We start from the raw sequence: 64,569 nt of genomic DNA, 5'->3' as shown, positions 1-64,569 counted from the left end.
GAGAAGTGAGAACCTAAAATTTGTGACATACTTCAATTTGATTCAATAAATAGTAATTAAGGATCTGAACTAAAAAAGTGTTTTAGATGCAATTTTGAGTTATAAAACTTAGCTTGATCGGAATAACCCAAGGTCCTTAAAAGAAGATAAACTCAAAATTTGATATTCAATTTTCAAAGGGCTTGACCATAGAAGCTATGATTTATCAATGCAAATTACAAATATAAGTAAATATCGTATTTTCATGTTAGTGAAATTATTAAAGGATCATAGAAAGTTTCTAATTTGTATCGTTTAAATTATTTATTAAAGAATGGAAGTATTTAATTTTTTATTTTATTTTATGAAAATGAGTCATAATTTCTAAATTAAAGATTGTAAATTATTTTATAACACGGGGGCTTGACCAAAGGTACCTTGTCAAAATGTATATCTCTTTGAAATGAGCATATAATATTCAATGGATATTTATTTTATTGTACTTGATGAATATTTTAATAAAATAATGCACTATAACCTTACAATAGAGTAAAATAAAGATAGTAGAATATGTTATGTAATTTAGAAAGCAGTTGTACAAAATATTTCATCATTTTTCCAAAAAAAACATTAAAAAAAACTTATATTCAATTTCATGTTGGACTTTACACATGATGTCTCAGTATTCTTTTACTAATTTATTTTATACACAATAAAAACATGCGATGGCAAGGTGGTAATACCAAGGTTGTCAAGTGTAATGACAGTCTTGCATAACTGCTTAGAGTATATAATCATTACTATTCTACTTTAACATTCATAACTGTCTCTCTTTCCAACCAATAACGAACTCTCGCTTTCTCTCACTTTCCCTAGAAAATTCAACTTGCTAGCTTTCACCAATCTCAGACAATCTTATGATTTGGAAGTTGTTGATTTCACATTCAACAATTTCTTGGTGTTTTTGGTCATCAATCCGGTAAAATTCTCATAGCTCTTTTCTTTCATTCTTTTTCTCTTTGGAGATCCATCTCAAGTAGTCCATCTCCTTTGTTTCATATTTCAGAATCATAACTGCTTCTCTATCACTTTCTCCCACTTTTGGTCTCGCTTTCTCCAGGACATTAAATTGGAGTTTGCTAGCTTTCAAGAATCTGATAACTTGGAAGTTATTGATTTCACATTCAGCAATTTCTTGGTCTTTTTGATCATCAATCTGGTAAAATTCTCCTAACCCTTTTCTTTCTTCCTTTATTTCGTGCTTTCTTTCTGTAGAGATCCATTTCTAAGTTCATTTGCTTCGTTTCCTGTATAAGATTCATAACTGTCTCTCTATCACTTTCTCTCAGTTTCGCTCACTTTCTCCAGAAAATTAATTTTTTCAAGTTTGCTAGTTTTCAAGAATCTGATAACTTTGCTGTAGTTGATTTCACATCAACAATTTCTAGGTCTTTTTGGTCATCAATCCGGAAAAATTCTCCTAACGCTTTCCTTTCTTTCTTTCTTTCTGTTGAGATCCATTTCAAGTTCATTTGCTTTCTTTCCTGTATAAGCTTCATAACTGTTTCTCTCTCACTTTCGATCACATTCTCCAGAAAATTAAATTCAAGTTTGGTAGCTTTCAAGAATCTGATAGCTTGGGCACCGTTGATTTCACGTTCAGCAATTTCTTGGTGTTTTTGGTCATAATCCCGTAAAATTCTCATAGCTCTTTTCTTTTTTTCTTTCTTGCTTTCTTGCTTTCATTTTCTTTGTTTCATATTTAGGAATCATAACTGTTTCTCTATCACTTTCAGTCTCAGCTTTCTCCAGAAAATTATATTCGAGTTTGCTAGCTTTCAAGAATCTGATAACTAGGAAGTCGTTGATTTCGCATCAGCAATTTCTTGGTCCTTTTGGTCATCAATCCGGTAAAATTCTCCTAACCCTTTTCTTTCTTTCTTTCTGTCGAGATCTATTTCAAGTTCATTTGCTTTGTTTTGTATATAAGATTCATAACCGTTTCTCTCTCACTTTCTCTCACTTTCTCCAGAAAATTAAACTCAAGCTTGGTAGCTTTCAAGAATCTGATAGCTTGGGTATCGTTGATTACGCATTCAGTAATTTCTTCCGAGTCTTGTTCATCATCGATTAGGTACAACTATATTAACTAATCCTTTCTTTCTTTTTTCGGATATCTTAACACATCCTTAACTGTTTGGCTCTCAGTTTCTTGGTCAAGAATCTGAAACTCAATTTAACTTGAAAGTTGTCAATTTCTTTTCTCTAATCAGATTGCCTTTTCACGTGGAAGTTGTTGCATTACAATTAGAAAAAAGAATTGATGTGTTTTTTTAAAAAATATTTTGATAAATAATTAAAAATATGAGAACACTTTGACAATTTCTGTGTTGCACGTATAGTGTACACAATACCTTTACGGAGAATTTAAGTAAATCAATAGGGTTTGTTTGTCAACTGAGAACTAAGTAGAAGAAAAAGAGAAAAATATGTTTGTCAACACTAAATTGGTTTAACTGTTCTCACTTTCATGCCGTCCTTTTCACCTGGAACTAAGTTGTTGGGAGCTTTTACATCGAAGCCTTCACCATAAATATCTGGCATTTTCTCACCCGGAATCTCTTGTATCAAAGTTGCAATCTCGAAACCTCAATATTATTCTTTCTTTTCTTAATTTGTCTGAATGATACTGCAGGATCCGTCAAGAAGAGTAGCTGGTAACCTTTGATATTCCAAGTTCCAATGGCGCTTCCACCAGAAACTGAACGTATGCTTATTGCTCTTGAAGCCTTTCTGGATGCCCCACCACCTCCATGCTACTTCTGCTGCACCCGTTGCCATCATTACGTTACTTCTGACCTCTATTTGATTCAGGTAGTGTTTCTTTTCTATTATATACATGATTTGCTAGATTTGATGCTTAATTAATTAATTTCTTTGCTGTTCTTGTAGGATCTTTATCCATTTTCCATGACTCAGCTCCTCTTTGAACCCGACGTGTAAGGTTCCCATGCTATCAGAATTAATTGTTGTCGACTGTTTTAATTATAAGATTTCTGATGTTTCAAGTGTGCAGTACTGGTGTGATGCATGGAGAATACGATCAACCCCTTCAAGGTCAATATGTTGGTGCATTTCCTGAATGGGGTCATGTAGATTTGGTTTCTATCTACTGTATTCCATGTGGAAACTGGCTTGGGTGGAAAATAGTAAGGATTTATATATTTCACAAATTAATTCATTTTCTATATTAAGAGTGATCATGATGGCACATATGTTGCAGATTTTGCAGCACGCTGACCACCCTGTAATCCGTGAAGGGCAATTCATACTCAGATATGGTGCTGGTGCAGGCATAGAGGCTGTATTTCCTATGCAAATTTTTCTATAGATTTCTGCTCAGTAGAAAAATCATCAAATGTTGTGATGTTTGATTGTGAATATAACCGCAATTGTTACTACTACATGCTGAGATGTCTGATTGTGAATATAATCGCAATTGGAACCTATCCTAGGTTTAAAAGCAATCTCCCAAATCCATTTTGAACTCGTTTATATTTATCCCAAACTCGTCTTATTAAGGATTGAAAATGGGTTGGGTATAAAAAAAAAATCCACCCCATTCTCATCCTTATTTCTTATCATAGCATCCATTATTTATGTATATACAAGTTAGGTAGTATTTTATGTAAATATTATACAAATGTGATGATTATATTATTATGTACAGTAATTATGCAAAATTTTATATTGTTATTATTATGATATTGTTAATTAAAACCACACTCGAGTAGAAAATAAAGAAAAATATGTGATATTAATGTTATTCGGTGATCAATGTGATCTCTACATTCACGGAGTGCACCAATACTCAACATTCCACAAATCAAAGGAAAAAAAAAAATGTACAATGGTGAAGCTCTCGAAAAGAACTCTCAATTGCCATTGCGCTCTCTAAAAAACAAAACTATAAAATATAAAAGGTTAAATATATAATAGGGGCAAACTCAATCCCCGCAAACTCAACAGAGAGTTCAACCACCAGCATCCCAAGCGAAATGCAACAAAATTGATTTAGGTTTCACAATTCAACAACTATTATATAGTTTTCAAAGATGATTAGCTACATTGTTTGATAAAATTTTTGTTCATGACCTTTTCAACATTCTTAAACTCTTACATACTACTATTGTAATTCATTCTGCTGAGTGGTTTTATAATTTCATTCATCACTCTCTTACTCTTCAATCCAAGTGTGTTAATATTGGTGTGGGAAAACATGGTAAAATGCTAGGATGCATTATCTCATCCATTTAAAAGATAATTTGGGGAAGTCAAAACACCTGTTTTAGTTGTTGAATATTAAAGACATTATTCTTTATGTGGTGCAATGAATGATACATTGGTGTTGTGATATACATGTAATTGATTTTGTAGCTTGAATTAATGCCTCAAATTCCTAAGTGGTATATATTCCTTTATATAAAAGATATAGTCAACATATTTCCTATATTTATCATTGTAACATTAATTTGCTTATAAAAATAAGAAAAATTATTGTTAATGTCTTTATAAATATTTTAGGTGGGAAAATATTATGAGATGAAGATGAGTTTGTGAAAACTATATATGATATATAAAGATGTGAGGATGACTAAGTCGGAGACATTTAGTGGAGTGAGGGAGTTGATCATACTTCATAATATAGAAATAATAAGTGGAAAACATACATACAATGTTTGATGACTTAATAATGATATCCGGTTTCTATCCTTTGTAATATATCTGCACCAAGGAATTAATACTTTGATAAAGATCAATGATCTAATTTGAATTAATACGCGTATCAAGAAAATTGACTTTTAGCGACAAAATATTTTGTCACTGAAAGTCTAAATTTCGTCTACAAAAACATTCCCCAACGAAAATTCTTTCGTGCCTTGTTCGTCGCCCTAGACCCGTCACTAAAAGTTTAGTGACAAAAATCTTATTTCGTCGCCCAAAGTTTTCCTTGATGAAATAAATTTTGTCACTAAAGGTGTTTTCCAACGAAATATTTCATCGACAAAAGTAAGAATTTTTGTCACGAAAAAAATAAAATTTGTCCCAAAAGTCGTCAATATTTAATGCCGACGAATTTTATTTTTATTGCCAAATATTTTTGGTAACAAATTAATTTCGTCGGTGATAGTCTACCGTCTTTGTTAGTTGTCTTGGCCACGCCCCAGGCCTTCGCCATTCACCCACAGTTCTAGCTCACCCGTCAAACATATGACCAAGCTCTGATACCACTTGTAGATCGAGGTGCTTCGTACTTCCCAGTGGGTCACTCATCCTAAGATTTCTTTGACTATAGCACGCTTAACCATAGAGTATTTTATGACAAGGCCCCCATTTGTTCTGAAAACCAATTGGTGATCAAAATTGGGACCTTATATTATTTAAGGTCACTCTCCATAGTCAACATGAATTTGACTTGAACTCAATTATACTCAACCCAAAATCATGAAAGGGTGTTAGATTCAAGTCATATTGACAAGTCATATCAAATTTTGTCACCTCTAAACAAACCTAATGTTGAATGAGAACAAATTAGAGGACTATAGTTTATTAATAGCTAGAATAAATTCAATTCCAGACTTATGGATTAAAGTGATAAATTTGAAATATAAAATAAAAGTATAATTGAAAGACAATGTTAGGAGAATGCCAAAGTGTAATACTCATATTGACATTAATAAAATAATGATCAAAATGAAATTAGGATTCTACATCATTTTTTTTTCTTTCCCTTTCTCATCTATTCCAAACAAAAATATCAAAACATAATGAAACACTATAAATATAAATCATATAATAATTTATGATATATTTCAATTATTTTTATAACTACATTTGTTTTAAATATTTGATTAAAAATGCATACAAGTATAAAAACTCCTTTACAAGTTAGTAGCCATAGAAGTTACTATTTTGCGGTATAATTTAAGATTTTATTCTTAATAACTAATCAATTTTGATAAATTAGTAATTAATAATTAAAAATAATAAATATATAATTGATCAATAAAAAATAAAATAACCAATTATTAATAAAGATGTGGTTGAAAACTTTTAAAAAAACTTTATATTTATATAGAATTTCATATGTGCTATATATATCAGACATTTTTTATTTTGTAAATATGAAAATAGAGCTAGGCATATAGTACTTACAATATATTATATCATATAATATTTAACTTATACTTATTTATTTATTAATAATATATGATATCTTCGTACACATAAATAATATTTGGAATTTTATGTAGGTAGAATGTTTTTATAGATACTAGACAATTTATTTGAGAAAGTTAATTCTGACCAATTATTTAAAAACCAAGTAATAATTAAAAAAAAAAATCTATTAATTTAAACTAGGTAACTAAATGTTAGTATAAATTTACTTCTTGAGTGGATAAGGTATAATTTTGAATAAATTTACTTATTCATAGCTAACATAAATTTAATACTACATTGGACTTGTATAGATAACTTTTACCTAATATAATAAAAATCATTTAGTAGTATTTATGTATGTGTAGCACCATATAATAATATTGAAATTTAAATAAATTTATATCATAGGATGTAATCTTACATATCTTGGATTATCTATTGTTATTATTTGTATATATATAAATATAAATAACATATTACACTATAAATATTAATTGATTAAATAATTTACATTTTTGTTATTTCATAACAATACTATTATTACATAATAGAACATTTAAATTTAAATAAATCTACATTCTAGTATTTAATTTTGTGGATCCTTAATTTTTATTATTATTTATATAAATAAAATATTATAGTATAAATATTAAGTGTCAACAAATATATATTGTATTATTTCATAGTATAAATAATCTACTTATTTATTAATATTCTTTATTAATATCACAATTTAATAACATTATTTGGTGACAAAATTACTCAATTTGTCAGGAAATAATATAATTACCGACGAAACCATTTTGTAAGCAAAAATAGATAAAAGGTTGTAACTTTTAGTGAGGAAATTATTTTCATCACCAAAAATTATAATTAGTGATAAATATTTTCGTAGGGAAATAGTTTATTTTTGTCACAAAAGTGTTTGCGCAAAAAAAAAAGCGCCAAATTTTCCTGCCACATCTTTTACCGACAAAAATTTCAAATTCGTTAGGAAAAGTTTGTAGAAAATTGGCATTATTGACAACATCTAAAATTTCATCGGTAAAAGTTACTTTTAGTGACAAAATTAGAATTCGCCCCTAAATTTTTGTCACAAAAAGTACATTTTCTTGTAGTACGTGTCATAGAAATCTTAAAACTTGAAAAATAACACATTATATGAGGTATGCATTTTACAATGAATATAATGAGAGATCTCCTTAAATTATATCTAATAAATTTGTATTTTGAGATCTAACTCAACTATATATAAATTGTTCATGATTGAAGTACCTATTATAAACTCATGTACTTATATTAAAATAATTAATGGTTTTTTCATTGATGCAATATGTTTTTATGAAGCTTATACACCATGATGTCTATTTTCTTCAAATTATCTTGTTTACAATTTTTGTGAGAAGCCACTTTCAACAATATATTTAAGAATTCCAATTCTAAATTATGAGAGTCTAAAATTAATTCTTCTTTTAGGATCTTAATACAAAAAAGAGTTTAGCAAGTTATAAATAACCTACTAAATAATCTATGAAAAAATAATTAGGAAAAGTAGGGTCATTTTTAAACCTTTAACTTTGAGAATATTTTTTTGCTATTTAGAATATAAAATAGTTTTGTAACCCAAACCCCCTCCCCCCACCAAAAAAGAACAAAAGAAAAAAGAAAGAAGTATTATAAGTTATACCCTCATACCAAATCCTGGAAGTATCATATGACTTGGGACAAGCTAGGTTGATCAAGCCCCTATTTTACAAAGTAATTTGCACTCTCTTGAAAATTTTGACTCACTCTCATAAAGCCATATTAATTCTCGTCTTTAAAATATAATTTAATCATTTCAAATTATTTTTTTTAATTTAAAAAATATAATATCATATTGGGAGTATAAGAACTCTAATCTACCTTGTCTTCTTAAAATTTCCTTAATTAAAACAATTTTGAAAAAGTTTTTATGTGCTGTCATGTAAAAATTTCCAAATATTATCTAGTTATATCTGTATTTAATAATTTTTTTTTAAATATTATGATTTTTTTTATTTTAAAAAGAAGATAAATATTTAGTAGCACACAAATTAATTCAAAAGGTTTGGTAATTCTAATTCTTGACTTCCAAACACATCCTACACTCGTCCCCTTTAATAAGAGCAAAGTTTTAAATGAGAAAGGTAAAATCTCCTTGGATTATTCTACTAGCCTTATTTAATAATAATTAGACTAAAATTAAGGATGACATGATTGGTAAGTAACCTATAACAGCCTCCTCAAATTAAGGATTATTCTCACCCGGAATCTTTTATATCCAAGTTGCAATCTGCAAACCTCAATATTAATCTTTCTTTTCTTAATTTGTCTGAATGATACTGTAGGATCCACATCAAGAAGAGTAGCTGGTAATCTTTGATATTCCAAGTTCACATGGCGCTTCCACCAGAAACTGCACGTATGCTTAATGCACTTGAAGCCTTTCTGGATGCCCCACCACTTCCTTGCGACTTCCGCTGCATCCGTTGCCATAATCACGTTGCTTTTGACTACAATTTGATTCAGGTAGTGTTTCTTTTCTGTTATATACATGACTTGTGATTTGTGATTTTAGTTAAGATTTGATACTTTGCTGTTCTTGTAGGATCTTTATCCATTTTCGATGGCTAAGCTCCTCTTTGATCCCGACGTGTAAGGTTCCCATGCTATCAGAATTAACTGTTGTTGACTGTTTAAAATTATATGATTTCTGATGTTCCAAGTGTGCAGTACTGGTGTGATGCATGGAGAATACAGTCATCCTATTCGTGGTCTATATGTTGGTGAACATCCTGAAGGGAGCCATGTGGATGCGGTTTCTGTCTACTGTAGTTCATGCGGAAGCTGGCTTGGGTGGAGAATAGTAAGGATTTATATATTTCACAAATTAATTCATTTTCTCTTTGATTTATCTATATGTTAATTGATATTAAGACTGATAATTATGACACATATGTTACAGATTCGGCAGTACCCTGACCATCACCCTGTAATCCGTCAAGGCCAATTTGTACTCGCATGTGGTGGTGCAGGCATAGAGCCTGTATTTCCTACGCAAAATTTTCTATAGGTTTCTATTCAGTCAAACAAAAAAAATCATTTTGATCTCTTATTCATTTGTAGATATTTTAAGCATTTTCTTGATATTTTAAGGGTTTGGTTGCAAGTATAAAGACTTGCATTAGAGATTTTTATGAGGAGGGAGAATGAAAAACACATAAACTTACTTTGGATTATTGCAATTCATCTCTATTGATTTCATGAATTGAATGCATTATGTGGGAATGACAATGAGTGGCTAAACACCATTTTATTTTACAAAAGTTGATCTCCTATGGGAGAGTCTTAGTGGAGTGCATCTAAAGTATTAATAAAAGTTGTCCTTAATCTAAGATTTATCTTTCTCACAAAATTTACAAGGAAAAATAACTCTTTTTAAAATTTTTACTAGGGTTATGCATGTGTGATTCTTTTTGGATTTAATGAATGCTTCTTCCTAAGAGTTGATTCACTAAGAATCGATTTGATCCATTATTGTGATGTCTCTAAGGTTAATATTTGAGATGAGTATTGGGCTTAATAGGTAATCCTACTTTCCTTGAGATTTGAACTTAAAGTGAACTTGTTCTTGGATAGTTTTATCATTAATGGTATATTTTTCTACTTTTTGAAACCCTCAAAAATTCATCTTTCTAATTCAATTAGATTAGGTTAAAAATAACATGGGATTTAGGCAGGAAATATTAGATCTTTAAGCCATTAGATATCACAACACTGGTCCTTATGGGATCGATCAAGCCACTATACTAATAGGTTTTTTTTTTTTTGGTTGGGAGAACAATCGTCTTTGACCTTGGTTTACAAAAACCAATTTTAGAGTATAGTACCAAAGTCAGAATCAAACCAAAGAAGGTACAAGAGTACTTTATAGAGGTACTAGTGATTCATGTCATCCCTTAATCACTAGTTAACTAAGTTTATCTTATTGTTACTTATCTTAAAGCTAGGTCTACAAGAGAAGTGAGAACCTAAACATTGTGACATACTTCAATTTGATTCCTTAGATGGTAATACAATTTTGAGTTATAGACCTCTGCTTAATAGGGAATAACCCAATGTCCTAAAAAAAAGATAAACTCAAAAATCCATATTCAATTTTTATTAAAATATGGATTTAAAAAAAAATCACACTTTATATATATATATATATAAAAGGAATATTTTTCAAAATTTTTATAAAATAAATTAAAGAAAATTCTATAAAATAATTCCTACAATATTTAGCTTGGACAATTGGTGATGCTTAAATATATTTGGCACCTTAAAACACTTTTAAAAATTCTTTTAAAATATAATCAAACAAAAAATTCTTATTTCTAAGATCAGTTTTGGAGTAAGAGTAGTTATATTTTGTACATGAGTTTATATTTTCACAAATAAAAAATAAAAAATTGCATTCAAATTTCCCCTCAAACCTTCAAATTCATGTATATGAAAAGCATAAGCCAATTGTTCTTTATTCTCCCCCTAATAGTAACTCGGAAAAATTGCTAAATCACATATTAAGAAAAATAAATATAAACTCCACCATAGTTGACAAGAGAGATGAGTATTATTATTCAACACCACATGTCCAAGATTTTGTGCTGCACTAATAAAAGTGCTGGAGTGGAACCATTATGCCTGACGATTTTAATTCTTGATTATAATTTGGGCGATTTGCTTGTTTGGTTCTGTATTTTTATAAGAGATCAAAATATTTTTTAGAATTATGAAACTGTACATGATGGGGTAGGATGTAAAAGATTAGAATTAGGATTCTAAAGAATACCAATACCAATAAGCACAAATTGGACAAACTTGCAAATTCAATATGGTCTTAGAGCCTGCATCTTCAATAGACAAGGTCTTTGAAGAACCCAAACTCTTAACTCATTCCTTTCATTAATGCTTTAACTTGATTTTAATTGAATTGTCCACCTGCCTTTCGAAGGCACAAGTTATGCAACCATCTACAACTAGCTGATGAAGTCATTGATTCTCTTGGAACTATATTTTATTAAAATATCCTCATTATCGTCTAGAAAATATTCTTGTAGTCTACATCTTCTCTTTGAATGTAACCTATTGCCATGAGTCAAGTATTATACCTCTCTATTGAACCACCTATCTAGCATTTGACCTTGAGAACATACTTGCTTCTAATTATCATAACCTGAAGTGGAAGTTCAACCAACTTCCAAAAGGGAGCTGGTTGCAACTTTTCACATTTCACAAGGGAGAGCTTTCCTGAAGCTCTTTGGCTTATCATCATCATCATGCAAAGCATATATGAAAACCTCCCCCTTCATAGGGAACAACTCCACCTTTGGTTTTACTCACTCGTCCAATGTAATTTTTTTGGTGAATAAAATTAGAAACATCACAACATTTGATTTTTTATTTTTGACTGAATAGAAACCTACAGAAAATTTTGCGTAGGAAATACAGGCTCTATGCCTGCACCACCACATGCGAGTACAAATTGGCCTTGACGGATTACAGGGTGATGGTCAGCGTACTGCCGAATCTGTAACATATGTGTCATAATTATCAGTCTTAATATCAATTAACATATAGATAAATCAAAGAGAAAATGAATTAATTTGTGAAATATATAAATCCTTACTATTCTCCACCCAAGCCAGCTTCCACATGAACTACAGTAGACAGAAACCGCATCCACATGGCTCCCTTCCGGATGTTCACCAACATATAGACCACGAATAGGATGACTGTATTCTCCATGCATCACACCAGTACTGCACACTTGGAACATCAGAAATCATATAATTAAAACAGTCAACAACAGTTAATTCTGATAGCACGGGGAACCTTACACGTCGGGATCAAAGAGGAGCTTAGCCATGGAAAATGGATAAAGATCCTACAAGAACAGCAAAGCATCAAATCTTAACTAAAATCACAAATCACAAGTCATGCATATAACAGAAAAGAAACACTACCTGAATCAAATTGTAGTCAAAAGCAACGTGATTATGGCAACGGATGCAGCGGAAGTCGCAAGGAAGTGGTGGGGCATCCAGAAAGGCTTCAAGTGCATTAAGCATACGTGCAGTTTCTGGTGGAAGCGCCATGTGAACTTGGAATATCAAAGATTACCAGCTACACTTCTTGATGTGGATCCTACAGTATCATTCAGACAAATTAAGAAAAGAAAGATTAATATTGAGGTTTGCAGATTGCAACTTTGATATAAGAGATTCCGGGTGAGAATAATCCTTAATTTGAGGAGGCTGTTATAGGTTACTTACCAATCATGTCATCCTTAATTTTAGTCTAATTATTATTAAATAAGGCTAGTAGAATAATCCAAGGAGATTTTTTACCTTTCTCAATTAAAACTTTGCTCTTATTAAAGGGGACTAGTCTAGTCAAGAATTAGAATTACCAAACCTTTTGAATTAATTTGTCTGCTATTAAATATTTACCTTCTTTTTTAAAAAAAAAAATCCTAATATTTCAAAATTTTTATTAAATACATCATAAAAGGATATAACTAGATGATGTTTGGAAATTTTTACATAAAAGGACAGCACATAAAAACTGTTTCAAAATTGTTTCAATTCTGAAAGGAAATTTTAAGAAGATATCTTATACTCCCAGATATTATACTTTTTTATTTTTTTTAAAAAAAAAATTTAAATGATTAAATTGTTTTTTAAAGACAAGAGAATTAATATGGCTTTATGAGAGTGAGTCAAAATTTTCAAGAGAGTGCAAATTACTTTGTAAAATAAGGGCTTGTCCCAAGTCATATTATTTTATTTTACTTACTTAGTAGACATTTTAAAAATACCATAACACATAAGAGAAAAATAAAAATTATAAAATATCTTATGCTTTATAAAACTAAAATAACAAAGTATTTGATGGCAAGGTGATAATATGTTGGTGGTTGAGTTTAATGACAATCTGGCATAACTGTTTAGGGTATATAATCATCACTTATAACTATCTCTCTTTCAAACCAATAACAAACTCTCATTTTCTCTCTCTTTCCCAAGAAAATTCAACTTGCTTGATTTCATCAATCTGAGAAAACCTTATAATTTGGAAGTTGTTGATTTCACATTGAATTCTTGGTCTTTTTGGTCATCAATCCGGTCAAATTCTCATAGCTCTTTTTTTTTTCTTTTTAACTGTAAAGATGCATTTGAAGTTCATTTTATTTATTTCCCATTTGAGATTTATATAGATTAAGGGTTTTAATAGTGCATTTTGATAATATTTCTTAGAAAATAGTTTTTAATAGTTCATATTTAACCATTATCAAACATATTTTCCTCTTTTTCTTCTTCGTAGTTCTCAAAAATAGAAAACCACTTTGGAGAAAATAGTTGAGAAACAAATCCTAATTATTTACTTAAATTCTCCAATAAGGTATTGTGTACTTTATGTGCAATACAGAAATTGTCAAGGTATTCTCATATTTTTAATTATTTATCAAAATATTTGAAAAAAAATACCTAAAAATCCATCAATTTTTTCTTTAAAAAAAAAAAAGAAAAAAGACCTATTCCCCTGAAATTTCTTAAAACCTAGTCTTTATTAATTAATGGTCATGAAAAATAATTAAAAAGATGTAAACAACCAACATTATTTTTCTTTATATTTTTGAAAAATAAAAAATAAAAAAGTTTTTAATCCAACATGTATGCTAATTTCAGGTGCATTCCCATATTGAATTCTTTTCATAACAGTTGTCATCTTTTTTATAATGTCTTTATTCTGTCTCTTAAACTCAATATAAATGCATGGGTCAAGGAAACTGATAGGTCGTCCTGCCACACAAGATCCCAACGCTGTTTGTGTTGTAAGAAAAATGCCAGTCTCTTGTTGCTGTGAATTCTGTTTTATACGTTGGCTTGGCAAGTCCTAATCTCGGGCTCAATATCTAACATGCAGGTTAAGTGGAATGAAAGCCACCCTACCCTCAATGTAGGCCAAGTTTTTCTGTCAGTTCCTCTTCCTCATCAGTAGCCCAATGACATGGCTCCATATACCTGGTCTGGTCTCTGTTACTAAGAATCTCAATGCAGTTATCCAATGTAAGGTACGCGTGATGTAATACCAATTGAACAAAATTTGAAACTTGGTGAATACATAGCATGAGATGTGGCTATATTTGTAATGTTTTGGCTATTTTGATGGTTCTTAATATTTGAAAATACTCTAATCTTGGTTTTATACTCGAGCATGATTAAGTTTAAATAAATATTCCGATCATAGTTTGAAGGGGATTTTATTAGCAACTTGAGTTTTACCATCATTTATATGCTACAACAGTTCCTTTAGGAAGCAAATTGTAAGATTCAAGAGAAAAGGTGCAAGAAGATCTTGGATTTTTCACAAAGATCCTCCTAGTTAAGTTTTTATTTGATTGATTTTGCATGTATTTCAAGTACTTGTTCTCCACGTGAAGATGACTTAAGCTACCTAGTCAAGGAGACTCCTTTGTACCTCAAGTCTTTCATGGCAAAACTTAAGTTTTCTTAATAACATTTTCAACTTAAACAATTTGTTCTTAAACTTGAAAATATTTTGTCATACAAGTTAAGTCTTAGAGATAAAAACTAATCACATGCAGGCGACCACCTGCCATGGACGTTCACTTGCTCCGATATTTGAATATGCTTTTCATTTTATTTTTATTTTTATTTTACTTTTAAAAATATTAACTAATATACAAAATATAACAACTCTTACACCAAAAGTGATCTAAAAACTTTTTTAAAAATTTAGAAAGTGTGAATTTTTTGTTTCACTAAATTTTAAGATTTTTCAAATTTGTATTTAAGCATTCCTATATATTTTTTTTAGAAATTTTTCTCTTGAAAAAAAAATGGATTGATATTTTTCTTTTTTTTTAAAAAAAAAGTAAATATTTATTATCAGAGTTATATATGATAAGTGTAATAGGAATAACAAAAAATTATTATTATAATTATCATTTTATCATTACTATCATCATTATCACTATTATTATTATTATTAACATCATCATCTTATTATTATTATACTATTGTAATTATATCAAGGATATTCTTACCATTATTAATCACTACTTAGTACTATTATTGTAATTACACCAAGGATGTCATAAACATCCAAAGTATGAAATTAATGAATAGTTAATATCTTTTTAAATATACAAGTGATTTGGGAAAAAGGTTTCCTTAGTTGACGTATAAGATTAAACCATTAGAATTATTTATCTATCTTCCTTTAATTAATTGAATCTTTATCTTCAAATTTATTTTGTTCCTAAGATTTTAAAATTAACAATATATATATGGTTAGAGAGAGATAAATAGTTAGCGCAAAAGGAGTTAGAAAAATTTATTCATTCGAAATTATCAAGTGGAATTAAACAATGAATTTTGTGTATGAAAAATTATGGTAAATTTCAATGGTATGTTTCAATATTATTGCTAAGTTTCAATCAGAATATTCACCTAAACTTTACTACAGTGGAGTATTAACCAAGTCCAAAAGTAGCTACAATGAGTATTTGAAATATTACAAACTATCAAAATAGCCAAGACATTATAAAGATGCCATGACAGCAACAAAACTTCTCATCTCATCCTAAAGTTTTTACATCACTAGTACATTACATTGGACAACTGCATTGAGATTCTTAGTAACAGAGAGCCATCAGCCATGAGCCATGTCAATAGGGCATTATGACTCAGAAGGACGAAGAGGAGGAGGAACATACAGAAAAGGAGGAGGAAGAGGAGGAGGAGGAACATAAAGCAAAAAGTCGTCTCCATGGACAATAGGGTGGCTTTCGCTCCGCTGAAGCTGCATGTGAGATATTGAGCTGCATGTGAGATAAAACAGAAAATCCACAGCAACAAGGGAATGGCATTAATTTCTTACAACTTTCCAGCCAGCAGGTAGTCTGCATGTAGAACAATAGACTCGGGCCAAAGTCAAATCAGTCTCCTGATTCTCAGCTCTAATCCTTTTATAACCTAGATGTACTACATCGTCTAGATGGAATATATTGGCACTGCATCCATGAACAAAATAACAAACCTAGACTTAGTATTATGATCAAAATACACAAAAATAAACCTACTCTATCTGTAACAATTCAAATTAATAAGAATCTTTTCTTAATTCTCAGCCAATCACATTGAGAAACCTACTAGCAAGTGTCTGGAAATAATAATAATTAATGAAAAACATACACGTCCTCAGCCACATAGTAGCTAGCACTGGGATCCCTGGCTTGGACAACAACACCCTACAAGGAGAACATTCATGAAAGAAACATAAAAGAAAAATGTAAAACATAAAATACTCCAATTAATTTCTGATATATGGGGAGAGACATACTCGAATATTTTGGCTGCTAATAAAGCGTTGAGAGCAGTGATTACAGGTGATCCATTCGTCGGGATTTTCTGTTGGTTCCGGTGTTGGTATGGCTGGTTCCAGTGTTTCCGGCCAATCTGTCACTTTCCTTGACCCATGCATTTAGATTGAGTTTAAGGGAAAGAACTAAAATATTCTCAAAAAGATGATAACTGAGATGAGAAGGATTCAAAATGGAAATGTACCTGAAACGAGCAGACATGTTGGATTGATTTGAAAGCAACAACTTCCAAGTGAAAAGGGAATCTGATCAGAAAAAAGAAATTAACAACTTCCGATTGAAATTCAGTTTCAGATTCTTGACCAAGAAACTGAGAGAGAAAATGTACTTGATAAGGATATCAAGAAAAAGAAACAAAGGATTAAAGAATCTGTACCTGATCGCTGATGAACAACACTGAGAAGAAATTGCTGAATGTGAAATCAACAACACCCAAGTTATCAGATTCTTGAAAGCTAGCAAACTTGAATTTTATTTTCTGGAGAAATTGAGACCGAAAGTGATAGAGAAACAGTTATGATTCTTCAATATGAAACAAAGCAAATGAACTACTTGAAATGGATGTCCAGATAAAGAAAGAAAGAAAGAAGAAAGGAGTTAAGAGAATTTTACCAGAATGATGATCAAAAAGACCAAGAAACTGTTGAATGTGAAATCAACAACTTCCAAAGTATTAAGATTGAATTTTCTTGGGAAAGTGAGAGAAAGCGAGAGTTTGTTAATTGGTTTGAAAGAGAGGTGGTTATGAATGTGAAAGAGGACTAGTGATGATTATATACATTAGACAGTTATGGAAGATTGACATTGCACTCAACAACCTTCATATTGCCACCTTGCCATCACATGTTTCTATTATATTTAAAATAATATTATTTAGACATAATGTGTAATTCAAATCTCAAAGAATGTCAATTAAAATTTTAACCCCTTGGTTGGATGATGAATAATATTTTAAATTACCTTAAATTTATTTTTCTTTTGGAACACTGATAAAATATTTTGTTATATTAGATTTTATAAGACAAGATATTTTATAATTTTTATATTTCTCTATTTTAAGAATGTGTCATAATATTTTATTAAAATATTCATCAAGTACAATAAGAAAAAAATATATGCCCTCGTACCAATTCCATTAAATATTCTATGATCCTTTCATGGAGTTATGGATTTGGACAAGCTAGGTTTGTGAAACCTCCATTTTAAAAAATAATTTGCACATTCTTGGAGATTACGATTCGCTCTATTAGAGACATATTAATTGTTTTGGTCTTTAAAAATAATTTAAATGTTTCAAAATAGAAAATATGTCATTTATACTAAACCTTATCTTCTATAATATATCAAATCTTGTGATTCAAACATGAAATAGAATATAATGTGTCGATTACGACATTTGGCAAAAGCAATGTCTTGAGATGTGTAGCCTTGGTATTCTTTACCACCATAAGAGTAAATGGTAGTAATGGAAGAGCTCAAAAAATTTTCAACCATTTTCTTAATTTTGGAAAGAGTGAAAAAATGTCTGATTTATGTGATAAGGGGAACAACCCTTAATATTTGGTGAAATGATCAACGAAAATAACATAATAAGAGAATCCATCAATGGAACGAAAAGGGGAGGGTCCCCATACATCTATATAAACAATATCAAGAGGAAAATGACTATGGAGACTAGATTTGTCAATGGAGGCATTATTTGTCTTGCAGAATTGAGAGACAGAAATTATTCAATGGAACACACAAGACATTTGCGAGAGAGAGAGAAAGAATGAGATGGAGTGGAGAGAGTTGTCTTGCCAACATGAGTAATGTCTAAACCTCTACCATCACCAATGAAGATATCATTTGGACCCTTGTATGGTTGTTGAAGAGATAAGCTGTTTAGATTCGATGAAACATGATAGGGGGCACCGATATCCAAGAGCCAACTAGGTGAGGAGGTGTTGGTGTTGATAGTTGGGTTGGCAGTAGGGTTGGATGAAAGGAACGATTTCTAATTAGCAATATAACATTGGCAAGTAATATAGCATTTCTTCTCATAGAATTGTCATATTACTGGGGCATTCTTGCTTATTTGGTGATTCTTGGCATTCTTGTTGGTTTTTTTATCAATAAACTGTAGTTAGGATTCAAATTTTGCTTGTCATCAATTGTGATTTCGGAGGAGGGCATCACACTGTGATTTCCATGAACAAGATGATTGTTGGCAAAGAGTTTGCATCGGTCATGGTGAAAAGAAACTTGTGAGAGCTAGAATAGCTATGATACCATATAAGAGAAAATGAATGGTCATAGTATATTGTCTTTCATATACATTACAACCTTAAATATTTACAAGATGACTTTCCAAAATACACGAGTTATGCAAGGTAAACATACATTATTCCTAAACATAAGAATTGACCATTGACTATGATGCATGAGTTATGGGTGAGATTGGTTCTCTCCTAACAATTATTATGTTCTGGATGAGTAAACTTATTGAAAAGAGATTGCATTGAGTAATAATTTTATGTCATTTGAAGGAAAATTACAACAAATATTCTTAATCTTGAGAAATTATATCATCTTACATTTTTAGTCTAAAATTAGAAATTGTCAATTACTATATATTTAAAAATTTTGAAGGAACTTCCGCCAAACATGTCCTTAATTTTTCTAAATAGTTACTTCAAATATCTTATTAGTTCAATAGTTTAATATTAATAGCATCTGGTTAGCTCCCCTACCCATCGATTGTTATAAAATGATGAGTTGTGATGGATTCTTTTTAATAGTAAATCATATATTAAAGTATCCTATGAATAAAAGAGGTCTAAATTATTTTATGGTCTTGTCTAATTACTTAATTTCAAAAATTAAAATCTTATTTTGTTAGAATTAGATACCTAAACGATTTTAAACTTGTTTAACCATATATGTCTTGTTTGGTTAATGCAACATACTGAATAATTACCCTTGATTTCTCGGATAATTAACTAATTAAGCAAGTGGGATACCATTTGAATAAAATCTTATTAGATTTCTAATGGGTCAGATGTTCAATCCTTTTGGGCATTGCAACTTGGATACCATGAAGAAAAGGAAGTCATTTACACATTACGACATAGAATTCTCATGAATTTATTCAACCCAACATGAAAGCTTCTGAAAACATTGCTTCAAGTTTTCATGCAACAGAGCTGGTACTAGCTAGCAATTGGTATTACATCACAAGTACATTGCATTGGATAACTACTGTATTGAGATTCTTAAGTAACAGAGAGAGCCATCAGCCACGAGCCACATCCACTGTATATATGGAGAGCCATCAGCCATTATGGCTGAGAAGGAGAAGCAGCAGGAGGAGTAACTGGCAGCAAAACATGGCCTACATCGACAATAGGGTGAGTTTGGCTCCGCTGAAGCTGCATGTGACGAGATATTGAGCTTGAGATTAGAGCTTGCCAACATATAAAACAGAAAATTCACAGCAACAAGGCCAAATTAATTTCTTACGACTTTCCAGCCAGCAGGTAGTCTGCATCTGTCACAGTAGATACGGGTCAAGGCCAAATTATTCTCCCCATTTTCAGCTGTAATCCATTCAGAAATTATTAATCCATTGTCTGGACGGTAAGTGTTAGTACTGCATCCATGAACAAACACAAACCGAGCCTTATGTTGTGATTAAAATCCACAAAAATAAAGCTACTCTATCTGTAACAATTCAAATTAATAAGAGTCGATCTTTTTCTTTATCCTCAACCAAGCACATTGAAAAACCTACAAGCAAGTGTAATAATAAATGAAAAGCATACACGTAATCAGCCACATAGTAGCTAGTATTGGGTTCCCTGGCTTGTACAACAACACCCTACAAGGAGAACATTCATCAAAGAAACATAAAAGAAAGTGTGATACATAAAATACTCCAATTAATTTCTGATATATGGAGAGAGACATACTCGAACATTTGGGCTGCTACTAAAGAGCCGAGAGCAGTAATGACAGCTGAGCCATGTTGCAGTTGAGTCCGGTGTTGATGTGGTTGGTCTTGATGTTTTCGGAACTATCACTTTCCTTGACCCCATGCATTTATAATTAAGTTCAAGATCAGAAAGAACAAAAATTTCATAAAGAAGATGAGAGTTGAGATGAAAAGGATTCAATCGGGGAATGTACCTGAAATTAGCATACATGTTGGATTAATTTGAAAGAAACAGCTTCCAAGTGAAAAGGGAATCTGATCAGAAAACAGAAATTAACAACTTCCAAGTGAATTTGAGTTTCAGATTCTTGACCAAGAAACTGAGAAAGAAATTGTACTTGACGAGGATATCAAGAAAAAGAAACAAAGGATTAAAGAATCTGCACCTAATCGATGATGAACAACACTGAGAAGAAATTGCTGAATGTGAAATCAGCAACACCCAAGTGATCAGATTCTTGAAAGCTAGCAAAGTTGAATTCAATTTTCTGGAGAAAGTGAGACCGAAGGTGAGAGAAAGTGATAGAGAAACATATATGATTCTTCAACAAGAAACAAAGCAAATGAACTACTCGAAATGGATCTCCAGAGAAAAAGGAAGAGAGGAGTTCAGAGAATTTTACCGGATTGATGACCAAAAAGACCAAGAAATTGTTGAATGTGAAATCAACAACTTCCAAAGTATATGATTGAATTTTCTTGGGAAAGTGAGAGGAAGCGGGAGTTTGTTAATTGGTTCGAAAGAGAGATAGTTGTGAATGTGGAAGAGGAATAGTGATGATTATATACTCTAAACAGTTATGCAAGATTGTCATTACAGTTAACAACCTTCATATTACCACTTTGCCACCATATGTTTTTATTATATATAAAATAAATTAGTAAAAGAATATTTATTAGAAGTGATTTTAGAAACCGTTTCTAGTATTTCTAACACTTAAATAATGAAAATCTTCAAGCATTAAAAATATTAAAAGTGATTTCTAGAATTACTATCAAATGAGCTCTAATTCAAACATAAAAAAAATATAAATTAAAATTTTAACCCTTGGTGGTGAATTTTTTAAATTACCTTAATTTTATTTTCTCTTTTGGAACACCAATCAAATATTTTGTTATATTAGATTTTATAAAACATAAGATATTTTATAATTTTTATATTTCTCCATTTTAACAATGTGTTATAGTATTTTATTAAAATATTCATCAAGTACAATAATATATATATATATATATATATATATATATACCCTCATCCCAATTCTATTAAATATTCTATGATCATTTGATTGAGATATGAATTTGGACAAGCTAGGTTTGTGAAGCCTCCGTTTTCACAAATAATTTGGACTCCCTTGGAAATTACTACTCGCTCTCATAGAGCCATATTAATTCTTTTGGTCTTTAAAAAATAATTCAAACATTTCAAATTAGAAAATATGTCATTTATAAATCTTTTATTTTTCTCTTCAAAAAATAATCAAATGTTTTATACTATTACTTTTTAAAATACATAACATATTCTACAATTTTTATTGCGCTCTATATTAAAAATATAGTGTATTATTCAATTAAAATATTCACTGGTTAAGTATAATAAAATAAATATCACTACCTTCTAAAACTAATTATACCTTATTAATTACTAATTTTATTAAATTGTATGGCCATTTCAAAAAGATTTATGTTTTGAAAAGGTGCCTTTCGTCTATCTCCCTTGTTACAAAGTAATCTAGAATATCTTAGAAATTGTCCTAATGCAGCATTGAAGGATAATTTTTAAGTCGATGCAAAAAAGGCACTACCAATAGACTAGATATCACATGTATAACTTGATTCTGAAGCCTTCGTAACCAAGTCTCATTTGCTTAGAGAATATCTATTTGGGGTTGCATCACTTCGTACCTTAGCCTCATTTTTTTTATCTTGGTCTCACCTTTTTATACTCAAGTCTCATTTGTTTAACCATATATTATCAACAGTCCACATACAAAGTGCAGTGGGTCCCAATTTAGTAACTAAGTTTTTTCCTAAAAAATATTTCTCATTTTCATAGTTCCTAAGGCGAACAAAAAGAAGACCATCCCAAAGCACTACCCTCTAGCCACCAAACCTCAAGGCCATCTCGAGTAAAAAGCCTTTGTAGTTAGGCAACACCAAACCCATGAAGCAAGAAGTTTGTAAAAAGCCTTTAAATTCCCTCCAATGGGGGAAAGTGCTCAATCTCCGGATAAAGCCACTTTTAATTGTGCAACAAAGTTAATTAATTTAGCATTGTCTATCAAGGAACCACTATTTCATAATTGGCATTCAACTCTAAATAGTCTTTTATTTTGTTATATTGTAATAAATATCTTTCATAATAATTTGAAGATGAATGCATTGGCCCAAACGAAACTCAGATCTATGACCTACCATCCACTACATGTAGACTTCCCATGAACTGGTGTTCATAATCTAATAAGGTAGTATTATCACCTATCAATATTACCTCTCAAATCCTTGAATTATAGATCTCACTTATTATGTGATTAACTGACGTACTCTAACTCTAAGAAACATATGTCAAATTCAACTAAAAGAATTACTATGACCATCGATTTCATGATCACATGTCCTTTGGATCACCTAATTGGGCATACTATCTCAATCCCATAAGATATCATGGTGCCTTTATTAAGAATACTTATTGTCACCAGCCTCCATCAATACTGACCCAATCCATAGAGATATATGACAACTTTAAGGTTTCACCCATAAGTCAAAGCCTCCTATGGATTTTGACACAGACTCAATATCCTCTCAAGGTTGAGAGTTCATGCAGTATAGTAACTTAGTGAATCATGGCAATTGATAGTCTTAAGTCATAATTCACCGCAGGTCTTGTCCAATGTGCATTACATACATTAGTGCACTCACCATGGGAAATTCATCCCAACGGCCAAGACAAGTCATCTAATCCAATTAGAAGGTGGTGCACTACAGTCTCTACTGGATTGCCCAAATTTATGAACCAACTATGTACAACTTATCTACTTATAAGGAACTCATGACTTATATCCTTTTTGCAATTCCTAATGCATTCAAATCATGTACAATGTAAAATATATGGGATGAATGCTCAAATCAATGTCAATATACCAAAATGATAGCAAGGGTAGACCCTCGATTTTGTTCTATTAGCACATGTGACATTACGTGTCTTCCTATACTTCTTAATTCATGGTCATCCTTTGGCCTTTCGAGTTAAGATTAAGTCTCATTCGGATCTTTTTTTAGGATAGGTTCCACTTGAATGCTTCTATAGGCATAATTCACTTAAGTTAGTTTTTGAGTTTGATTTCTGAGTTTTGAGAATAAGTGAGCTTTGGATTGATGTTGGATCTTCGACTACAAGAAATGAGTTTTTCGATATTTAGATGTACAAGATGAATTTTCAATTTTTTGGTTCTCTCCCATTTGGTTGTAAATATTTGTGCTTGTTTCATCTACTTTCTTTTTATTTCATTATTATTATTATTATTATTATTATTATTATTTTGGCATGAGATTTGCAGTTTGATTTCTTTTGCATGTGTGTGATTAATAATCAATTTTAAATATACGTGTGATTGATATACTATTTTTTTTATCGCATAATTTTGATGTTTAGTATTTTTTTAGTTTGCCTTATTCTTACATTCATCCTTATTTTATTTTGCATGGGATTTGACTAGTATATATCAGAGATTGAGGACTGGTATGCAATTTCCAAAAAACATCCTTGGCAAGCATGTGGTCATTCTCAAAAGATTTTGTCAAAACATGTAAGAAGTACAGTGCAAATAAAAGTTTAGAAGAAGCAACAGTTTTAATAAGTGAAGATGTTGTTATAATTCGAGCCTCAACTACCCATGCATTAGTATCTAGTCACACTAAGTGCAATAGAGGTTTAAGTGTTTAATCATGTGGCAGCCATGCAACTCCCATTAGTGTTGGGATATTGCCCTACGAATTTAAGTGGGTCAAAGTGCAACTTGGATTCACTTTTGAATTGCACCTCAACTAGGCCTTACCAATAGTCTAAGTTTCTCAGGTCCCACCTTTGAATGGCCATGCATAGCCATTTGGGTGCATGTAATCTTTTCTATGTACATGCAGTCAACAAGGCATAATTGATGTTTTATTGGAAATTAGGATACAAGTGAAGACCATGTTATGGACACCCATGCAATAAGTAAGAGGAATGGGCTAGGGCACATGGGCATCAGGAAATGTGATATGCCAGAATTTGAAAGAGTTGAGGTGGGATTTTCGAAGAGTTTTTACATGGGGAAAGAGGGGGTTTTGAAAAAACCATATGAGGGGCTATTTTTAGGAGAAAAGTTCTTTTTATAAGGGGTATGGGAAAAGCAAAAAATGGAGGATGCAATATTGGGGATTTTGTCATAAAAAATTGAAAGGTTCTGATAGTGAGAAAATGATGAGAGAAAGAAAGAGAAAGAGAGCAACAAGATAAGGGAAGCAGTGTAAGAGTTGGTCATCTTTGTCCAGGTATGATTATAACATGTTTCATATTATCCCATTTTACACTATTCTACCCTGCCCTTGCCCATTTTGGGTTCATTTTGATGTTTGATTGTGAACATTAGATATTGTATATGTCTGTGGGTTACTGAATGCTGAGGCCACATATGAGTAGTATGATTATGAAATTGTTAAGTCTAGAAGCATCTTAGAACGTGTTTTTAAGTGCCTTGACACAAAGAGATGTGAATAATTCCAGAAAGCTACAACTTAAGTTTCTTTCTACTCGCTCCTAAGTGCATGCAGTCTTTGCATTGCATGGTTATCTTCGATGAACCCCATGCATCCATCCACCCACACCCGAACTTTTACCAGATCACCTCTGTCGGGCTTGACATGATCTAGACTTGCCGAGTGTTGATAGTGATAGTTTGCAAGTATACATTTTTCCATAAGATTGGCTTTGTCCCTTAGAAAGACATTCTGATTCTAGTATTTAGGAGACTTTCAATTTTGATTTGGTAGTTACGTATCATTTTAGGCATAATGAGAAGTAGGATGATTCTTGCAGAATGAAGAAGATAGAGTTGGTCTTCGTCCTTGTCCCGATCATAGACCACTTTGTGACAGTTGTGGAAATTACTAAGCTCCTAGTTGATTGAGTTGACTGTTTTCAGTCACTTTGCTCATCATGCAGCCATTTGCTTGAGCCTTCTTCTCATTTGCAGACTGTGTAGTCTCTTTTTGCTTCCATGTCTAGACACATTTGTATAGTCTACTTCACTCAAATCGATTTATTTAAAATAAAATAAAAAATTGGTATCCTATTCTAACCCTTTATCATCATCATCATCATCACTTGCCCACTTGTTCTGTACCTGTATGAAAAACCAGAAACCACTTATGGGAGATGTGGTGAAGCAAATTCCCTCAGACCTAGTTCATTCAACTTGCGGTGTTTGTAGTTGATACACTTTGCTAGTCCGTGATTGATGTGGGAAATGAATTTAGTGTTCCTTCATGTATCTTCTTCCCTTTTGACATAGCCTTTTCTTGGCTTCATGCTTTGTTTTCAAACCCTCTATGACCATTCAGGCTGTGGATATTACTGAGTTGGGCAGATTGGATGCTGACTTGTTGGTACCAAGTTTTGCCAACTAAGTTTCTGCTCAAGTATTGCTTTTTATGACATTCAGCAAAGCTTTGTACATAATCCATCATTGGGTTGCTTGACTATGAAGGCATGGGAGTCATAAACCCAAAAGAGACAGGTGTTGATCGATGGTAGTAAATAATGATGTTCCCCTGAACTAGGACCTTATCAATAATTCTCCTTCTCTAATCCCATGCGTGGAACCATGGAAGTTCACACCCAGCTCAAACTTATTGTTAATTTCTCATTAGAATACCCCTCCAATTGCAGATTTTGCTCACATGGCATTTTTATCTATTTGTATCGATATAAATTTTCTTAATGAAAAATCGGGGTAGCAAGCTTTTATTTGGAGATCGTCCACTTGTAGTCTAAATTGGATCAAAACTGAATAGTGGCTCTTACTGAATCTACCACTCATTTGATGGCCACGAGGACCCTATCCTATGTTTAGTCTAAATAACTGAGATCGATAAGAGTGACATTCATGGTTTTGTCTTATCACATTGAATGAGCAATTCTTGGGCAAAAAACTTAGGTGGTTAATCTGAGGCAATTGACATGTCTAGATGAGAGAGACTTACTATTGTACTTTTCATTCACGTTGGCATGCTGCCAATAATATATTAGAGAATTCATTATAATAGATTTTCTTTTTATTTTTAAATTCTTGTAATTGGTTGTAATTTCCTATTTTTGTTGTAATTCCCTAATCCTAGGATTGTTTCCTATTTTTGTTGTAATTCTCTAATTCTAGGATTGTTTCCTATTTTTGAGTTTTAGGTAACTCACGGCAATGCCCATCTTTGTGTATATATATTCATTCTTAATCAATGGAAAAGTTAAGTCATTGTTTCTCAATAATTCTCTCTCTAATTCAACATGGTATCAAGAGCCTAATCTTCTTGGGTGTATTTTCTTCCTCTTTTTTTTTTCTACAACCAGTCTCCTCAATGGCTTCTGGTGCATCCCTCTCTTCCACCAATGATCCTATCACCATCCAAAACTCACAAGATCCTCAACATCCCCTCCTTACAATCAATCTCTCCAATATCACCAAATTCTCATCCACCAATTATCTCACATGGAGCCTTCAAATCCAATCTCTTCTTGAAGGTTATAATATTCATCACTTCATTGATGGCACTCATACTCCACCACCACCCACCATCATCGTCACTACAACCGCTTATTGTCCGCACCACCACTTTCCTTGATGCATGGCAAACCTTAGCCAATACCTATGCCAAACCATCTCGTGGTCATATTAAACAATTGAAGGAACAATTAAAGTAGTATGCCAAGGGCTCAAAATCAATTAGTGAATATATGCAGGCGATAAAGACTCGTGCCGATGAACTTGCCCTTTTGGGAAAGCCAATTGATGACGAGGATCTTATTGATCGGGTTCTTGACGAACTCAGTGATGAGTACAAATCTGTCATTAATGCAATTAATGCCCGTGACACGTCAATTTCTTTTGTTGAGCTCCATGAGAAACTTCTCAACAAAGAAGCATCTCTTCAGACCACTCAACCATCTCCTCTATCACTACCAGCAACGACAAATCCCAGAGCCTTCCAGAATCGTCCAAATTGGCGTCCACTAGCCACCACTCCACAACAACTAGACCCTACCACAGTGTTTTCTCCTCATGATCAACGCTAACCTAAACCTTATTTGGGTCATTGTCAAGCACGCAGTATTCAAGGACACACTGTCAAACGATGCCCGATGTTTCGACTTGTCACTAATCAACAATCCTCGACACCTCGTCCTCAAGGCACTTAGGGACATCGCCCCTTCACACCCTGGTAACTATGAGCCTATCATGTTGTTCTTGACAACAACACTACTCCTACTTAGCTGTTGGATAGTGGAGCATCTCACCACGTTACGTCTGACTTGAGCAATCTCTCTCTTCATAACCCATATCAAGGATCTAATGATGTCATGATCGACGATGGATCGACCTTTCCCATCACACATACCGGTTCTACCACCATACCTACTTCCTCTAACACTTTTACTTTACAAAACGTCCTTTGTGTCCCTTCCATGCAAAAAAACTTAATTTCAATTTATCAATTTTGCACTAATAACCATGTTTCTGTTGAATTCTCACCCTCTACTTTTCAAGTGAAAGATCTAAACACAGGGAAAATCCTTTTGATGGGTGAACCTAAGGATTTCAATATATTCCCTTTTGTTACATTCCCATGGCCACTCAAAAGGATTGCGTATATGAGTGGCCGACTACATTCCCCTTTGTTACCTCTTCACCGTTGTTTACATTTTCTAGTGTCAAGGCCACTTTGTCCAAGTGGCACTTTAGACTAGGTCATCCATCATTTACAATTATGAAAAATATTATCTCCAAGTTTTCTTTACCATTGTCTAGTTTGTTATCCTCTTCCACACATTGTAATGCCTGTTCATGTAATAAAAGTCATAAAATTCCATTTTCTTCTTCTACCTTAACCTCATCCCATCCGTTTGAACTTATCTTTTCTAATGTAAGGACCTCTCATGTTTCTTCTGTTGATGGTTTTCAGTACTATGTTATTTTTGTTGACCATTATACATAGTATATTTGGTATTATCCACTTAAAAGGAAATCCCATGTGTATGATGTCTTTGTGCACTTCAAGGCATTAGTCGAAAATAAATTTAAACACCGAATTGTTACCTTCTATTCATATAATGGTGGCGAATATCAAGCCCTTGATAATTTTCTCTTCACCAATGGTATATCCCATCTTACTACACCACCACATACACCTGAACACAATGGTCTTTCTGAATGATGTCATCACCATATTGTTAAAACTAGTCTATCTCTTCTCACTCATGCATCGATGTCTCTAACTTATTGGACTTACGCTTTTGCCACTGTTGTATATCTCATCAACCATATGCCTACACCCACTTTACATCTCTCATTTCCTTTTGACAAATTCTTTAAGTTTCCACCCAACTACACTAAACTTTTGGTGTTCAGTTGCTTATGTTATCCATGGCTTCATCCTTATTCTCAACATAAACTTGACTCTAGTTCCACTCCTTGTGTTTTTCTTGGTTACTCTTCAACACAAAATTCTTATATCTATCTTGATCTGTCCACTTCTAAAACATATATTTCTCGTCATGTCAAATTTCTTGAAAACTCTTTTCCTTTTACCACTCACCAATCCCATCTAGTTCATCCAATCCCATAGATCACTTCCAACTGGCTTCTCCAGATCCAAACTCTACCTGTTTCAAATGGCTCACTTAATTCGCCTCCACAAAGGGATTCCTCGTGTCAACATCCATCCCAAAATGCCCAACCGATCGACCGCCCCTCCTCACCAATTGACCATTTACCACCAGAACCACACAATTCTAAGACCTCTTCTGTTTCAACCACAACCCCACCCACCCATCAAAATACCCATCCCATGACCATTAGAGCCAAAAACAACATCCACAAACCCCTAACCAAGATAAATCTCAATGTTGTCTTTTCTCAACCATCAGACATTGAGCCTCATACTATTAACTAAGCCCTAGCCGATCCCAAATGGAGACAACTATGAATGATGAATTTGATGTTTTTATTCTGAATGGAAATTGGGAGCTTGTTCCATCTACTTCTATGCAAAATCTTGTTGGATGTAAGTGGGTTTTTCGTATTAAATGGCTTCTTGATGGTTCTGTTGACAGGTATAAAGCCAAATTAGTTGCCAAAGGTTTTCATCAGTGACCTAGAGTGGATTATCATGACACCTTTAATCTGGTTGTCAAGCCAACAACAATATGACTTGTTCTAAGCCTGGCAGCTAGTAAAGGTTGGCAGTTGCAACAATTTAATGTTAATAATGTCTTTCTTCAAGGCCATCTTTCCGAAGATGTCCACATGGCCCAACCTCTGGGATTTGTTGATAGAGACAATCCAACACATGTATGCAAATTAAAGAAGGCTATATATGGACACAAACAGGCCCCACGGGATTGGTATCTTGAACTTCGCCAGTTCCTCATTGAGTCTGGGTTCACAAACTCTCATGCAAACACTTCTCTATTCATTCTCCATTCATGTGACTTTACTATATATCTACTTGTTTATATGGATGACATTATTATCACAGGTACCAACACCAATATTATTCAGCTCTACATTGACCTCCTGGCACAAAGATTTTCAATCAAGGATCTTGGCGTCTTGGCCTACTTTCTCGGCATTGAGGTTCTTACCACTCCATCCAGTGTGTTGCTTACTCAAAGGCGCTACATCTCTGATCTTCTTGCCCAGAAAAAAATGTCTAGTGCAAAACCTATTGCTACACCACTTGTTACAGATGGAAATCTCACACTTCATTCAGGTACAACTCTCACTAACTGCACAAAATATAGAACCATTGTTGGCAATCTACAATATATTTGCCTCACTCGCCCAAACCTATCATATGCTATTAACAAGCTATCCCAATTCATGCATCGCCCGATGTCTAAACATTGGAATGTTGCAAAACAACTGCTTCGATATTTGTGTGGCACATTAACTCATGGATTATTTCTTCATAAGGCAAATACACTTTCTTTTCATGCCTTCTCAGATGCAGATTGGGATGGCAACAAAGACGACTATACCTCTACAAGTGCATATATTGTCTATCTTGGTTGTCATCCAATTTCTTGGTCATCCAAGAAACAGCGTGCAATTGCTCGGTCATCCATAGAGGTTGAGTATCGATCAATTGCCGCTACTACTTCAGAAATCAATTAGATTTGTTCCCTTCTCACAGAGATTGGTGTCACTCTTCCTACGCCGCCTGTTATCTATTGTGACAATGTTGGTGCCATGAAACATGTGGCAATTGACTATCACTTTATTCAGGATCAAGTGTAATCAGGTGCTCTTCGTGTTACTCATGTTTCCTCAGCAGATCAACTTATCGACATTTTTACTAAACCACTTCCACGAAGCTGCTTCCACGAATTACAGGTCAAGATTGGTGTCTCCTCCGGAGCTCCATCTTGAGGGGGCATATTAGAGAATTCATTATAATAGATTTTCTTTATATTTTTAAATTTCTGTAATTAGTTGTAATTTCCTATTTTTGTTGTAATTCCCTAATTCTAATATTGTTTCCTATTTTTATGTTTTGGGTAACTCACGGCAATACCCATCTTTGTGTATATATATTCATTCTTAATCAATGAAAAAGTTAAGCCATTGTTTCTCAATAATTCTTTCTCTAATTCAACATAATAGAGAATCAGTTTGTACTTTTGAAAAAGCGCTCCAAACACACAACTCGAACGACACCAAAAGTGAGGCATTCAACCAAAGTTTTTTTTTTTTAGGCAACATGCATAAGAAAGTTTTCTAGCATGCATCAAATGACCACTGCCAATGTTCATTAATTATTATAGTATTGCATGACATTCAAAGTCAACTAACTTTTATTGTTTAAAGAATTCTTGATGCATAGTGGTCTTGGCATTCCATGTAGGATTTATATTATAATATGCATTAGGCAATAATGTGCCTAGATCATGAACCATATTGTGTTATTATTTATTTATTCATTTCGTGTTATTGTAGTTTAGATTTGAAGCTACTATGTATTCATTATTTATTTAAAGTGTTCATTTGTTAGGTTGATCTCATGGCATAAGAATTTTTATTTTATTCCTTATAAATTCATTTGAACATGAAAACAATTAAAATAATTTTTAACATTCATTTTAATTGCTATTTCTCAATGATTCATGGTAAATTAGTTTTCTTAAATTCTCTATTTTAATTTTTTATTTTTTATTTTTTAGTTTTGGTTAATTTTGAATAATAGTGGAAAAATGGAATTTTTAAATTTTAGTTTTGATTAATTTTAATAATAGTCGAAAACTGGATTTTTTAAATTTTAGTTTTGATTAATTTTAATAATAGTGGAAAATTGGATTTTTTTTTTTAATTTTAGTTTTGATTAATTTTTAATAATAGTAGAGAATTGGAATTTTTAAATTTTAGTTTTGATTAATTTTTAATAATAGTGGAAAATTGGAATTTTAAACTTTTAGTTTTGATTAGTTTTTAATAATAGTACAAAAATGGAATTTTTAAATTTTAGTTTTGATTTGTTTTTAATAATAGTACAAAATATGATTTTTTTTTTTTAAATTTTAGTTTTAAATTTTTGAAAATGGTAGAAAATTAGAATCTTTAAATTTTAGTTGACTAATTTTGGGAGATAATTGGAAGACAAGAATTTGAAAATTTTATTTTTAGGTTGACACAAATTAGTTTTTCTAAAATGTCAATTCGACAATCGTATGTTAAATGATTTTTCTGAATATAGAATAAATTAGTTTCATGATTAATATTATAATATTTAATTTCTAGTAGTTAATTTTAGGTTGATTTTATGTTAAATAAGTTTTCTAGAATGTCAAATATTTAGCTTCATAATAATAACCAGTAAGTGTGTTTCATGTTAATTTTATATTGTTTGATTGTGTTATGGAGTTTAAAGTTTTCCCCTGTAGCAATGGTAATTCTTAATTTTTTAAATTTTCTTACTATAAAGAATGTTATTTGATTAAGTTGTTGGATTAAAATTCTTATTTTGAGAAGTGATGTTCCATGATTTGGATAAAATGCTTATTGCAGATAATATAAAATTATTACTTGTAAACTAACATTCTTATTCTATGAAGTGCTAATGCTTGACACTCAAGTACGCTCTCTATCTTTTTTAAAAAAAGTTGCATGAATATGTATGTCATTGGAAACTATATCCATGTTTGATATTGACTTCAGGTGCCTTGATGTTCATTTGATTTACTATGATAAAATGCATGTTGAGTGACATAATACCTGAACTTACTTTGGTGTTTTGGTGATGACATTTAAATTACTGATCTAAGCACGTATATTATCCTTTCTTTATGATTGTGAATTGAATCCTTGTTTGACACGTTAGAATTATCAGGGTTTTGAAGTCACCTCAATCTATATGGGTATCCTCAATCAATTGAGTAATTGTCATATTTCCCTTAACTTAGCTAGTAAAGACCCTTTTAAGGCTTAGAGGGGTGTTACCTCTTTGAAGGTACCTTCCTAATAGGTAACCTGATCCCCGAACCCAAACTTAAGTTTTTCGCATATAGTTTTTCCAAAATTCAGAAGTCATTTTAGGGGTTTTGTTCTTACTTTTTTTCCCCTTTAAAAAAATAAATAAAAGTGAGTGGCGACTCTAAGTTTTTTTTACAAAAATACAATTTTTCCATAAATTTAAAAAGCGAGTCTCGCCAGTTAAGTGCGAACGCACGTGAAAAACGTGGGATCACCAAGGGGATAGTTTTGTCTAACTTTGTTATATCATATATTACTTTTAGAAACTTAATCCCAACAATCCCTTACTCAAACCCTATAATTACAAAATCAAGGGAAAAAACATAAAATCCAAGCATTAAAAGTGTGTCATAAATTTTCTATAACCCAAAAATGGATTGAAAGACAAGATAACTAAAATTAAGGATGATAACAAGGCAAGTTTTGAATGAGACGCCCTCATCCTGATCCCATCTTGATTATTTAAAAATATTCTCATCCCCATCCTAAAAATAAATAAATAAATAAACGGCTAGGGCAAGGTGGGTGTGGGAAATTCTTATACCCACCTTCCCCATCCATTTAGGGTTTTTTTTTTTTCAATTTTTAATTTATAAAAAAATTAATTATATTAAAAATAAATATAAATAAAAAATAAGGCAATACTATCTTGGTTCTAAAAAAATTATAAAAAAAATAAAAATCCAAACTCACCCCTAACTTATTTATCATTTTTTCATACTCATTTTATTAGGATCGTGAAATGTCGGGTATCCAAGAAAACTCACTCCATTGTCATCCCTAACTAAAACATATCAAATGGTATAATTCATACATTACACACTAGTAGATCACTTTCCATTCCCCAAACTGTTTAAAAAACAAAAAAAAAAAATTTACTTTATCTTTCACTGAATCTTTATCAAGGGACCTTTTTTGAGGTTTGTGCCAAGGTTTTAGACAGAAAGATTATGAGTTATTAAATGGCAAAATGAATAAAAACTTGGATACCATTTGAATTTATTAATTAACTAATTAAGCAAGTGGGATACCATTTGAATCAAATCTTATTACATTTCTAATGAATTCATTAATCCCAACAGCACTAACGGGTCAGATGTTCAATCCTTTTGGGCATAGCAACTTGGATACCATGAAGAGAAGGAAGTCATTTACACATTACGACATAGAATTCTCATGAATTTATTCAACCCAACATGAAAGCTTCTGAAAACATTGCTTCAAGTTTTCATGCAACAGAGCTGGTACTAGCTAGCAATTGGTATTACATCACAAGTACATTGCATTGGATAACTACTGTATTGAGATTCTTAAGTAACAGAGAGAGCCATCAGCCACGAGCCACATCCACTGTATATATGGAGAGCCATCAGCCATTATGGCTGAGAAGGAGAAGCAGCAGGAGGAGTAACTGGCAGCAAAACATGGCCTATATCGACAATAGGGTGAGTTTGGCTCCGCTGAAGCTGCATGTGACGAGATATTGAGCTTGAGATTAGAGCTTGCCAACATATAAAACAGAAAATTCACAGCAACAAGGCCAAATTAATTTCTTACGACTTTCCAGCCAGCAGGTAGTCTGCATCTGTCACAGTAGATACGGGTCAAGGCCAAATTATTCTCCCCATTTTCAGCTGTAATCCATTCAGAAATTATTAATCCATCGTCTGGACGGTAAGTGTTAGTACTGCATCCATGAACAAACACAAACGTAGCCTTATGTTGTGATTAAAATCCACAAAAATAAAGCTACCCTATCTGTAACAATTCAAATTAATAAGAATCGATCTTTTTCTTTATTCCCAACCAAGCACATTAAAAAACCTACTAGCAAGTGTAATAATAAATGAAAAACATACATGTAATCAACCACATGGTAGCTAGTATTGGGTTCCCTGGCTTGTACAACAACACCCTACAAGGAGAACGTTCATCAAAGAAACATAAAAGAAAAATGTAAAACATAAAATGCTCCAATTAATTTCTGATATATGGAGAGAGACATACTCGAACATTTAGGTTGCTAATAAAGAACCGAGAGCAGTAATGACAGCTGAGCCATGTTGGAGTTGGGTCCGGATCCTGTGCTGGAGTTGGGTCCTGTGTTGATGTGGTTGGTCTTGATGTTTTCGGAACTATCACTTTCCTTGACCCCATGCATTTATAATTAAGTTCAAGATCAGAAAGAACAAAAATTTTATAAAGAAGATGAGAGTTGAGATGAAAAGGATTCAATCAGGGAATGTACCAGAAATTAGCATACATGTTGGATTAATTTGAAAGAAACAGCTTCCAAGTGAAAAGGGAATCTGATCAGAAAACAGAAATTAACAACTTCCAAGTGAATTTGTGTTTCAGATTCTTGACCAAGAAACTGAGAAAGAAATTGTACTGGACGAGGATATCAAGAAAAAGAAACAAAGGATAAAAGAATCTGTACCTAATCGATGATGAACAACACTGAGAAGAAATTGCTGAATGTGAAATCAGCAACACCCAAGTGATCAGATTCTTGAAAGCTAGCAAACTTGAATTTGATTTTCTGGAGAAAGTGAGACCGAAGGTGAGAGAAAGTGATAGAGAAACATATATGATTCTTCAACAAGAAACAAAGCAAATGAACTACTCGAAATGGATCTCCGGAGAAAAAGGAAGAGAGGAGTTCAGAGAATTTTACCGGATTGATGACCAAAATGACCAAGAAATTGTTGAATGTGAAATCAACAACTTCCAAAGTATATGATTGAATTTTCTTGGGAAAGTGAGAGAAAGCGGGAGTTTGTTAATTGGTTCGAAAGAGAGACAGTTGTGAATGTGGAAGAGGAATAGTGATGATTATATACTCTAAACAGTTACGCAAGATTGTCATTACACTCAACAACCTTCATATTACCACCTTGCCACCACATGTTTTTATTATATATAAAATAATTCAATAAAAGAATATTTTGACATAAGGTGTAATTCAAACATCAAAAAATGTAAATTAAAATTTTAACCCTTGTCTATCTCCCTTGTTACAAAGTAATCTAAAATCTCTTAGAAATTAGGGTCCTAATGCAGCATTGAAGGATAATTTTTTAGTGGATGCAAAAAAGGCACTACCAATAGACTAGTTATCGATCACATGTACAACTTGAGTCTCATGCCTTTGTAACCAAGTCTCATTTGCTTACACAATATATAATTGGGGTTGCATCACTTTGTACCTTGGCCTCATTTCTTTGTATCTTGGTCTCGTCTTTTTATGCTCAAGTCTCATTTGTTTAACCATATATTATCAACAGTCCACATACAAAGTGCAGTGGGTCCCAATTTAGTAACTAAGTTTTTTCCTAGAAAATATTTCTCATTTTCATAGTTCGTAAGGCGAACAAAAAGCAAACCATCCCAAAGCAATACCCTCTAGCCACCAAACCTCAAGGCCGGCCATCTCGAGTAAAAAGCCTTTGTAGTTAGGCAACGCCAAACCCATGAAGCAAGAAGTTTGTAAAAAGCCTTCAAATTCCCTCCAATGGGGGAAAGTGTTCAATCTCCAGATAAAGCCACTTCTAATTGTATAATTCATCCCTAACTAAAATATATCAAAAGGTATAATTCATACATTAAACACCAATAGTTTGGTTACCATGGGAGTTCACCCATCAAAAAGTCATCTTCATGGCGCAACATAACTAAATAAACAAGTAAAAAGTCAATGTCTCCATAATTGGAGTTCAAATGAAGAAAACATCCACAAGCAATAATATTACAATAGAAGGAGATGGAAATCTGCCCTAATCTAAGCTAAAAATACGAAGAAACTTAAACCCTAGAAAAGAACAAAGAGGTCCCAATGGAAAGGAGAAGCCCTCTCTCAATGTACAAAATGGGGGTATTTATACCCCTTCCATTGTTTCCACAGCCTAGGAGCATGATTAGGGAGGCTTGGAGGTCCAAGGATTACAAGAGCAACTCAAGAGGAAATGACACACCAGATGGCCCCATGGGCCATGATGCCAGTCTTCACATAAACCCTACATTTGCTTTAGAAATTTTCTTATTTTTTTGCCAATCTTCCCTAATTTTTCTGGCTAAGTAAATGGATTCCAAATATTACGAAAATTAGTAATATTAACTATCAATTTCTAGAACAGGGAAAAAAAAAATTTGGGCCCAATTGGGTATGTGGTCCACTCAAGCTTGAAACTCTAAAAACTATGCCTTCAAACTTGTTGCAACTCTACCCCTTCGGCTTCAACATGATGTGGCTAAAGTTGGCAAATGGTTGAGCATCCCAAGCCCACCCAACCGGGCATGACCCAAATAGGCCTCGGGCCTATGCTGAGCCAAGTGTTTGAGCTGCCAACCACGCCCCATTGGGCCATTGAAAACCCTGTCATATGGACCCAACACAACTCACTCGCTATCTCTAGATGTGTCTATACCTTCGAGGAGCTTACATGTCATTCAAGAATTGAGAGAAAGTCCAACCAAACATCAAAAGAACCGAGCATTCTAAGTCATTCCAAAATTGGGCAATCAAAGAACATACCAATAAACCTAAGAATGCCTCAAAATAGTTGTGTCAATGTAAAATAAGAAGAGGCAATTCTTAGTTTTTTTACATATACATATGTGGACAGGATATGAAGCCATTGACAGGCAAATCCAATTTGAAAAAACACAATGCTACTAAGTATAGATTTTAGTCTCAAACAACTCTAATGTATATATATTTGTACATATGATTATATCATAATCATAAAAGTTATTGTAACAATGGAACAAAATAAATTATAAGGTATTGCTCTTTAGAACACATCCCTCCTCAAGTACCTTTTCACCAATATTAATAATAGTAACCAAAAAGAAAAGAAAATAAAATCACACTCAAACCTAACTAAACCACCTTTGGTTCCCGATTAAATGGGGAAAAAAAAAGAAAAAAAAAAAAACTCTTGCATAACAGCTTGAGGAGCCACATGGTTTTAGTTCTTCACAAAGACAGGCCACAGGGCAGCTGACTAACAAGGAGGCTAGGAGGCCAGAGAATGACACTGGTCTCCACTGATGATTATGGGCTGTTGATAAGAGGCTTTAGATCGACTGTTCCATCTGGTGGTGCTCGAGGTTGCGAAGGACGATTCTTGCAAAGATTTTGGCTTCGATTGGGGCAGTTGCTGCTGCAGCTGCACCACGTAGAACCCGTGCTGCTCCCACGCTCTGCAAAAGGGTCGCATGGTGCACAGCATGTCGACCACCAGGGATGGAGAACTACAACCAAAACGTTACACCCATCATATTTCAGAAAGAGAAGTGGTGATGAGAAAACCAACTTCAGAAAATGGATGGCAATAGATAAATCTACCTGGAGAAGAGCAAAAGCAGCACATGACTTGAGTATGGAAGAAGGATTTCGTAGCATGGCAACAAATCTCCCAATCTCAGCTCCACTGAGCAACATACAGATGAAAATACGGCAAAGTCATAAATTAATACCTCTGAGAAAAATATACCAAGAATTTAACAAATATGCATGAAAACATGTTGCAGTGAAGCAATAACGATAGTGATTTAGAATACATGGTGAATGACCACACCAGCTTGTAGAAGCTACTAAATCAATTAGACATTGCCAGTATTGGTTTTATACTGTGACAAGCAGTTTTGGGTGTATCACAAGAAAATATCAAATAAGATTTGAGAACAATTATGATGGTAACAAAAAATTTATGAAGAGCAAAAAAATATATACCCACAAGGTAACACCATTGAAATAATTATGAAAATATTCCATAAAGTCGTCCAAGAATAGCTCAGTGATGCAATAAAAATCAGTATCTTAACTCAAAAAAGGAAAATGAAGAGGATCAAGCCCCTAAAGCTGCACCAGAAAGGAATTGGTTTGGCCTTGCAATGTACTTAAGGATTCCAAATCCATTTGGCAGGTAAGGGAAAGATTGCACCTGGCACTAAAAACTAGCAGAAAGATCCAACCATTAACCCACCTTCCTTTGAAACCTCCCGTGTTAAGATATCCTCAACTCCAATAAAATTTGTCAGAGTTTTAGAGGTGCAGAAAGACACCATAGGTCCAAATTACCAATCAAAGAAATTCCAAAAAAATAATCCAACTTCTGGAAGGCCCTCACTCATCCCAAAACTCCTCAACCCGAGCATCTTTGTGGAGTGATCCTGGAAACATTTTTTAAGGGATTCCCATGTCAAAAATCATACTAGAACTTTTGGTTCAATGACCATACCCCATTGGAATGCAAGTAGTGGAAAGGAAAATCCCCGAACTTTTCTGATGGCTTTCCACAAACTAACTCAATAAGCCCCCCTCGCCTCCCTTGATCTCCCAATACTTTCCTATGGTAACTGTTCTCCCCAAAAATTCCCCAATAACAGAATCTCAAAAGCTATTTCCCTCTCATTATGGTGAACATTTATACATATATAACATACACACACACACACCCCCTAAAAGTACATTGTTGATGAGGACAAATCTCCAAGATCTACTCAAGTATGGGAAGGAAATAAATAAATAAACTAGGTGAACTATAATCGAAGGCTACAATGTTCTTATGCAACCATTGGTGAACATACCAAGGGCAAACTAAGAGAAGGATCGGTGACTTACTAGCATCTTCCCAACTCAAGTTGCTTGCCATGGGAGATTATGCATTATGATTATTGATAGAAGAGCTTCAAAGGAACTTGTTGAGAAACTTAATCTAAAGACAAGGAGCATCCAAATCCCTATCAAATTGCTTGGGTAAATGACACATCTATGTTGGTGCATTCTCCTTGTCTAGTGACATTTAATTTTAAGAATTAATTTTGAGTTAACAAGGTAGTGTGACCTTCTACAAATGAAATATGTCCATATTATTCTTGTGTTTCTATCCCCCTCTTTCAGCCAAATTTCCCTGGACTTCTCCCTCGACATTTGGGCTTACATTAGCTTTCAACCCGTTCAAATTACATCCCTAACTCCAAGCAATTTGAACCTGAGGTTGCCTAAAGTTTTGAATGTATTGATGTTAAACATTTTTTAGGTAACACTAATATTTCTAATATTTAAAGATTACCTTCATCCCCTTAAACTTGAACCAATCTCCAAATAAAAGTATTCCACTCTATAATTGAACTTGAAAGTTATATTATTTTTAAAAAATGAGGAAAATATTACATCTTTTTCTAGCAGATAGGTGATGCTCCATTTTAAACTTCATGTATGGTTTTTGATAGATAAACAAAATGCATTATCAATCAAAGAGGGAGAGTACAAGATGTATACAAAGTAACCACAAAACCCAAAAGGAAACGCAAAAACACAAAAACCAGCAAACACGCCATACATAGAGCCTAACCAATCCACAAATCCTAACATCAACAAAGAGTCGTCCCCAATATACGATTTAACCCAATCTCAAAAAAAGATTCAAAAAAGAATTTTTAATTGTTTGATCTAAACTTTCACAATTATCGAAGGCCCTCTTATTTCTCTCCCTCCATATAGTCTACAACACATACGAAGCAACCTTCCAAGCCTTTTTTCTTTTTTTCCCAACAAAGGAACCACCCCCACTTAAGAGAAATCCCTTCACTGAGGAGTGCATCACCCGTTGTACACTAAACAAAGTAAAAACCAACTGCCACAAATTGTGTGGTTTTGTGCAATGAAGAAGAATATGATCGTCCGTTTCCTCTTCTTTGCACATGTAACATTTATTAGGGATCCTCCAACCCCTCCTTTTAAGCTGATCCATGGTCAAAATCCTAGCCATCCAACCCTCCTTTTAAGCTGATCCATGATCAAAATCCTAGTCATATAGCTTCCCTAGCAAAAAGAACTAACTCTCATTGAGACCCAAGAATTCCAAACCATATCATAAGGGAAAGGCTCCACACTCCTACAAGCCAAAGAGGAGTAGAAGAAAGACTTAACTGAGAAGGTGTCTTTCCTTGACCCCAACCATACCATTGTATCCTCAGTCCACCTTGATGGAATAGTCATACAATCTTCTAAAAAATACATCCACCTCCTCAAGCTCCTAGTCATGTAACTGTCTAACAAACCTAGGGTCCCAACTAACACCACCCCATACGTCAACCACCCAAGCATCTTTTGAGGAGGCTACAGAATAAAGAGCTAGAAATGATTCCCTCATAGAAGTTCCCCACACCACTTGTTTATCCAGAACTTCACCCCATTGTCAGCTCCAACTTTGAACCGTGTTCTATCCTTGAGCACCTCACATCCACCTCTAATTGTCTTCCACACACCCACACCATACCCCTCTCTCACTTCTTTAGTGCATAACCCCCCTTCTTCTAGCCCATACTTTCCTAAAATTACCCATTTCCAAAGGGGGTTCCTTTCAGTCACAAATCTCCAAGACCATTTTCCTAAAAACGCCTTATTTAGGATGGATAAATTTCTCATGCCCAAACCCCCTTTTTGTTTTTCCATGCAGCAAACAAACCAATTCACCGAATGCGGCTTGTGAGTCCAAGTCTCCCCTCCCCATAGAAAATCCCTCCGCATCTTTTACAATCTTAGCTCCCTCCTCAAGATGGCAAAGATAGACATGAAATAGATCAATAAGTTAGACAAAGTGCTCTTTATCAAAGTCTATCTTCCCCCCTTTGAAAGATATTGTCTCTTCCAAACCAAGCCTTTTCTGAAAAGCATTCTTCCACTCCTTCCTAACCCTATAGAACTTGTAAAGGGCTCCCAAAGGTAGGCTTAAACAGATGGTAAGAAGAGCACCCACCTTACAACCTAAAATCCCTGCAAGTTCATCCAAGTTAGAAGCATCTCCAACAAGGATCAACTCACTTTTCTCCAAATTGATCTTTAGCCTTGATATCGCTTCAAACCACATGAAGATCAACTCAAGTACTCTAACTTCTTCTTGCTAACATCACAAAGAATGAGTGTGTCATCTGCAAATAACAAATGGGAGACCTCCACACACAAACCATTCCTACTGCTTATCAAGAAGCCATCAATAAAACCCTCTTCTTTTGCCCTTAGCAGACTGCGAGAAAGAGTTTCCATTGCCAGAATGAAGAAATATAGGGATAAAGGATCTCCTTGTCTCAACCTCCTGGAGCTTTGGAAGAAACCTTAAGGGGATCCATTGACCAAGACCGAGAAACGTGCGGTAGAGATACACCATTTAATCTAATTAATTCACTTGAATCCAAAACCCATTTTCTCCAACAGGGCAAGAACAAAACTCCAATTAACATGGTCATAAGCCTTTTCAATGTCTAACTTGAAGATGATTCCTCTCAAGTTGCCTTTAATTCTAGAGTCAATGGCTTCATTTGCTATCAAAACAGCATCCAAGATTTGTCTACCCGCCACAAAAGCATGCTGAAAATCTGAGACTAAGTTGCCCACCACCCTTTTAAGTTTGTTTGCAAGGACCTTAGCTAGAAGCTTGTATCACCCTCTTATCAAACTAACTAATCTAAAGTCCTTCATATCTTTTGCATGCCCGCCCTCCCTTCCTCCTCCTCCTTTTCTTTGGTATCAGAACTAGAAAAGTGGCATTTAAACTCCATCTAGAAACACCCTAGATCATAGAATTCCTTGAAGAACCCCATAACCTCTCCTTTCACAAAGCCCTAACAGCAATACTAAAAGGCCATAGTGAAGCCATCCACACTAAGAGCTTTATTCCCACTTAAGCTAGACAAGGTAACTAGGACCTCCTCTTCAGAGAATGGGGGATCTCCAATGCTTCTGACTCCACAATAGACAAGGAGTCAAAGTTCAACCCACTAATGCTTGGCCTCCAATCCCCTGACTCAACAAGAATCCTACTAAAGGCATTTGCTACACCAACTTTAATGTTGTCCTAATTAGTTAGTTGTTCACCATCCACTCTTAACTTGGCCAAAAAATTTCTTTTTATTCTAACATTAGCCATTTTGTGAAAAAAATTTGTATTCTTATCCCCTTCTCCTAGCCATAGTTCTCTTGATATATGTCTCCAAGAGATTTCCTTCATTGTTGCCCATTTTTTGAAATCTTCCACCACCCCCCTCTTAATCTCCCTTCCCTCCTTTGTGAGAGCCCTTTCCCTTTCCTAAGAGTCCCAAAATCCTAGTTGTGCCAAGGCTGCTAGCTTCTTAATAGAACATTTCCAAAGACCTCCTTATTCCAAGCCTTAAGATCCTGCTTCAAGGCTTTTAGCTTGACTGCCAAAATGTGGCTAAACAAGCCTTGTAAACTATACCCTTCCCACCAGTTCTCTGAAATCTTCCACCTTCAACCGCATGTTTTCAAATCTGAAAGGTGTTTTTCCTTTCCTAATCCCTCCACCATCAAGAAGGATTGGTGCATGATCAAAGACAGGTTTTGGAAGGATGCCTTGAAGCAGACCACTGAAGTGGTTCTCCCAATCTTCATAAACAAGGAAACAATCTTAGCCTAGAAGCTAGCCTATTATTAACCCGCCACACCAAGTGGAAGAACCTCTAATTAAAGGAAGATCAATTAATTCCTAGTCCTCAATTATCTTTGAAAAGTACCTCATAGAGGTCAAGATCCTTTGACAAGTCCTTCTCTCCTCCGGGAACCTCACGACATTAAAGTCCCCTCCCACACACCAAGGATCATTCCAAAGACCTCTAATATCACTCAATTCATTCCAGAAATTTCCCTTCTCCTCAATCGGAACAGGGCCATAAACCCCTATAAACATCCAAACAAAATTATCCTCACAATTTTTTAACTAGCAGGAGACTAAGAATTTTTTAACTAGCAGGAGACTAAGAAAGCACCTTTCTCCATCTCGATGAGATCCAGCACCTGGTTGTCCTAGAACACCAAAATACCCCCCAATTGGCCCCTAGTTTCCACTACCCCCCATTCCAAACATCTCCCCATGCCCAAGCTCCTCACCAAAGAGTCTGACGTCTGCCGCACCTTTGTTTCTTGAAGACAAACAAGGTCAACTGAGTGTGAGCAAATCATTGACGTAATGACTCTATGTTTATCCCCCTCATTGATCCCTCTTACGTTCCAAGAAAGGATGCGTAGCTTCATTGACAAACACTTGCTAATTCCCAAATGTTTTTTCCTCCTCTTCTATTGGGAACTGAACCATTTTTATAGTTAACAGATCATTCCGATTTTCATAGTTCCCTCTCAAATTTTGAAATAGCTAGAAACCGATTTTTCTTCCCCTACCCTATAACCTTTCTTTTCTTTCTAAGTTCCAGTCTCCTCAAAAGCTCCAAGATCTCCTCTTCAAAGCCATCAATTGGAAGTCCGACAAATTTGCTAAAAGAAGCTAACTTCCTAAAACAATCCTTGGTCACACACTCCTTGGCCAAAGCTAAACCCACTTTCTCCACCCTAGAACTATCTCCAAAAACATCAACCTCACAATTAGCCTAAAGGTCCATCAATAATCCATCCTTTAGAATCATTTTAAGTGGGCCAACCCTTGCGATGTCTTCCGCTGACAAAGGCTCCCTATCCCTTTCCTCCGCATCCCCCCAGCAGCTCAACCCCTCATTTTGACGAACAACACTAACCACACCCACCGGTGGAGGAAAAAGTGTAGAAGAAGCGTCGCAACTCAAGAGAGGAGAAAAGGAGTTCATTGTACCTTGGAAACACTACGATTCCGCCACCAAAGCTTCGTCCACTGGAGTAAGGGAGAAACCACCCCACTTCGCTGGTGAAACTCCCTAGGCGAAATCTCCTACTAGCATGAACCCCCACTTAGGGCACAAGTCCCTCGAGAGAAGAGATAGGGCCCCGATGTACCTTAAGGGCTTTTAAGTCCACTAAGCCCATAGAAGACTCCTCATGGGCCAAAGGACATCCTTAGGCCTTTTTGCCACCCATAGCCCAAATTCCCTTTAACTGGACTGAAGCCTCTTCTTTAGCAGGCTCCACTTTAATGCCCAAATGCCTTTTTGAGGACTAGCACAGTCCACCATACCAACTTCTAAAGAGGCAGCTGCAGAAAGTGGCTTGTCTTCTTCCCCACTGTACCTTTTTGTCACTTGCACGTCCAACTACAGCTTTTTGAAAGACAAAGCTGATGAGGCTCTACCATCAACAGCTTTCCCCCCACCAAAGCTTGACACCTCATCCATTTTTTTTCATTGAAGAGTGCCCGCAGAGCCCACACTCCCTAGCATGCATGAAGTAACCATCATCTTCTCCCTTTCTTTCATCCTTTCATTACAGAGCACCACCTAATCCACCCAAGGTGGAAGTTCCCACCATAGCTGAACTGAGAAACAAGACTACCCCACAGCTACCTGTACACTGCCTGGCTCCTTCCTCCCAGTTGTCTTGACCAACAGCCTAGCCCACTATAGATTCTTCCCCCGGGCTCCACCCACCCCCGCAGTCTCCTCGTCCACCTCTGAGAATCCCCCACAAGCATTACCCACCTGTTTGAGGAAAACTCTGTCTCAAAGGAACCACGGAAGTCCTACCAGCCTTACCCAAGCACTTTTTGCCTGAACACCCTTTCTGAAACAGCCAACCTCTGGGCTCCATCTCTCAAGTAAAAGAGATTTATGGTTATAAACTCGCTCCCTTTCTTGCAGAACCCTATCTGTCTCCTCAGCATACTCAATTTCAAACAGAATCAACGAACCTCCCAATAAAGGCAGAGATAGGTTCCCTTTTAATCTCCAAAACTTCCTAGCCCAATCCTTTAAAAGGTTTAAAGACAGGGTCTCATCCGTTGACTCTATCCAACTCCCCACCAAGCACAACTTGTTGAAGTGTTAACATCCCCAAGCTGTAACCACACCAAATCAAACTCGTTCCCTTAGACACACCTCCCTCCTTAGCCAGAGAGGCAATAGTTCTAGTCCCCACAACTTTTTCCCTCTGAATAGGGAGAACCCTTCCATTTAACACAACAGCTTCTTCAGACTGAGACTTCACCCCACAACTTCGGAGAGGATAAAATGTTTTGTTAGGCTCACATGGTGACATGAGTAGTATTATAATTCTCAAAATAAGTATAAGCCATATGATTTGGAAAAACCCAACATTCATATTCTATTCTGGGACGGAATGCTATATAGCAGGGCGATAGTTAATTAAAGACAAATGATAAGATTAACAAAAAATGTTTGTGACCAGTAGGGTCCTAAATATCAGCAAAATCAACTTCCTCTTTTCTGTGACACATTGTGGAAGAAGGGGGGAACATCTCAAACAAAAAATGAATTGACAAATGATTATATCAAACAACTACTAACATGCAGAAGAAGAGAGAGAGAAAGTGAAAGAAAGAGAAAGAGAGGGAGAGAGAGAGAGAGAGAGTACCTGCATCTCAGATGTCCGGCTTCTTGAATCCTAGCTGATTCAGTTACTTGTGCCAATGCTGCTGGAGCTGAGGATACTGCAGCAGCGGAGAATGATTGTGGATCAGAAAATGTAAGGATGAAAGTTTCAATGTGCTTCAGAGCCATCCTTCTAGCCCCATCTAAGCTCACACTTTTTGAAGTGCTTTCTGAAGAAGTCCCTATCAGTGCAAACTCATCCATTCTGTAGAATTGATCACAAAAAAATTATATATATATATATATATATAGGTTATCCATCCAACAAAATTTTGAGCAACATGTTCCCACAGCATGAAACAAATTTAAGTCACAAACAGTCAACTCATATATCTCCAAGATGCATGAAAGCTTGAAATTATTGCTTAAATATATTACAACCACTGACTTAATAGAATATTATAACATATGCTCAGATCCCAGTCTCTGGTCCTGTGCATGATTAGCCAGCTTCGGATGCTGGCCTTCCAATGTCTTCATTTTATACCAGTTTCCTCTCTTTATGATCAGATGCCACAGTCTCTAGTCCTGTAGCATGATTAGCTGACTTCAGAAACCAGCCTTCCAAGGTCCTGATTTATTAACCAGTTTCCCATTTCTTCCTTTCCACCTGATGTTAGGCCTGGAAATCGTGGTCTCTTGCCCTAAAAGAGATTAAAATGTTCTAGCAACCAATGTTTCAAGGTTCTCATTTATACCTGGTACTTCCATGTTCGTTTTCCACCAGAATACTCAGTTGTAAAGTGTAAGTCCTAGGCCCTTGAGATATCTTTACTTGCTGACAAAGACCTTCAATCTCATTCAGGTTTGGACCATTATAATTGCTTGGCATCCTAAATCAGCTAATTCAGAGACATCTTCTGGGCTAAATGGGGAACTTCCACTACAGATTCATACAATGGAGACATTCTTCCCTTGGAAATCTCCTTCTGATATGTATTGTAGTCTTAAGTATTCCCTTCTCTCAAATTAAAACTCCCACCTCTTTTAATAGGGTAACTAAAGATAGTAATAAATAAAAAGTACCAAAGAGCACACCAAAACCTCCTACCTCTTTTGGAGATTACCCCTTCCATCTATTCTTCTTTCTTGTTATTATAGTTTCATTTCTTATTCTTTAAAAGGGGAAGAAAATAAGTAAAACAAGAAATTTCTAGTGAGGTGCAACCAAAAATAGCACATAGTATTAACATTTGGAATTAAAAAAAAAAAAAAAAAAAAAAAGGAAGGGGGATGGGGGGGTGCATTTCAAAGGAATTTGGCAAAGAGAGTGACTTGAGCACAATATTGGGTCTAACTACATAGAATTGGGAGTAAATACCTTCCATCAAACATGTATGCAAGTGCCAATGCAGCCATGAAGCGTGCCATTTTTGATACCGAGGAAGCACAAAGATGGACAAGGGCTGGCACTCCCCCTTCTTCCACTATGCGGAGAGCATTACCAGGATTGAAGGCAAGATTCCAAAGAGCTCCTGCAGCAGTCTCATGGACGTCCTGAAAAAGGATATATACGTCATGGTCAAAATCAGTTCTGTTTACATGAATATAGAGAGATTTTAACAGGTCATAAACATAAAAGATGCAAATATCGCATGAACTTTCTTTTGATATGCAAATATCACATAACTATGCACTTATCTGCAACTTCTAAGGAGGCATGGGTGGAAGATGTTCGGGAGGTAGGAGGAGGGATGGTCGCTTGCAACCCACGCTTCTCAAGAAATTTTCATTATTGGGAGATGGATGCCATTCAGAATTTTAATCTAAAACTTCATAACTTTGGTAGAATCAGAATGAGGAGGATAAAACGGTTTGGAAAGCTAGCATGACTGGGGTTTTCTTCATGAGATCTTTCTATGTATTCGAAGTGGAGGGTGAAGTGTCTTTCCCCTCAAAGATAATATGGGGATCTTGAGCACCCACCAGAGCGAGTTTTTTTTGCTTGGAGAGCGATTTGCAGACAGATACTAACCATGGACTAACTCAAGACGAGAGGATACATTTTGGTAGGTTTTTGTTGTATGTGCAAAGGTGCAGATGAATTGGCAAACCATCTTCTCATCCACTGTGGGATAGCTAGAGAGTTGTGGCACTTTCTCTTCTCTTTTTTTGGCATCTCATGGATTCTCCCTTTTTCTGCTGAGGATTTGTTAAAGGGTTGGCATGGTAGCTTTATAGGCAAGAAAAGAAGAAAGGTTTAGAGAACAACTCCCCTTGTCCTTTTATGGATAATATGGAAGGAACAAAACTGAAGAACCTTTGAAGGGGAGCAACACACTGTCCAAGCTCTCAACGAATCCCTCATTATTAATTCTTGAGGGTTTCTTCTAGGTGACACTTAGAGAGGTCCATGTTCTTTATTAGTTTTTGTAGCATGGTTGTGCTCCAAGTCTTGAAGTAGGGTTGTAGCTACTGTCAATGGTTTTTTGTTTCTCACTTGTATATTTTCAGTATATTGTGTCCGCCACATTAGGTGACACTATATATAAATACTCTTATTTGTCTATCAAAAAAAGAACAATTACAATTTACATGTAAGCAATCAACTGATTATGCAGTTATTAAAGTATCCACCTGCAGATTACATACAATTCTAAAATGCATTTCAAATACTCAAAGGGTCAGTTCATCAGAAATCTGCAGACCAATATAATGCAACTAAGAGGAGATATTCCTTTTAAACCTTCAAACTTTCATAAATTTGAATGTCATGGAACTTGAAGACCAACCCTGTAACACGTCCATAACTTTCATATACAAAGAATTAAGCATGCAGAAGAGTGTTCATCCTACACAGAACTGATTAGGTTCCATCTGACATTGTGACTGACCAACTTCTGTAGTTCTCACTTTACCACAAACATCTCTTGCTATCATTTACCTTTGGTAGCATTACAACCTTTATAGAAGACAAACCTAATAACAAGGCATAAGAAATACTGCCATGCGTATAGCTTATGATTGTGACCTCAATGGCAATTTGAAGATGCAATGCCTTTCAAAATTTTGAAATTCTTTTAAAATAATACTCCCACACAATCCCCTGAAATGACACTCCTAGAATCAATTTTCAGACCAAATAATGATCTTCAGCCACTTGGCACCAGCACAGGAAACTATGCTGCTTATAACCTATGAGAAGCAAAGGCGTGAAGACGGGCAAAATAACTATCAAAATCAAAAAATTCCAATTTAATCCATTAACTATCCCTATACTAAGCCAGAATTTCAGTGCAACAGTTCCAATTTCCAAATCTGAAGCAGAAACCACTGATTACTGAATCATGCAAACTAAAAATTCTTTGTAATCAATCTCAATTTTTTTAATTAAAAAAACAAAAAAAATCATTGCAATGAATTGGGTAAGCAAAGGAGGACGACAAATCCTTTCAAAATATACAAAAGCAGATCAAAAAGGAGAAATATGTACATACTGCTCTATAAAAGACAAAACAAGATGCACAGTTGAAAAAGCAATTTACAAGTTTATTAAGTACTTAATTAATTCTGATATTGTCTAACAGGGGGAAAAAGGAAGGAGGGGGGAGTGTGGCTGGGAAGCCAAAACAAAAACAAGTTGACCATTGCATTACTTGTGGTATTGGTGAAAAATGGACCAAACTGAGGAACATCCTCTGTATTAGAAGTTTTATTAAACAAAAACTGACTGCCCTTCCCATGATACAAATGATCAAATCAAACAGCTGTTAAATGACTAACAAAGAAAGTGCAATACTTACTTCAGCATCAGAGCGTGCCAGCGCAATAAGAGGTGCAACACCCCCTTCTCGCCCAATAGCAATGCTAATAAAGGAACAAAAAGAAATGCATAAATAACAGCAGCAAAAATCAGAGTAGAAATCTAACTAAAGAGAAAATAGGCTGATTTTGCATTTAAAAGGAAACAGTGAATATGAAACATGTAATACTCAAAAACCAAACATGAAATTTGTAATATCTAAAATTGAAAGATGGAGGACAGAAAATGGTATATCACTCAGCAGTTGACAAAGTCCAGGAATCACTTAATTCAGCTTTACAAGATCAAAACTTGTGTCCAATGCACAGGCACACACAAACAATTGCAAGGATCTATTAAGACTATCAGCATACCATTTGCATATCAGCATCTTTAACATAGGAGAACATCATACTAGCTTTGATTACCACAACAATTACATCACACCTACATAAAACCCAGATTAAGTTTTAAGGTAATATAAAATGCACATCCCTTATTCCCCTCTTAACTCTTCAAGGAACCCACTCCTAATACATGGTGATTTGGATCTACAAATGCGGGGTTGACTCTATTCTAGTAAAACCTTGTCATAAATGACCCAGTGCTCAAAACTGCACCACATCAGCAACAAAAAGACTGGGAATCACCATGTCATATGTTTGATTGGCTTGCACACCCAAGGTAAAATTTTTTGTTGAAGGCCAATAAAGACTCTTAAGACAACAGTATGTTTCCCCTTTACGGTTCAGGAATTTGTAAACAAATTTATTGCAGGCTGCTCATGGAGGGACTATGTGATGGGTGACTATGTAATTCCACAACATATCCTTCCACGCATGCACCTTTATGCTCGTTTCAAGTAATTTCAGTCATTTCCGCTTTCCACCTTCCTATTTCTTCTTGTTTTTTAGGAGGTCGTGGCAGCTTATTTTAGTTAATGCATGTTCCCTGAATAAAAAAAAAAGGTTTACTGGATAACAATGTTAGATAGCAAATTATAAATAGTACAGTTAGTGTAATAACTAGGTTTTTATCAAAGGTTCATTTCAGAAGTCTTCAAAAAAAAATGCATGACAAAAAAATGAGAACAAAAGAGAAAAGAATAGAAATTTAAAAACTTCGCACATACCTATTAGCTTCTGATACTGACAATCCCCAAAGAGCACCAGCAGCCCTCTCTTGAAGACCTGGAGATGCATTTGAACAGGATTGTGCAAGAGCAACCTAAACAATCCACATAAGAATAAAGCCTCAACACAAAGGTATCTCTTTATTGTATGAAACATACATTACAATTCCATATTCCTAAAATTTAAGACCCACTGAAACAAAATTTAAAAATGCCCAAAAAAAAATGTGATTTTGTTTCAACTTAGATGTAAGGATGCTTAAAAGGCAATATCTCAACTTCTTCCCAGAATATTATATATGTGTGTGCGTGTGTGTAGAACTTTCACATAAAACATCTCATAATTTTAAAGGCTGATGTAGCAAGATAAAGTGTTTTTTGTGCCTGCATTTGACAATCAAGAAAAAGCAGTTTCCAACTTCAGACATTTGTGCTGAATTTCACTTTAATATTTGAAAAGTGTGAGAGTCAAGCAACCCGAATGTAAGCAGCATGGCCCAAGCAACTCATAACAGTGATTTCAATAAATGGTTTATTAACAAAAGAATTGGGACTACATTGGCACAACTGGAAGAATGCTCCCATTTACAAATCATTACTGATTGAATGGAATCATGCCAAAATTCACCGAGGAAGGAAGGAGGGAGGATGTAACCAATCCTTTTAGAAATAGGACATTGAGGTAGAGTGATTCCCTTATAATATTTAGATTAAAGGGAAAAAACACATACCAGACGTCAAAGTGTACTGGAATATAAAGATATTATTTTAACTGCTCAGAATCAAACTATATCTACATATATAGTACTAAAACAACTGCTAAATAGAGTAATCAGAGATTTTATTTATTCAAAGCTAGAATTAGCAATATATCATTCATAATAGCAGCATAAGAGAGAAAAAGGTAGGTAACAATTACTAATTAGCAATATATCATTTGTGCTACCAGCATAAGAGAGAAAGAGAAAAAGGTAGCTAACAATTACTAATTTAACTTTGCCCACTCCTTCGTAAATAGGGTGGGTAACAATTATTAAACATAGTCATATATCATTTGGAATAGCAGTGTGAGAAAAAGGTAGATAACACTTTTTTAACTTTGCCCACTCCTTACCTTCTTCATAAACAGGGAGGTAGACGACAATTACTAACTCAACTTGAATATAATTCTATATCATTTGGAATACCAGCACGATACAGAGGTGGACGCAATTAATAACTTAACTTTGTCCGCTCATAAATTTTTATCGAATTCTATTTTAAGGCCATAATAAATGATAAATCACATTTTGAGGCTATAAACAAGTTAAATCGTTACAAAGCTCTCAGTTAAGAGCGGTAGACAAATGGTTTCATGAACTTTTGGCCACCAAGCAAAACCTATATGGTACTACAAACCTATGTTAATTGAAGAGAGCTTTCTAAATAGACATTCCATAATCAAGGGTGCCTCTTAAGGAACTTAATGCAAGCATATCCTACAAAGCACTTCCCACAGAAGAACTGTGAATTTCATATAAGAGATTTGAGGCTAACAAGGAGAATATCATACCAGGGCCTCAACGCCACCAGCAGCTGCAATTGCTTCACGGTTTCTGTCATCAAATGATAAATTCCACAATGCACCAGCAGCTTCTTGCCTGTTTGATGAGAACATACATGGATAACAATCAGGTAAGATGCTATCTAAAACATTCTTTCCTATGTAATCTATGGGCTTGGTCTAGGTTGTTTTTGGATCTTGGGCCTCCATCTGTAGCAGAATTTGTTGACTGGTTGGGCCCTTCTTGACAGGGGCATTGTTTTTTATGGTCATTTTTTGGTACCACTTTTAGGCATCTGTTGTATACTTCCTGTGTACTATGATCCGTTATTTTGGAGCCTTTCATTTATGATATTTACTTACTTCACTCATCAAAAACAAAAAAAAAAAAACCCAGGTTTGCAGTGTTATTCAAACTTCAAGGATATCTACTATAAAATTTCCTACTAAATTGACTTAGAACCAAATCTAACTTTATTTATTCTAGCAGGCATTATTCCAATCATTATCAGAAATGGAAGAACATCAAATCTCAACTGTAATTTTTTAAAATTTGTATAAGTAATTGATGAAGGCAAAATCAAACAGATGCTTTTTGAAGGCAACCAAACATGGTAGGAAGAAGCACAATTGTGCAAGAATAAGGCTGCTTGAGAAAAAGAAAAAAAATGGCTTTTGTGAAAACCAACATTTCCCTAACATCCATATTAAGCTCTTTTTTAAGCCCAAAGCTTTGTTGATAAAATTACTCAAATAGGTATAGAAGTTGTAATCGAGCTTAAAAAGGAGTATTTTGCTTTCTACAAGTCAATCCAAACAAGGCTTAAAAACTTAACCTAAAGCAACATAAACATAATCCACATTTCCCTAACAACCATATTAAGCTCTTTTTTTTAAGCCCAAAGCTTTGTTGATAAAATAAGTCAAATATGTATAGAAGTTGTAACTGAGATTAAAAAAGAGTATTTTGCTTTCTAGAAGTCAATCCAAACAAGGTTTAAAAACTTAACCAAAGCAACTTAAACATAAACATGAAATCAGTTAGGAATGATGACTATCTTATCATCCTCTTGATACCCATGAAAAGGGTAAATAGAAGATGTTCCCTGAAGTCCAACGGTGCAAAATGATCTAAAAGCTCCATTTCTTCTGATAAAAATTGTTTCCTACAAAGACAATATGAAAGTGCAGTAGTGGACCTAGACAAGAATGGTGGAAATCATTCCTCAAAACAACACCCCTTTTTTCTGATGTAGAAAGCCTCTTAAAGTATATTCAAGAAAGAGAAGGAAAAGAATAAATAAACTTTTAAGTCTAGTTGGAAACAAATTATGATTAGTATTAGTTGAAATTAAATTAGGATTAGTATTTGTTTTTTGATAGGTTAAATTAGGGTTAGTATTTGTTGGAATTAAATTAGGAATGACTAATTATTTGAATCATAGTAGGAGAATTAGAATTAGAAACATAATACGTTATTAGAATCCTAGTAGAATTTGGATTTCCTAGAAAAGTCTATAAATAATATTAATTGATGTAAACCAAGTTAGAGTGATTAAATGGTAATAGTTTTTTTGCAAGTGTTACAATTCTCAATTGTGAAACTCAATTGTTTTTCTTCTAGATGAGATTTCTAGAAGGCCTTAGCAAGATTCGAAGCTTTCTATCCCTTCTTCTTCTTATTTCCTTTATATTTTTATTTTCTTTCTTTCACTGCCATAATAAACTTCATCCTTGTTCATCTTCCTTAGACTTAGACCCTAAAAGATAAAAACCCTAGCCCACCAACTTGACTAGAGACATTGGTTCATGGGTTGTCCTAACATCATTTCCCTTGTATGAAAATCTTTAAAATTCTCCACCCTACAAGCATTTAATAAATATTAATTTTAACCTCTAAACTTTAAGACAAGGTTTTAAATGGAATAAAAAGAGAAATTGAGGGGATAAAAAAAAACTATTGATAGCATATGAAAGGAAATTGCTCAAAATCTAAAAGGGGGAAAAGGAAGAAGAAGAAGAAGAAAGAAATAAGATATCGGCTACAACTCCACAACCTTAAAAACAAGATATTTCATGGAAATTTAAAATTTTAAGAAATAAGAAACAGAGATGTTACTTGAATCTGGTATAAGAAAATAGGAGGACAAGAAGATATGGACATAAGGTTCATTCACATGCCCTAGAGAGGTGTGCCACTTCTAGCCATTTTTTTAAAACTGCTGAGCATAACTTTAATAGGAGATTCTTTGGATATCAAAAATAGTTAATTTGCTTCCTCTTACCAATCTAGAGAAGAAGAAAACACGTCAATTTTTTTCTCCTTGTTTTTAACAACCGTTTAGCTATATCAGGTATCATAAAATAGTCCTAACATTTAATTTACAACAATCGGAAATCACATAAAGATGATAAAAATATCATTTTGTTTGAGGTGGGCAATGGTCTGAGGGTGAAATGTTTTGAAGGATAAGTGGTATGGTAATTTGTCCCTTAGAAAGGCTTTTCCTGCTTTGTTTTCCATAGCTTTGGGTGGCCAAGGTGTGGGATCAAGAGGGGTAAAGGGGATGTTGGAACCCTTGTTTTTCAAAACAACTCCACGATTGGGAGATAGGGGTGGATGCTTTTTTTCGGGAATTGCAATCCTAAACAATTGACAGGGACATTGAGGATTAAATGGTGTGGTCGATCCTAAAGTGTGGGACCTTTTCAATTAAATCTCTTTATTCCTCTTTGTCCATTGGAAGAACAGTTGCCTTTCCCTCCAAAATTGTTTGGAATCCCAAGGTTTTGTTGAGAGTCAGCTTTTTTGCTTGGGAAATCATTTGGGGAAGGATATTGAGTTTGGACTAGCTTAAAAGGAAGGGGTGCATAACGCCAAATAAATGCTATATAGGTAAAGAGGAAGAACGAACAATGGATCATATCCTCCTTCACTACTTGAAAGCATAATCTCGTGGCAATTGATTTTCACTCTATTTGGAATAAAATGGGTAATGTACTCCTCAATAAAGAAGGTTCTCTTGAGTTGGCATGGATCCCTCGTTAGGAGAAAGAGAAAGATAGCTTGAAGAGTTGCTCCTTTATGCCTATTCTAGACCAGTTGGAAGGAGAGAAACAGGCAAGCATTTGAGAATATCAAAAAAGTAGATCAAGATATCAAACAATTATTTATTTATAATTTTTTAGAGTAGGTTAGAGTATACATAAGAGATTGTTCCTTGTCCATATTAGACTTTATTGATTAGCTCAACTCAATGTAGTGAATGGGAGTTGTTTTTTGTATATCCCTATACTTGATATGGCCTTTTGGTGCCTTTGTATACACCATGTATACCTCGAGCACTTATTTGGTATGAGCTATTAATGCAATGGATATTTACCTATCAGGAAAAAAAAATAATAAAAAAAAAACAAAAATAAAAATGTTGTTTCCACTTTCCTGATTCATAACTTTAACTTCCCTATTGTCTATTAATTTCTCTCATTCTCTCACATCTTTTAATTCATCCAAATTATACATATTACAATACTGGATTACTATTTGGATTCAATGAATTTAAAACACTAAAATTCGGTCTTTGAAAAGTCCAAAAAGAAAAAGAAACTAATAGTTTAAAAAAAAAACAAATGTAATATTTTCAAAACAATGACACAAAACTAATCGTAACTGTCACATGCAGATACATGTGCCCCATATCCAATATAAGTCTACCAAACTAGATTAGATACATTTTCCTATGGATGCCTTTTGATTTGAACATGGACAAAGGAGCTCAACAAACATGATCGATTTATTGATTACAATTAGATTTTTTTTTATGGATTAACAAGTCATGCATTACTTTTGATCTTTAATCTTAAAATCTTTTTTTTTTTTTGCAAATTAAATATATGATTTAATTATATATTTCCTAATTTTATCCTCATATTACTAGTTTGGCCCCTACCAGTGAAAATTACAAGTTCTGCTCCAGCAACACAGGCTTCAAATGTCAACCACATGATACATGTGTCTCTTTAAGCTAGACAAATTCAATGGAAAGAACAACCACCCAGTTAATAACGCATAATGTGACATAATTTGGGAAAAATATCCCACCAAGTAAGCTTTAGCTGCCATCAGGACACTTAGCATCAGCTTGTTTGATGAGATAAATTTAGGAAATGGGGTTTCATTCATAAAAATGGAAAGTAAAGCAAAATTTTAATGACATATGAGACTCAAAAACTAAAAGAAGCAAATGTTTAACCAGTCAAGTGGCATGGTCATCAAATGAACATATCTGGAAGATTAAGAGTTTTACCCCTTTTCTTTTTCTGGAGTCAAGTTGGAGTTGTATGTCACATAAAAAAGACATTTATGGAAAAAAAAAAAAAAATCAAATAGCTGGAAATAAGATGCTACAAGTAAATAGATGACATGATCTTTTAATTATGATTGATGAATAAATGCATCCACGCTTTTGTGGGTGGGATTCTCTAAGGAGGTTTATTTGTACATTTTCCTTTTTGAAGGACCTCTTATCCTTCTTTTTAAATCTTTCCTTATCAACAACCAAAAAAAATAAAAATAAAGTAAAGGAAAAAATTCAAAAATGGAAAAACCCACCTGACACCTTCATGGGGAGACTTCGTAAGTAGCACAAGTGCTTCAAGTGCCCCTGCCTCTTGTCCAACAGCAGCATTGTTGCTGTTGCTATCTCCATGAGCAGCCAAATTAGCCAAGGCACGTGCAGCCTGGTATGTACTCAGAAGTCAAAACAATTAATTAGCAACAGATCACTTCATATATACATGTGCTAATGTAAACACAAACATGTGCAAATGCAAGATGGCATGGTGGAAACTAAAATTAATTTATTCCACTACAATGAAATTTAGAACCATATTTGAATTTTATTTTATTTTTTTATATCAGAACCATATTTGAAATATGCAAACAGAGAATAATCATTAGCATGACTAGGATATTTAAGTTTAAAATATCATTCCACACAGCTTTGACTTTGGTAATGCATAATACAAGGAGAGAGGCATCAACTTAAAAGGCTAGACAATTAGTGCCCAAACAGCAAGTGGACTATGACAAGTGGATAGAAAAATCCATCAATACAGAACAAAATGAAAGTGATGAATGCACTTACCACCTTACTGCCCTTTTGCATACCATAAATACAAAATTTATGCAAGGCACATTAATACAGGGGTGCATGCATGTGAACTTCTTATCCAGTGGCAGGTTCTCAGGCACTACATGAAAACATGTGGCACGTTCCTAGTAGGAAGAGGCTCATAACAACTTGGACCTCAAGTAGGAGGTCAACGACAAATACAATAACGATCATATAATTGTGGACACTTAGGTTCGAAAGTTTTTCTACCAACGCTATATCTTGGTGGAACCCGCTTATTGTCGAACTCCAAATTTTTAGTTGCAAGACATGTTTGCAAGAAATAGAGTGCTATAGATATTGGTGTAAACCAAAGCACTCCCTTCTAATATTCAAAACAAGTGCAGTACTACCTGCTCTTGCACTCCTTCAAACTTGCAGTTCCGAGCAAGCATAACCAAAGCATGTACACCACCTGCTAGTGCAACCTCCATGCTACATTTGTCATCAGCCGCCAAATTTGCCAGTGCACCAGCTGCACGTTCCTGAAAACATGCAAACAAGAACCAACCACAATTATATTATCACCAAACAGCGACTCTAGCTTCATGCAAGCAAAAAAAAATGATGATTCATAAGGCTTCGTAAGTAGACAGAAAATAACGCAGAATAATAGAACCCATACCAGAACTCCATCACCACCAGCAGACCATTTAAAAATAAGATCAACCAAGGATTTTACACCACCAGCTTCCGCAATTGCACCCTGATATTATACTCTCATTTATTATATGGAGAAACTTGGAGTATATAGCTATAGAATGACAAAAAAATGAAGTGCAGAATGGAAACCTTGTGCTCTTCTCCAACAGAAAGGTTCCAGAGTCCTCCAGCAGCCTCTTCGGCAACTGACCTGTTCATGGACCTAGCCAAACTGGAAAGTATATTGATTCCTCCTTCATCTGCAACAGCTTTTGCAACATTGGCATTCACCGACAAGTTGGCAATAGCCTACATATGCAACAGATTTTAACAAATTAAATTGGTTTCCACAACTTCAATCCAAAATCAATAAAAATGTCAAGTTTCATAATAATGACACTAATCTTGTTAGGAAGAAATCAATTGTATGATAATAACGTGCATGACATGCATTGTATTGCATGCATTTGTCACAATCTAATCAGACCCATTCAAACTGAGTACTACCAATTACGATCATTTGAATAGTGCATCATAAAATAATAGGAATATGATCATAACAAACATTTCCCAAAAAAATCTTACCTTTGCAGCTTCTGACTGAAGCCCCTCCCGCCAAGATCTTGCAAGGTTCAAAAGGAGACGTATGCCACCATCCCTCATTACTGCTTCAGCTCTTCCACAATCAATGCTAGCATTTTCATCATCAATTACAACAAAAGTTGCAAGTGCTGTGGCTGCCTTCTCTTGAACATCCTCTTGTGAGCTCTGCATTAAACTGAGCAATAGTGCTGCACCTTGTTTAAGCCAAAATGAATCCAAGCCTTGTGGGTTGCTCTCAGCAATACGCAGGAGTGTATGGGAGAGAGCCCATTCAAGCCAATTCATGATCATATCCAAGTTTTTATCCTTGTTTTTCCCATTTCGCCATTCGAAAAATACATCCCTCTTGTTCTTCGAAGTATCGGCAAATAAAGAAGCTATTCCCTTAAATATATCACTAAACTGTGCAAGTAACAGTTTACCTTTATTATTAATATTGTTATTATTGTTATAAGTGGCGAAAAAGGTAACATCTTGTTCAAGTGCTGAACAATTCAAGGCGCACAAGACCTTCAAGCTCTGTGATGAGGCGAACAATCTTGAAGCAGCATTTGGAGTTATATCCGTCCTTGAAACATCTAGCCCAGTCAAGTTAGGTAGTTTACCCCAAAGGTGTGAAATCAAACCCCACTTCAGATTTGTGGTCCCAGCAACTGAGAGGAAACGAAGTGATAATATATTCCCCAGTGCCAACTCCTCCACCTTCAGACAGTCCATGAACCCAAGATCCATCAAATTCCGGCAATGCTTAGCTAAAGCATCTATTGCATCTCCATGAACATCCTTAACACCAGAAAGCCGAAGTTTATTCAATTTAGGGCAGCAGACAGCAATTGCTTTTATAGCATCAGTGGTGATCTTTTCACAGAAATCTGGTCCAAGTTGGAGGCTCTCAAGCTGCTCATGCCGAGCCGCAATCACAGAGAGAGTAGCATCATTAATTTTCCTGCAGTAATCCCCACTGATTTCACGCAAGCCCCTAGCTTGAAGATGTATTATTGCATCAGCAGTCTCTTGCCCACGAAACCGAAGCTTCTGAAGATTCATGCCCCGAGATGCAAGTGAAGCTGCTGCAGCAGAATCACACCTATGAGCTCGGAGATCCAATGAGTTCCACAAACATGGTGAAGCACCCAAAAGCCTCCATGTCCTACATGTGGATGCCAAGTTTGCCCGGTCCCGATAATTCAAACATGAAAACAGTTGAATCACTGTATCATCAGGCAAGCTAGTCCAATTAGCAAATCCTTTATTTTCAAAGCCCAAGCCCCCATCATCATTCTCAATTTCAGGATAACTTGGCAAAACAACCTTCTCCTTCCCCTTCTTCACCACCTTCCTCCTCAACCTCCGACTCATATTTCAATCAAATCACACAGACCCCAATACCAACACTCTCCGACCTCAAACACCAAAATCCTAAAACCATCAAAGGAACACCTGCCTACTCATATCATGCAGACCCGGATGCAAATACACCCTTTAAACCTAAACATCCAAATCCTAACACCAGTGAAAGAACAAACACCGACTCATATCTTGCAGACCCAGATAAAAATACGCTTCTCACCTCAAACACCCAAATCTTGGGACCAGTAAATGAACAGAGGTAGACCAAGAAATAAACACCCTTTAACCTCAAAAACCCTAATCCCTCAAACCCAAATGGAATTGTTCAGCACCCCCCAATTCTCTATATTACCACATAGAATTACAGATTCATAATCTAAAAATAATAATAACAATAATCCGAACAAAATCCCAGAAAATCTATGATCATAAATGCAAGAGAGACATGAGCTACAAACAGCGAATTTGTCTCAAACCTGGAGGGGCTTAGGCTTGTGGGCTTTGTGGCGGAAAACCCTTAAATCTTGAAGCTTTTGGTACAAATCAATGGGCTTCAAGAGGGGTTTGGATTGCTCAAGCTTGACAGGAGGTGTAATGGATATAAATGGAGAGAGGAGACGAGGGAGAAGAAGGGTGGGAGAGAATTGAGGAGTGCATGAGAGAGAGACAGGCAGGCCAAACCCTCAAGGCATGTGTCTACTATCCCTCTCTTCCCTATTTTTGTTTTGTTTTGTTTCGTTTCTTCTTTTTTTTCTTTTTTTTTTTTCTTTTTTTTTTAGGTCCAATGCAAAAGGCAGCGCAAGGGAGAGAGTGGGAGAGACGGGGAGACACGGAGATTATATCTGTTACCAGGGGTGGGGGAGATTGAGAAGAGATTTACAGGAGCAGGGTATGAAATTACAGCTCATTCCCTTCTCATCACCGCTATCTTTCAATAAATATATATTCTTCTATATTTTTCCAACATGGAAAACTGTAAGGCTTCCGAGTCTTTCTTATCTTATATGTAAATACGTAATCCCTGTTTGGATTCGCTTCTCAACGAAATTAATTCTTCTTGTCATTTTTAAATTATGACTTCAACTTTAAACCTTAATTAAAGAGAAAAACTCTATGCCAAACAGGCCAATATATGCATTATTATCAAATAAAAAAATTTCTATATCCACCCTCTTTTAAAAATTCTACAAAAAAAAAAATTAACAATGTAAAATCACCAAAAGAACCTAGATTAAAGTCCAAAATTTCCCACATTTTTGAAAGTCAATTTTTAAAGTTGAATTAGAGTTTTAATTTTTATTTTTTATTCAAATTTTTTTAACAATAGTTGTTTTTTACTCTATATTTTTTTTATTATTGTTTTTTCAACTATTATATACTTATAGAAATAAAATCAAAAAAATGAAAATAATAGTAATAATAAAATATAAACATAAAAGCTTTAAATTTTCCTTTTGTGAAAATGAAGGATTTATCTTTTTGGTATTATTCACTTCCTCGATCATTGAATTGGATATTATGAGTTTCTATGAAACTTAATTGTTCGGATGATGACTATCTTTAACTCCATAAAAGTTAATTTTCATTTACCTTTGAAATCATCAAAACATATCATATATGTCATTTTCTTTTTCAACATATCCTATAATATTTAGTATTCCATAGTTCTATTATTTTACATTTGAGTCTTCATAGTTTTTCTATGCACACGTCCATAAAAAATACATTATTATCCCTTCAAATGTGAGGTAGAACCGAAAACTCTACCCTCGTTCTACGATAAGGGGGTTGGTTAGATAGGTGTTCAGGGAGCTCTTAAGACTGTATTATGGACCCCTTGAATATGGTTTATCTGTATGAAATACTTACTATATTCCTGACTTTGGTCAAGAATAGCAACCTTGTCTAATCTAGGAGTTTGAACAAGTCGAGAGAGCACCCTACCTCCCCCAATCCCAAGCAGGACCTTGGACCCCTTAGTTCTTGTCCAATCCTCAGAAGATGTTATCTTTCAAAAAAGGTATTTGAGAAAAACAAAAAAGTTGTCTTTCATTTTAGACAATCGTGACAAATTAGAAGAGGTCGGTATTCTTATGAATCGACATCTAACAAAGGTGAATCTAAAAGAAGTAAATGTCCTTCAAAGTTGTATCTTAAAACGACTATCATTAGTTTTTACAATAACTAAGGAGGTGATAACGACTTTTGGACAATGTGTGACCATATCCCTCATCAAACCAGGTCAATTCTTCTTAACTATATTTCAATTATTTTATTTACATATTCACAATTTGTTCCATCCACTTGTAAGGTTTCACTAAAATTTTGTCCAAAAAAATTAGAGAAAAACAAATAAGAAAACAATATAATACATTTACCTTCAACAACAATTAAAGCACTTATTTCTTTTAAGTGAAAAAAAAATCTTATAAAATATATCTGTATGTTCTTTATTTATAAAGAATTTTGACTTTTAAATAGGTTTCGAAAATTCATAAATTTTACCTTTATAGTGCAACTTATAAAGCTAATTATTTATTATTATTATTATTCTTTTGAAATTTGAGAGAATAAAAATCAAGTTATAGAATCAATATTTGGAATTAAACTTGACTTGGTAAATTTATATGTCATTTGCTAAAAAGATGTTTTATTTGTTAGATATTTTTCCCATTATATTTGTTGGAATTTTCTCCACTTATATTTGATTGATTAATTTGGATGCTTATTATATTTAATATAGTGCTAGCAAATAATTTAAATATTATTATATATTAAATTTAAACTCTTGAAAAATATTTCATTTTAAAAATTATTTGAATAATTTGCTAAAGTAATCTTATTTAAATATTAATTATTAAATTGTTTGATTAATTATTGAAATAATTTTTGCAGTTGTAATTTATTTTATACGGTTGATAAATTTTTCTTTGAAATTGTGATAACAACTTTTATTACTGAAACAACTTTGAATTTGTTGATTTGTTATTTGACATATATTTTTATGCTTGCAAAGTAATTATTTGCCCTTAAAAAACAAAAATAAATTACAAAATCACAATTATCAAAATGGCTACCTTTGAAGAAATCGATAGTGTTAGACCTAAAAAAATTTAATGGATCTCACTTTAGGAGATGACAAAAGCAAATGAGATATTAGTTAACTATCCTAGAATTTACTTCTACTTTAGATGAGAGAAATGATACTAACCTCCATCCTTCTTGGCACTAAAACAAATAAATTATCATTGTCATAGTTGGATTCTTAGTGCTCTCTTAAACCATCTTTATTACGTATATCATACTACCACTAATGATAAAGACCTTTGAAATGTTTTAAAAGTTTGATATGGTATGGTCCATGTGAGTATAGAATGGTTTGAAATTATTGTACAATAATTTCAACAAGTTTATTATAATGGATGAAAAGACTCGTTAATAACCAAATTCAAGTATTTTCAAAAGCTTTTAAGAGTTGTAGAGATAAAAGACGCAACTAGCTTTCCTTATAGATAAACCTCTTCCTTCATGGTCTAACTCACTCCAATCTCTTAGAGACGAGAAAAAAGAATTAGCATTAACTCAAGTAGCTGATTCACCAAGAATTGAAGAAAATTGTTGGTC

The 64,569-nt window shown here is 34.2% G+C and overlaps 4 protein-coding genes across 5 annotated transcripts; all 4 read right to left on the bottom strand.

Annotated features, from left to right (window-relative positions):
• Window positions 1-15,972: 15,972 nt before the first annotated feature.
• On the bottom strand, window positions 15,973-17,315 carry LOC117931932. Its single transcript, XM_034853003.1, has 7 exons — window positions 17,288-17,315; window positions 17,052-17,153; window positions 16,860-16,920; window positions 16,636-16,762; window positions 16,488-16,543; window positions 16,174-16,306; window positions 15,973-16,095 (listed from the first exon to the last, which is right to left on the bottom strand). Exons 3-7 carry the CDS (start codon window positions 16,874-16,876, stop codon window positions 15,973-15,975), a joined length of 456 nt encoding a protein of 151 aa, XP_034708894.1. The 5' UTR covers window positions 16,877-16,920; window positions 17,052-17,153; window positions 17,288-17,315.
• A 2,465-nt stretch (window positions 17,316-19,780) lies between these two features.
• On the bottom strand, window positions 19,781-21,365 carry LOC117932721. 2 transcript variants are annotated; one of them, XM_034854015.1, is made up of 7 exons: window positions 21,272-21,365; window positions 21,035-21,068; window positions 20,843-20,903; window positions 20,626-20,740; window positions 20,479-20,534; window positions 20,177-20,306; window positions 19,781-20,085 (listed from the first exon to the last, which is right to left on the bottom strand). In XM_034854015.1, the coding sequence occupies exons 3-7, from the start codon at window positions 20,857-20,859 to the stop codon at window positions 19,996-19,998; spliced, it is 408 nt and encodes a 135-aa protein (XP_034709906.1). In that variant the 5' UTR covers window positions 20,860-20,903; window positions 21,035-21,068; window positions 21,272-21,365; the 3' UTR covers window positions 19,781-19,995. The 2 variants fall into 2 exon arrangements, with proteins under 2 accessions (XP_034709906.1, XP_034709905.1); XM_034854014.1 differs by lacking the exon at window positions 21,272-21,365 and having other exon boundaries at window positions 21,035-21,225.
• Window positions 21,366-34,588: 13,223 nt separating this feature from the next.
• LOC117932720 lies at window positions 34,589-35,979 on the bottom strand. Its single transcript, XM_034854013.1, has 6 exons — window positions 35,868-35,979; window positions 35,676-35,736; window positions 35,435-35,573; window positions 35,287-35,342; window positions 34,985-35,114; window positions 34,589-34,893 (listed from the first exon to the last, which is right to left on the bottom strand). The coding sequence occupies exons 2-6, from the start codon at window positions 35,690-35,692 to the stop codon at window positions 34,804-34,806; spliced, it is 432 nt and encodes a 143-aa protein (XP_034709904.1). The 5' UTR covers window positions 35,693-35,736; window positions 35,868-35,979; the 3' UTR covers window positions 34,589-34,803.
• Window positions 35,980-38,112: 2,133 nt separating this feature from the next.
• On the bottom strand, window positions 38,113-61,831 carry LOC117931876 (protein ARABIDILLO 1). Its single transcript, XM_034852946.1, has 12 exons — window positions 59,578-61,831; window positions 59,143-59,301; window positions 58,976-59,056; window positions 58,704-58,835; window positions 57,789-57,916; window positions 53,186-53,273; window positions 51,634-51,728; window positions 50,503-50,566; window positions 48,081-48,256; window positions 46,743-46,964; window positions 38,778-38,862; window positions 38,113-38,683 (listed from the first exon to the last, which is right to left on the bottom strand). Exons 1-12 carry the CDS (start codon window positions 60,952-60,954, stop codon window positions 38,507-38,509), a joined length of 2,784 nt encoding a protein of 927 aa, XP_034708837.1. The 5' UTR covers window positions 60,955-61,831; the 3' UTR covers window positions 38,113-38,506.
• Between the last annotated feature and the right edge of the window lie 2,738 nt (window positions 61,832-64,569).

Source organism: Vitis riparia, chromosome 15 (genome assembly GCF_004353265.1).
Source record: "Vitis riparia cultivar Riparia Gloire de Montpellier isolate 1030 chromosome 15, EGFV_Vit.rip_1.0, whole genome shotgun sequence".
NCBI lineage: Eukaryota > Viridiplantae > Streptophyta > Magnoliopsida > Vitales > Vitaceae > Vitis > Vitis riparia.
The sequence above is the reverse complement of the archived record's forward strand: the minus strand, read 5'-3'. Positions and strand labels throughout refer to the sequence as shown.

Coding starts and splice junctions, on each gene's coding strand:
- LOC117931932 (XM_034853003.1), bottom strand. Junction 16,544..16,635: donor TTAGCAGCCAAAATATTCGA/GTATGTCTCTCC, acceptor TTCTCCTTGTAG/GGTGTTGTTGTCCAAGCCAG. Junction 16,096..16,173: donor TACCTGCTGGCTGGAAAGTT/GTAAGAAATTAA, acceptor TCTCACATGCAG/CTTCAGCGGAGCGAAAGCCA.
- LOC117932721 (XM_034854015.1), bottom strand. Junction 20,307..20,478: donor TACTATGTGGCTGATTACGT/GTATGCTTTTCA, acceptor TCATGGATGCAG/TACTAACACTTACCGTCCAG. Junction 20,086..20,176: donor TACCTGCTGGCTGGAAAGTC/GTAAGAAATTAA, acceptor CGTCACATGCAG/CTTCAGCGGAGCCAAACTCA.
- LOC117932720 (XM_034854013.1), bottom strand. Junction 35,343..35,434: donor TTAGCAACCTAAATGTTCGA/GTATGTCTCTCT, acceptor TTCTCCTTGTAG/GGTGTTGTTGTACAAGCCAG. Junction 34,894..34,984: donor TACCTGCTGGCTGGAAAGTC/GTAAGAAATTAA, acceptor CGTCACATGCAG/CTTCAGCGGAGCCAAACTCA.
- LOC117931876 (XM_034852946.1), bottom strand. CDS start 60,954: ATGAGTCGGAGGTTGAGGAGGAAGGTGGTGAAGAAGGGGAAGGAGAAG. Junction 57,917..58,703: donor TTGAAGGAGTGCAAGAGCAG/GTAGTACTGCAC, acceptor AGTACATACCAG/GCTGCACGTGCCTTGGCTAA. Junction 50,567..51,633: donor TCAGTATCAGAAGCTAATAG/GTATGTGCGAAG, acceptor TTCCTTTATTAG/CATTGCTATTGGGCGAGAAG.